The 72,089-nt window shown below is 44.0% G+C and overlaps 1 protein-coding gene and 1 long non-coding RNA gene across 2 annotated transcripts; one reads left to right on the top strand and one right to left on the bottom strand.

Annotated features, from left to right (window-relative positions):
* The first annotated feature begins 37,456 nt into the window (after nucleotides 1–37,456).
* LOC109150220 lies at nucleotides 37,457–38,167 on the top strand. The gene has a single exon (XM_019298136.1). It carries the CDS (start codon nucleotides 37,457–37,459, stop codon nucleotides 38,165–38,167), a length of 711 nt encoding a protein of 236 aa, XP_019153681.1.
* A 4,836-nt stretch (nucleotides 38,168–43,003) lies between these two features.
* LOC109150227 lies at nucleotides 43,004–52,361 on the bottom strand. The gene is made up of 3 exons (XR_002049104.1): nucleotides 52,352–52,361; nucleotides 48,669–48,670; nucleotides 43,004–43,273 (listed from the first exon to the last, which is right to left on the bottom strand). It is a non-coding gene; the product is annotated as an uncharacterized LOC109150227 (long non-coding RNA).
* Nucleotides 52,362–72,089: the final 19,728 nt, after the last annotated feature.

Below are 72,089 nucleotides of genomic sequence, written 5' to 3'. Positions count from 1 at the left end.
CCTCATTAAATCCCGAAAACAAATATAAGAGTATGGGGTGCTATGCCACACCTGAGCTAGAGAACTCAGGTGCATAGGCTAGCTAACTAAAATCCTCAAATAATGTCAATACATAAGCATGACACGCAGGCCAAAAGGGAAACTAGCTACTCTACGCCTCGGATCTCTAGCGCGCTTTAGGATCTACTCATCTGTGCTTGAAAGCCAAATATATCTATTCAGCGAGAGATGCTGGTAACCCACTCCAACGCGTTGAAATCCAATATAGGTATATATATAGATATAGATATAGGAAAACCATTTTGAAGCAGGAAGATATATACTTAGGAGACTCTAGCTTTAAAATCAAGGATAGACTTAGCAAATAGGGACAAGCACATTAATCAATGATAAACAGTGAAGTAGAGATAACATCATAAGGAATAAGCATCTAAGGTCACAGATTCAATTCAAACACATCATCATTCAAGTATCATTCATATCACATAATCATTGATGGCGCCACGGGACCAATCGCATGCCCCGAACATGAGGGTTAATGCTTATAGCATTAACACGGCTCCGCAGCACCCTACCTCAGTACCGCGGTACGAGGGGAGTTGATCGCAACCAACCCTTTGAGAACCGCTGACGAACCCAACGTCGGACCACGATCCGACACACTGCTGACGCGCCCAGTCGGTGGACCGTGATCCCCTTTACAAGGGGGGACTTACGACCCTACACACAGTTGATGCGCACAATCGGTGGACCGTAGCGGATCAAGCCCGACACACCGCTAAGCTAAACTCAGTCGGCGGGCAAAGATCCTCGGAGACTACGACCCTACATACCGATGTCCCATCACTCGGTGGATCGCAGCCAACCGTAGCCCTACACACCGCCTGATTACTCAGGTCGGTGGACTACAGCCTTCCTCGGCTTGTTGGCCCTACACACCGCCTGGCGCGTCCAGGTCGGTGGGTCATATCACCGAGGCCCATGTGGACCTTCAGTCCTATACATAATCTTTATATACCTGACCGGTCTCTACCAGCCTGGTTAACAGTTGGGATGGTTCTCAGCCCATTCAACTGCCCGTATAGTGGACCTCAGTCCTATATAATATTTATATACCTGACCGATCTTAACCGGCCTGGTTAACAGTTGGGATGGTTCTCAGCCCATTCAACTGCCCGTATAGCCCAATTGATCTTAACCAAGTTGGGGTCATGCATCACGTCACACACAATAGCACATAATAACACATAGGGAAGGGGGAGACATATAATTAAGCTTACATGTGATCATTCACATACTAAGAATAATTCCTAAGGGCTCATATAACTTCCACCTAGGTCCACGGGTTACCAATTCAACTAGCATGCAATTCCTAAGACTCGTTTAACCTACGAATGGTACCCGAAATTCCAAACTAGACTCAGGCACGACAAACGGAGTCCGTTGGGACACCATGGGGAACGGGGAACATCAAACGCGGAAGCCGGGGACCCGGGGTGGGGTATGGACCAGCGGGTAGCCGGTGGGTGGGGGTCACCCGCCGGCTGCCCGCCAGAATTCACTGTTCCGGCAACGGGTTGCCGACAGGCAGGCGACTGCCCGGCGGCTACCCGCTGCCCGGCGGTGATTTCTGGGCAGTGGGTAGGTGGCGGGTTCCCCTACCCCTACCTACCCCCCACTGACTCCTTTACCATAATTTCGTCTCGGGGAGCTTCGTGGAACCCGAAACCATGCTTAGACACTTTTAAACGCAAATAACGACACCACGTAAGATGTAACACCCCAGATTTTCAAGACTTTTAAAACTTATAAAATAAAGCTGAAGTCTCATTAATTCCCAAAAACGTAACATAAAGAGTACGGGGTGCTATGCCACACCTGAGCTAGAGAACTCAGGTGCACAGGCCAACTAACTAATATCCTTAATCAAGTAAATGCATAACATGGCACGCAGGCCGAAAAGGGGAACTATCTACTTCTACGCTCCAAGATCTAGCGCTCCAGTGACTTATTCTTCTGTGACTGAAAGCCAAATATATCTGTTCAGCGAGAGATGCTGGTAACCCACTCCAACGCTTTGAAATACAATACATATACATATATACATAGATATACGAAAAGTCATTTCGAAGCATGAAGATATATCCTACGAGACTCTAGCTTTGAAATCAAGGGACCGACTCGACAAATAGGGGTACACACCGTCTATAGTCATAACCAAGCATATACAATTCTCACACAGGAAACAGTCATAGATAAGCACAACCAATAATCACAATTAAGCATTACTAGCAAGAGCCCTATCACAGTCACAACATCAACCCTTCTTATCTCATCATATAGCACACTTTGTTGGCGCCACAGGACCAATCGCATGCCCATACATGAGGGTCAGCACATATAGCTCTGACACGGCCCCGCAGCACCCTGCCCCGTCTCACACTACGAAGGGGTCGATCGCAACCGACCGATGAGCCGCAGCTCTATATAATATTTATATACCTGACCGGTCTTTACCAGCCTGGTTAACAGTTGGGATGGTTCTCAACCCATTCAACTGCCCGTACAGTGGACCTTTGTCCTATATAATATTTATATACCTGACCGGTCTCTACCAGCCTGGTTAACAGTTGGGATGGTTCTCAACCCATTCAACTGCCCGTATAGTGGACCTCAGTCCTATATAATATTTATATACCTGACCGGTCTCTACCAGCCTGGTTAATAGCCGGTATGGTTCTCAGCCCACCCGACTGCCCGTATAGCCCGATTGATCTCAACCAAATCGGGGTAACATGCACACATAACACATAGCAAGCACATGCAACCCACATTAACACATTGGGAAGGGGGAGAAAACGTATAACAAAACCTATGCGTGATCCTTCACATACTAAGAATATTCCTAAGGGGTTCATACTTCTTTCACCTAGGTCAACGGGATACCAATCCAACTAGCATGCAATATATAAGACTCATACGACCTACGAACGGTACCCAAAAATCAGACTAGACATAGGCACGATAGACGGAGTCCATTGGGACACCACGGGGGTCGGGGGAACATCAAACGGGGAAGCCGGGATCCTGAAGTAGGGTACAAACCAGCGGGTAGCCGGTGGGTGGGGGTCACCCGCCGGTGCTCTACTGTTCCGGGCAGCGGGTGCCCGGCGGGCAGCTGCCCGCCCGCCGGCTGCCCGCTGCCGGCGTTGCCCAACTTGGCCGCGGGTAAGTGGCGGTTCCCCTACCCCCACCTACCCCCCACTGACTCTTTTTCATCAAAAACGCCCCGGGAACCTTTGTGGAACCCGAAACCATGCTTAGACACTTTCAAACGCAATTGATAACATACGTAGACAATTAACGGATCAACATCAGGAAACAAACGGCACATAACCTATCATGCTTTTCTAAACATAATAAACACCCAGTCATGCGAATTCCCACCCAATATACCAAGAAGAATTCCATACGATACAACCCAGGGTTCTAATCATTTTTAAATCAACAAGGACACAATTCATCTTCTAATATCAAAATTCGGTAAGAATATCACATAAACATCAAGAACATCCTACAATTATCAAGAACATCATATAATCATCAAGAACGTCATATAATCATCAAGAACACCATAATTATCAAGAACCTTTCATCATCAAGATCACCCATGGAATCATCCCATCAATCATCAATAATAATATCACAAATCATCAATACACAATAATATGGGGAAATCCTAAGAGGGGAATCATAGCTATGAAAATAGGTTTTGTTGAGACATGGGTTACCTCTTAGCCTTAATTAATTCCTTGGCTATGAAGGGTCTTTCTTTAAGCCTTCTTCTTTCTTGATTTCTCCTAAGGGGATTCTTGGAACTTCTTGTGTGGTGAGAGATTATGGTGGTGAAAGATCTAGGTGCCTCCTATATCCCTATTTATATATTTAAGACTCCTAATTAGGGTCTGAATGGTATGGGTTTACTAATTCTATTCCTTATAGGACTAAGGGCTTATTTTAGGGATAAGGGTCCATGGTCCATAGTGGACCATATTAATTAATTAAAGGGAATCCTAATCGTAGTCTGAATAGTAAAAGGCCTACTTCCTTTATTCCGGCAAATTATACCCTAGACCCGTGTCCACAGTGAATTGTGGACACGGGCCCAAAACGACGTCGTTTTAAAAAAAAAAAAAAAAACGCGTCATTTAGTTAAAAAAAAAAAAAATCGCGCGCGTTTTGCCGTTAACGGCGTTATTTTTTTTTTTTTTTGGATTATGAATGTACAGTTATGCCGTTATGAATGTACAGTTATGCCGTTATGAATGTACAGTTATGCAATTATGAAATTATGAACACAGAGCTCTAACATTATGAACTTAGAATTATGAACATATATAGTGATAAAATTATGACCATGGAGCTTTAAAATTGTGAATATAGAGCTTCGAAGATTATGAATGTACAGTTATGGAGTTATGAATCTACAGTTATGAGATTATGAATCTACAGTTATGGAATTATGAATCTACAGTTATTGATCGAATTATGAACAAAGAGCTCTAACATTATGAACTTACAATTATGAACATATAGTGATAAAATTATGAACGTAGAGCTCTAAAATTGTGAACATAGAGCTTCGAAAATTATGAATGTATATTTATAGAGTTATGAATGTACAGTTATGGAGTTATGAATGTACAGTTATGGAGTTATGAATATACAGTTATAGAGTTATGAACGTACAGTTATGGAGTTATGAATGTACAGTTATTAATAATATAGTAATAAAATTATGAACATATACTCCTATGAAGCGGTCTGAAATTTAGAAAAAAAAAAAAAAAGATAACAGTGCCTAACGGCACTGTTACCCGTGTCCAGCAAGCATGCTGGACACGGGTCCAACGCATAACGATTGCTTTATTCCTAATAGATAACTAGGTCTAGGATTCCTAATTAGAATCTGAATAGTACAAGGTTTACTTTCTTTATTCCTAATAGGCTTAGGACTCTAATTTAGGCAAGGGTCCACGGTTCATGGTGGACCTTATTAATTAATTAAAGGAAACCTAACCGAATTAAATTATTTTTAATTATTATTAACGGGATTAATTAAATAATTAATCCGGGATTGAAGGCCGTAACACGGGGTGTTACATAAGCAGTTAATGGATCAAAAGCAAGAATCGTGTAGGACTTATCCTATTACGACTTCTAATATAAACAACACCCGAACATGCGAATTCCCACCCAAATATAAATCAAGAACGTCACAATACAAATTCCCAATCCAACCTAGGGCTCTAATTCCACCCAATCATCAAGAGCATATTTTATCTTTAATATCAAGAAAATATCAAGATCCGTCAAGAATCATCATATCATAATCAAGGACTTCTTTTAACATCAAGATTATCAAGATTTATCAAGAAAGCATGTAAATCATCTTATCAATCATCAAGAACATAACATCATTATCATAGAAGAATTCAATCAAGACACAAGAATTTAGAGGGAGGCCAAGGAAGGGAAATTATAGCGAAGAAAATAGGTTTTCTTGAGACATGGGTTACCTCTTAGCCTTAATTAATCATTCCTTGGCTATTAAGGTTCTTCCCTAAGATTTCCATCCGTTTTGATCTCCCTAGGCTTGGTGGTGGAGAGTCCCTTGGGAATTCTTTTGTGGTGATATCTTTTGTGGTGTGACTTCTAGGTGCCTCCTATGTCCTTATATATATATATATATATATATATATATATATATATATATATATATATATATATATATATATATATATATATATTTAGGAGTCCTAATTAGGGTCTGAATGGTATGGGTTTGCTAATTCTATTCCTTATAGGACTAAGGACTTGTTTTAGGGATAAGGGTCCATGGTCCATGGTGGACCATATTAATTAATTAAAGAGAATCCTAACCATAATCTGAATAGTAAAGGTATACTTTCTTTATTCCTAATAGATGTGTAGGCCTAGGATTCCTAATTAGGATCTGATTAGTAAAATGTTGACTTTCTTTATTTCTAATAGGCTTATGACTCTAGTTTAGGCAAGGGTCCACGATCCGTGGTGGACCATATTAATTAATTAAAGGGGTTTCTAATCAAATTAAATCATTTTTAATTATTATTAATGAAATTAATTAAATAATTAATTCGGGATTAAAGGTCGTAACACGGGGTGTTACACTCAGGGTCGGCAAGCAGGTTGGTCAAGTGGTCCATGCGGTTGAGCCAATATGATGTCCAGTTTAAGCCCCGACCCGCGATCAAGGGGCAGGCACTCGCCGACTTCATAGTCGAGTGCACCGCTTGCGAGGCCACCGAACTAGCCCAGAGCGATGAGGAAGATTGGTGGACCCTGTCCACGGATGGCTCGTCCGGCCCCAAAGGGTGTGGCGGAGGGGTGGTCCTCGTTACCCCGAAAGGGTTCCGGGCCTACTACGCCCTTTGCTTCCACTTCAAGCTCTCCAACAATGAGGCCGAATACGAGGCGCTATTGGGTGGCCTCAGGCTGGCATTGGGTCTGAGGGCCTCCAAAATAAGGGTCGGGTGCGACTCCCGGCTGGTGGTCGGACAGGTGATTGGTAAATTCGAGGCCAACGAGGAGAGGATGAGGAGATACCGCGACGTGGTATTCCAGGTCCTCGGTCAATTGACCCTCTACGAAATTTTGCAGGTACCCCGAAGCCAAAACGGGGACGCGGACTTGCTCTCCAAGCTCGGCCCTGGCACCCCGGAGCATGTCTCCAAGATAGCACGGATTGAGGACCTCCAAAGGTCCAGCCTGGAGGCCTACCCCGTCCTCCCCATACAGACACTGCCCCCATGCTGGTTGGACCACCTCATTGAGTATAAGAGAACAGGTACCCTGCCAGCACACGAGGCAACCGCCAAGGCGGTCAAGAGGAGATCACCAACATATGTCCTCCTTGGAGACACCCTTTACAAAAGGTCCTATAACGGCGCCCTCCTCCGATGCCTATACCCGGACGAAGCCAAGTTCGTCAAAGAGGAGATACATGAAGGCACCTGCGCTGCACACCAAGGAGCTTTCGCCATGGCGAGGAGGGCCCTATTGCAGGGGTACTTTTGGCCAAAAATGGCCAAGGAATGCGCTGAGTACGCCCGGGGGTGCCCGACCTGCCAGCACTTTCACACAGAGCCGGGGCGGCCGACGACCAGCTACACGCCTATCAGCACGGTGATCCCGTTCTCTCGGTGGGGAATCGACATCGTCGGGGCCCTACCCATGGGGTCCGCGAAGAGGAAGTACATAATAATCGCCATATACTATTTTACAAAATGGGTGGAGGCGAAGCCCCTCGCCACCATCACGAGCACCCGGTGCACGGAGTTCATACGGAGGAACATTTTGTACCGCTTCGGGGTCCCCATGCAAATCATCTCCGACAACGGGCGCCAGTTTGAAAGCAAAGAATTTATGGCATTTTTCGACCAATGGTATATAAAACACACCCGCGTGGCGGTGGCGTACCCACAGGCAAACGGGCAGGTGGAGAACGCCAACAGAACTATAGTCGACGGCATCAAAAAGAACCTGGACGCAGCCGGTGGAACATGGGTGGAGGAACTGGACACCGTCCTATGGGCATACCACACCACCCCAAGAAGAGCCACCGGGGAGACACCATTTGCGCTGGCATACGAGTTCGAAGCACGGGCCCCCACCGAAGCTGTGATACCATCCTATCGGGTTGCAATATACGACCCTGACCTCAATGAGGAACACCACGCCGCTGACCTCCACCTCATCGACGACAGAAGGGAGGAGGCCATGGCCCGGGCAGAAAATTACCCGCGTCAAACAAAAGCTTACCACGACAACCGAGTCCGACCCCGCTACTTCCCGGTTGGCGACTACGTCCTCCAGAGGAGGGAAGCGAGCCGACCCCAAGACGGAGGCAAATTTGCAAAGAAATGGGAAGGACCATATGTAATTGAAGCCATAGTACGACCAGGCAGCTACAAGCTAAAGACCACATCGGGCAAGGTGGTAGACAGGGTGTGGAACTCGGAGCACTTGCTAAAGTTTTACCAGTAGAAATTCATTTGTAAGGCCTATCCCCTCCCCAAAAAAGGCCGGGCTTCCCACAATAATGTTTGTTTACATTCACAATGGAATAATAAGGTTGTTGAACAATTATCCTATCCCGACTTGGGGACAAGCATGGGCACACACAGAGTCGGACGCTCGGGCACCCCAAGGCCGACCTACCCGAGGCCGGCTGACACGGGGTCGGCCAGCGCGAGGTCAGCCGACCTTAGTGAGGTCCGGCGCTGGTGGGGTTCGGCGTGAAATCGTCCCTCCAAAGGACAGTAGCGCCAGAGAGGCCGAACATGACGGTCGCGTACGCGAAGAGCCAGGCGACCACATTGGGCATAACGCACGCCCTAGGGGCGATACGAGATGCGACCTCGTCTACCGCCGAACGAAAGGATTTGGGATGCGAGCCAAGAGACTCCATCCCAAGAATCGCTAAGACGTCCTAGGGGCGATATGAGGCCTAGCCTCACCTATCGCCGGACGGGTGTAACGCCACCTCAACACCCTAGGGGTGGTACGAGGTCCGTCCTCGCCTACCGCCGAATGGAAAGATTCGCGACGCGAGTTATGGGACTCCATCCCAAGAATTGCTAAGACGTCCTAGGGGCGATATGAGGTCCGGCCTCACCTATCGCCGGATGGGCGTAACACAACCTCAACACCCTAGGGGTGGTACGAGGTCCGTCCTCGCCTACTGCCGAATGGAAGGATTCGGGACGCGAGTCATGGGACTCCATCCCAAGAATCGCTAAGACGTCCTAGGGGCGATATGAGGTCCGGCCTCACCTATTGCCGGACGGGCGTAACGCAACCTCCACACCCTAGGGGTGGTACGAGGTCCGTCCTCGCCTACCGCCGAACGGAAGGATTCGAGACGCGAGTCATGGGACTCCATCCCAAGAATAGCTAAGACGTCCTAGGGGCGACGTGAGGTCCGACCTCACCTATCGCCGGACGGGCGTAACGCAACCTCAACACCCTAGGGGCGGTACGAGGTCCGACCTCACTCACCACCGGACAAGCAACCCAGCAAGAAGAAGCGACCAGCTGACCCCAGCAACAGACAGCGAGAGGTCGGCCGGTCGACCCCGTGGGGTTGGCCAGTCCCGCGTTGGCGGGCTAGCTGGTACCGCGTCGGCGAGCCAGCTAAGTTCCTGCGTTGCCAGAGTTCTTTAGTGCCGCGTTGGCGGGCACAAGGCAACTCACAATAAGGAGCTATCAAGATAAATACGCAAGTAAAACAGGCAAAAGTATAAGACGAAATAGAGAAGCAGTGTCATAGCAAACAAACGTCATGGCGAAGCCAACAAGTCTAGTGCAAACAAAATAAACAAAAGCAACGTACGGACGGCAACCCACGCAACGAGATAACACCAATCTAAGCAAAACAGAAGAGATAGTCTATGCAAGCAACTAAATAAAGATAAGGGACCGCCAGCTCTAAAGGACATCAGGGTCGCGTAACCTCGCGAGCACCGTCATCGCCACCCAAATCAGCCTGAGTCTCCTCATGGGGGGGCATCCACGCCTGCAAAGCGAAGAAGGTCAGCCGCGAAGTCCGCACTCGACGAGCGGTCGGCCGCCGAGTCCAACGGTGGGGGCGCGCTACCCTCTTCGACCGCCACATCCATGGGGTCACCTGACTCCTCCTCCAACTCCTCGGGCAGGCCCCACGCCACGGGGTCAAAGGATGCATCTCTGGCGCGAAGGATGGAATAGATCTTGCTCTGCATGGAGCCCTCCCCCACCTCGTACATCTCCAACCCCTGCAAACCCACACACTCATTCCCCTCGGGGAAGCTCGTAAGATAATTTAAGGTCTCCTGGGGGTGCGCGGAAATATAGGCCTTCGCGTCCTGGACAAAGGCATGGGACTCCTTGTAACCCGTAACGGCCACCCTCGAAGCCTCCTTCAGGGCCTCCTGATGCGCTGCACGCTCCCGCGACTGGCTGGCAATCAACTCAGCATACTGACCCTCCAGCGCCACAAGTTTGTCGCTCACGTCCTAGCGAAACCGCGCCTCGGCCTCCAGCTGACATCGCGCGGCCTCCAGCTGACCAGGGGTACTCCCTAGGACTTTCTCCATGGACACGGCACGGGAAACCGCCTACACAACGACAAACATAAATAGAAGACAAGATAGCAAGGGATAAGAAAACCCATCATCATCAGAAAATAGCACTTACCTCTAGCAAAGGGCAAAAAATGGCATGGTCCCCGTGCATCACCATGTCGCGGGGCAGGGAGAGGCTGCGCATAAAGGCCTCCGGAGGAACATCCCCACAAAGTATCGAGGCAGTAGGAGGGAGGTGGACGGACCAATCAGTCAAGGCACCCTGATGCGACGTCGTGGTCATCGGAGCTCGAGCAGGGGGGTCGACCGGACGGCCATCCGGCAGGTGGTCCGCGTCGGAGGCACCCGTCTCACGTCGGCGCGATACCTGGAGACCTGGAGGAACCCGGACGCCCGAGGAAGCATGGCTAGTCTCGCCAGTCTTGCGGCGCTTCGGGTCCTCGCCGCCACGGTTCCGCAAGCTCTCAATAAGGTTCGTGATGGCGGCGCGACCGGGAGCCATACCTACACCAAGACAAGTCGGTGAGCACTTCAACGAAAACGCATAAACAAGAAGGTACACAGGCACGTCGACGAGGTGGCAAACCCGAACTGGTAGGAGGAGGCGTCAAGTGTCCGGCTCATAACTCAATAACATCGTCATCCTCTGAATCATCACTCAAAGACTCCTCCTCGGTCTCTCCCGCGGAGTCTGGAAGGGGGGGGGGGGGGAGCAGCACCACGAGGAGGCGGCGGAGGGGCGTCGCGAGAAAAGCCCGCCCTGGTCAAGGACTCGTGATAAACGAGGGCCTAGGAGTCCAACATATCAGCTGTCTCACCCAAAAACTCCCGGGCCAGGGCCTCAAGCTTCGGGGTGGACTTCGGGCAACGGCACTTACGAAAGTACCCTCCCCACGGCACCTCAAAAGGGAGCGCCTCGCCCGTAGAGACGAACACGAACCGGGGCTTCCAACCCTTGTTGAAATCCCGTATGTGTCCCATAATCCTCGTCCCCGTCTGAGCCGAAAACACCATGTAGCCCTTGCTCTCCTTAGACGAGGAATTGGTCGCGGTGAAAAAAGAGTGGAAAAGGTCCAGGTTAGGGCGGATATCCACCTCGACACATCGAACAATAAAGGCCGCCACCACCCGATGGGAGTTAGGGACTAGCTGACCCACAGATACACGATGAAAGTTCAGGAGCTCAATGATGAAGGGTGAAGCGGGAAAGCTAAACCCATGAGGAGGGATGTAACATGGACCCCAAAAAAATTGGGTCCGGGAGCTTCTAGTATACTCGTCCCGGGAGGCGGGACGTGAACCACAGCCGATGGGCCGACCAAGGCCTTCGCCATGGCGATATCGTGGGGACTCAAGGAGGACCCGAATCCCCGAGGGATGGCGGAGTCAAGTACAATGTACTAATTCAAGGGGAAGGGATCCGGAAGTGGCGTAGGAGTCATCATGAAGGGGGGATGCGTGGCTAACAGATCTATGTAGGGGTACTCAATGTAATAGTGCTCAATGTAGGGGGAAGGAAACCGTCTAAGTCAATGGACTCGTCATCACTAGGCGGGAGGTCCGCGTAGTCAATGGAGTCTAGGACGGACCAATAACTAATAATCAAGGGTAAGTCTAACAGAGGGTTTCCATGAGTCTACCGGATGCGTGTCCTCGATATGGAACTCTAAAAGAGGGTTTCCATGAGACTCACCCGACTCAAGCAAGGAGGGGATGAACGAAGTGGGCACGGAAGGAGGACACGACAGAGAGCACGGGTCGGCCTCGGCGGGGCGGGGGTCGGCCGGTGACAGCTCGGGGTCGGCGGGGGCAGATCGGCCTCGGCAGGGGGCGGATCGGCCTCTAACTTTAGATGCTTTAATGGGAAATTTACAGACTTTTGAGTTAGAAATGGAAGAGGAAGACAAGTACCTGAACAAGGACAACAATGGAGTTGCATTCGGCGGTGCAGTACCTACAGGAGCTGACTCAGATATAGAAATGAACGAGGTCATGGCCATGTTGTCAAAGAATTTCGACAAAATGCTGAAGAAAGCCAATGTACACGGAAGGATGAAAACAAATATCAAAGGGGGTGGAACTGGAAATATTCAGAAGCAAAAAGGTCCAAATCAAGATTTTAAGCTAAAGGGAGTTCAATGCTATGAATGTGGAGGCCAGGGCCGGATTTTAGGTTTTTGTGGCCCTGTTCTGGTAAATAACTAAGGCCCTCCAAAATAATAATTTTTAAAACTAACATATGCGAGTTTCGAACCTTTGACCTTCAAGTTAAAATACAATAAATACACATTGCTACCATCTCTTCATAGAACTTTTTAAGTTTAATTGAAAACTTTGAATTTTTATTTCTAAACTAGCTAGGTAAATATTAAATATTAGGCCTCTAAAATTTGGGGCCCCTCTAAAATTAGAGGCCCTGTGCGGTAGCCCAGCTTGCACAGCCTAAAATTCGGCCCTGGTGGAGGCTATGGACACATTGCAGCGGATTGTGGAAATAACAAAGACAAAAAATCTTACACACTTACATGGAGTGATTTTGAAGATTCTGATAATGATGAACATGTAGAACAACAAACAAGCAATTTTGTTGCATTTCATGGCTACATGTGCCACCCCGATGATGTGGAAGAACGTGCAAACTATGAGAAGTTCTTCAAAATTACAGAAGAAGTTGTGGAAGACAGTGAGGTAAGGTGGGACTCAAATCAGATACAACCTACCACACTAGAAACACATGAGGCAGTTGAAGAGATACAGACTGACGATGAGGATATCGACCTTACACATGAGGCAAATGAAGATATGCAGACTGACGATGAGGATATTGACCTAGCTGAAGCATATGGAGATATGTACAAGAACTGGTGTAAGGTAAGTAAGTTGAATCTCATATTAATTAAAAATGTTGAATCCTTAGAATTAGAAAACTCTGCTCTAAAAGTCACGGTAGAAAACCTCGAGGCTGACGTGGTTACTAGAGTGTCAAATGAAAAATACCTGCAAAGTGAATTGGAAAATCTCAAGAAACGTGTGAGAATGTTAAATATAGGCACCAAAAGTCTAAATGAAATTCTCCAGTCAGGAGTAAATAATCATAACAAAGCAGGTCTATGCTTCACAAGCGGGCAAGGAAATCAACAACAAGCATGGGTGTCAAGAAAGATGCAAAGACGAAACATTGTCGTCCCAAGGTACACGAACAGGTTCTTCACAAGATTTGTTTCAGGTGTAACCTAAAAGGACATGTTTGGAGGCAATGCAGGCAAAACCAACCGCGACAAGTGTGGCGACCCAAGCAAACTTACTTGACAACGAAATGATTTTTTTTAGTTAAAAAAAAAAATCGTTGCTTAATTTCTTTTCCAGTTTTTTTTTTTCAATTTAAAAAAAAAAAAAACTAACTTAGGATTTTATTTCTAACAACATTCTATTTTTGTTTGTTTGTCTATTTTACAAAAAAAAAAAAGAAGGTTTTTTTAATGAAAACAGAACGTTGTTGTGTTATGGCTTACTAGTGATGCAGGACTTTAAAAAGAGACAGTCTGAGCTTTCTAAAGCCGAGCCAGCACTCATAATGGTTGATCACTACCTTCTCACGGGATCACATTTTGCTGACCCAGGCGTGCCAGAATTTTTTTGATCATGCGAGTCCCTCGTCAAATGCAAATGCTACAGAATTGGCTATTAAGTTCCTAGAAAAGAAGCTACGTCTTCTTTCTCATCAGCAAAAGGAATTGGTTGATCGAGAGGTTCACTCCCGAATCTTCTGTTAAAATTGAAGGGTTTTGGTACTGAAAATAGTGATGGGCACAACCCTGTGTGTAATGATGATACATCTTCTGGATCCGCGAGCTCTTCATCAAATCAGTTCTATTGAGGTCACTGGTAATGTTTAACTTTCAGTAGTATTGTTTTTCAATTTGCAAGTATTTCCTCTAGAGCATACTATTGATAGTTTGTGGATAGTATATATTGTTAGCCCCACTCTAAACCTAATTCAAGAACTTGTTGCTCATTTGCCACTACAAATTCTACTCATAATAACATGTATCTTGGTTTTCCACTCCGAAAACACAATACACTTGAGCTGTATATGTCATTTTTGAACCCATGCATGCTAATCCTATTTACCTAGAAGAGGGCTACCCGGTGTCTGCTTCGGTTCTACAGAACCCTAGAACAACCCGGAGTAAAAGCTATCTAGTGTACTACGCTTCATAAACTAGAAGAGGGCTACCCAGTGTCTACTACGGTTCTACTGAACCCTAGAACGGCCCGGAGTGAAAGCTTTCTAGTCTTCGATGTTCCACAAGCTACTCACCTGGAAGAGGGCTACCCGGTACTTACTAAGGCTCCACAAGGACCTGAGAATAGTCCGGTGTGAAAGTTGTCCAGTGTTGATATACATCTCCTATACTCCCATTATGAACCTCTCCACTGCTTACCTGGAAGAGGGTTACCCGGTACTTACTATGGATTCACAAGGACCTAAGAAGAGTCCAGTGTGAAAGCTTTCCAGTGTTGATACACCTCTCATATACTCCCACTGTGAGCCTCTCCAATTTTAAATTCTATCTATATCATATCAATTCCATGCTCTTAGTTGAAGTTTCTTGCATTGTTCAATACATGCTGCTATGGTTATGTTACCTTTGGCTAATGTTTATCAAAAGGGGGAGAAATATGATATGAATTGGGGGGGAGAGAGATGATATTAAGGGGGACAGTGTGCACAAATAAAGGGGGAGAAATTGTTGTACATCTGTGTATGGATTGAGAGGGAGAACTTGTTGTATATTTGAAAACGGGGAGAAATTGAGTTGAGAGAACTTGTTATATATTGGAAAGGTGGAGAAATTGAGATGTTCATGATTTGAGGGGGAGATAAAATAAAAGCTGAGGGGGAGAACTTGTCATCGTCTGTGTGTTTGATCAACATATGCAAAAGGGAGAGATTGTTAGTACACTAAATATAAATATAAATATATATATATATATATATATATATATATATATATATATATATATATATATATATATTAGTCTACATACTGATTATGTATATATATATATATATATATATATATATATATATATATATTAGTGTTATTTTAAATTGTCATATGTTGGGTCATAATTTAGCTATTAATTAGGAGTGAAGAATAAGTCATGATATTTTTACTCATCAAATGTGTGGAAGAGATTCGCTAAGCCTAAACCACTTTCTCTTTTACGTGAATAGTGGCTTGAAATGTGAAAAACAAATGCCTAATTCCATGGGTCCTAAATAGCTATAAATAGGGGGAAATGTAATGAAGAAGGTGAAGTTTCCAAAAACATAAAAAGGCAATACAAATTTGGAAGGTGCTACAATTGATTACTCAGAAGACACTACAAGGGAACTTCAGACGGGAAAGGATTGGTGTACTATCCGGAGAATTCAGCTCCACTTTATTCAGTACAAGTTGAGTTAAAATCCAGGTTGGTTACTGTTTGTTTAATTGGTAGAATTAGTTCAAACTGTATTGTATACTTTTTCATAGAGTTGTGTTTATAAGGTCAATGTATAAATAGGTGGTAGACCTAGTTTTGTAATTCATTGAGCCTTGTAATTGTAAAAACCGTGGGTTGATCTTTAGTGAAAAAGTTTGGGCGTGGCCCCGCAGATTAAGAGGTGTTCTCTAACTGCATTAAAAAATTCAACTGTGTACTTAATTTAGTGCTTCGTATATTTCTGCATATTGTGCTACATTTCTGCATTACATATTTTCAATTGGTATTAGAACAGTGTCGCTTAATTTGTTAGCGAGATCCTAGGGATACTCGAGTATTGTTTTGCAGATTGGAAGAGGGTGCCTCAATTACAAGACCACCGTTGTTGAAAGGTGTGAGCAACTATGCCTATTGGAAGGCTAGGATGAAGGCCTTTATAAAGTCCTTGGGTGAAGAGTGCTGGGATGCCGTGGAAAATGCTTGGACCCCACCGATAATGAGCGTTGAAAACGAAGAGAAGAAAAAACCACTGGCTCAATGGACAGCAAACGAGAAAAGGCAAGCATCAGCAAACAATAAAGCTATAAATGCAATTCATAGTGCTCTTGGAGAAGGTCAGTTACAGTTGATCTCAGCCACAGATATTGCAAAAATTGCATGGGATGCACTTATGACTCACTATGAAGGAACAGGATCTGTCAAAGTCTCAAAGTTGCAATTGCTCATGACCAAGTATGAGAGTCTAAGGATGGAAGAAAACGAGTCAATCTCTGAGTTCGTGCAAGGATAAAGAACCTTGCAAATAACGCACGGAACTTGGGAGAACTGTTTGAAGAAGAGAAACTGGTTCGCAAAGTTCTGAGATCACTGCCTCCGAAGTTCAAAATGCAAGCTGTTGCTATCAAGCAATCAGCAGATCTAAAAACTCTAACTTTAGATGCTTTAATGGGATATTTATAATTTTGCATTCTAATCTTTTAAACGACGTTAGAAATGTCAATTACAAAATATCAAACAACCATAATAACGTTAAAATACAAAATACATTATAAATTACATTAGAATGTTTTTGATAGATTATACGATAGTTAGAGTCGAAATAAAAAATATACTTGAGTGGGGTGAAAATATAAAAATATTTATGACAAAATATGAAACATATCAATCACATAAAATAATTTGAATAACACTATATTCATAAATACTTTTTAATTTTAATTTTGTTAGTTAGATCAACTTTAAGTTTTTCTAAATTAATTTGAATACAATAAAGTATAATATAAACTTGTATACTAAATTAATTAAATGATTCATAAAAATTAGGCTAAAAAGAACATTTAATTTGTTAATTAAATGATTCATAAAAATATACTAAAAAATATTTAATTTATCTTGTAAAAGAATGAAAGAGATAAAATAAATATGTGAAGAAAAGAAAAGTGTTGCTAATGAGAGTTGAACTTGTACCCATACACTTTTCATTTTAACCTCAAATTTAGAGCTCAACTGATAGGACGCTTTTCGTTACAGTTATCAATTTAGATAGCATCGTCAAAAGATTAGATGCGATGGTCGTGTAAGGATTTGAGGTGTACTAGTGATAAGACGGGGTGAGTGACCACCCCGAGTGTCGTACTCAAGGATGACAATGCGGAGTAAGGAGAGTGCAAGATAATCAAGTGTCACGATGTATTAACGAGAGATCGACTAGATGCAAGGAGTGCCGGTTCGCGCATGTGTTCAAGAGAGTGTAAGAGAAAGGCATAACCAAGGAAACTAAGGAAAGAAATAAAAGAAATTATAAAATAGAAGGCATAGTGGATTGGGATTCTCATTCATTCGTGCGTGTGAGGTGAATCTGGGCTAGTGTTGATCTAATCGAGCGAGATGACTTCCAATGCCATTCACCGCTCGGTTACTAGGTCTTTCATAGGTGTGGAACCACCATTCCGTGACCACATTCCTTATGAGCATTTCAACAAACACTTTGTCTACATCTCATTCCGGGCAATATCCTCTCGAATATGAGCGCGGGAAATGCAAGGAGACAAGTATAGGTCTAGGCCACAATCTCTTGTCGACCTAATCCTACTCAAACCTCAAGCATATGTTGTACACCATACACAAGAGTCCATGTAACACCCCGTGTTACGACCCCTAACCCTAACAAAGTATTTAATCACTTTCTCTAAAAGGAGAATTAAAAACCCATTAATCAACTAAGAAAGGCCCACCATAGTCCATGGGCCCACATCCCTATAACCAACCCCTTAGTTCTATAAGGAATAGAATTAGCAAGCCCATAGTGTTTAGACCCCAATTGGGACTCTTAGGAATATATATAAATATAGGGTCATAGGAGGCACCTAGATCTTACACCACAATAATCTCTCACCACACAAGGAGTTCCAAGAATCCCCTTTAGGAGAAATCAAGAAAGAAGAAAGCTTAAAGAAAGACCCTTCATAGCCAAGGAAATTAATTAACGCTAAGAGGTAACCCATGTCTCAACAAAACCTATTTTCTTAGCTATGATCTCCCTCTTAGGCCTCCCTCTATATTCTCGTGTCTTGATGAATTCTTCTATGATAGTTGTGTTATGATCTTGTTGATTGATAAGATGATTTATATGCCTTCTTGATGATCTTGATGTTGAAAAGAAGTTCTTGATTTTGATATAATGATTCCTGACGAATCTTGATATTTGTTGATGTTAAAGATAAAGTATGTTCTGGATGGTTTGGGCGGGATTAGAGCCCTAGGATGAATTGGGAATTTGCATTGTGATGTTCTTGATTTATATTTGGGTGGGAATTCGCACGTTCGGGTGTTGTTTATGTTTAGAAGTCGTGATAGGATGAGTCGTATGTGATTCTTGCTTTTGATCCGTTATTTGACTACGTGGTGTCGTTAATTGCGTTTGAAAGTGTCCATGCACGGTTTCGGGTTCCACAAAGGTCCCCGGGACGAAATTATGGTAAATGAGTCAGTGGGGGGTAGGTGGGGGTAGGGGAACCCGCCACCTACCATGTAACACCCCGTGTTACGACCCCTAAAACCAATTAATCATCTAATCATTTACCCAAAAGAAAGAATTAAATTCCAGTAATAAATTAAGAAAGGTCCACCATGGTCCATGGGCCCTTATCCCTAAAACCAATCCCCTAGTCCTATAGGAAATAGAATTAGCAAACCCATACCACTTGGACCCTAATTAGGACTCTTAAATATATATATATATATATATATATATATATATATATATATATATATATATATATATATATATATATATATACATATATAGGGGGCCTAGGAGGCACTTAGAACCCACACCACAATAATCTCTCACCACACAAGAAGTTCCAAGAAATCCCCTTGGAGAAATCAAGAAAGAAGGAATCTTAAAGAAAGACCCTTCATAGCCAAGGAAATTAATTAAGGCTAAGAGGTAATCCATGTCTCAACAAAACCTATTTTCCTTGCTATAATTATCTTCTTTGGCCGCCTCTCTATACTTGTGTCTTGATGAATCGTTTATGATATTGATGATACATTCTCGATGATTGTAAGATGATTTTATGTGTGATCTTGATGATCTTGATGATGATAAGAGGTTCTAGATGAATATGTGATGTTCTTGATGAATCTTGATGTTTTGGCAATTAAAAGATGAACTATGATTTTATTGTTTTGAGTATGATTAGAGCCCTAGGTTAAAATTGAGAATTTCGTATTGAGTTATTCATGATATAATTGCGTGGGATTTCGCATGTTCGGGTGTTGATTGTGTTTAGAAGTCATGATAGGATATGTGTTATATGATTCTTGCTTTTGATCCGTTAATTGTATACGTGGTGTCATCAATTACGTTTAAAAGTGTCTAAGCATGGTTTCGGGTTCCACAACGGATCCCGGGACGTTTATTTTGGTAAAAATTCAGTGGGGGGTAGGTGGGGTAGGGGGACCCGCCACTTACCCGCTGCCCGAGAAAGACGTCGCCGGCAGCGGGCAGCCGGCGGGTGGCCCACCACCCACCGGCTACCCGCTGGAAATTGTCCCGACTCGGGACTCCGGCTTCCGCGTTTGATGTTTTCCCGACCCTCATAGTGTCCCAACAGACCCCGTTTATCGTGCCTAAGTTTAGTTTGATGTTTCGGGTACCATTCGTAGGATAAATGAGTCTTATATATCGCATGCTAGTGAATTGGTATCCCGTTGGCCTAGGTAAAGGAAGTATGAACCCCTTAGGATTATTCCTAGTGTGTGGATAACCACGCATAGGTTTCGTTATACGTTTTCTCCCCTTTCCCAATGTGTTAATATGGGTTGCATGTGCTTGTTATGTGTTATGTGTGCATGATACCCCAATTTGTTTGCGATCAAATTGGTTATTCTCGAGCTGCGGTTCAGAAGCTGGCTGCGGTCAGAATTACACTCTCGGGCTGCAGTCCACCGTTTGGTTGCGATCCAACGTTTTACATGAGCTGCGGTTCATATTCCAGGCTGCGGTCAGATGACTACTCTTGGGCTGCGGTCCACTGTTTGGTTGCGATCAAACAATATGATGAGCTGTGGTTCATCGGTCGGTTGCGATAGACCCCTTCGTATTGCGATACGAGGCAGGATGCTGCGGGGCCGTGTCAGAGCTATATGCGCTGACCCTCATGTATGGGCATGGGATTGGTCCTGTGGCGCAACCAAAGTGTGCTTCTGTGTGATGAGATACGAATTGGGATGATGATATGAATGAGATGAAGTGAATCTGTGACCATAGGATATATGCTAGTAACTCTATATGCTTGGCTATAACTGTTGATTGTGTTTATCCCTATCTGTCGAGTCTATTCTTGGTTTTAAAAGCTAGCGTCTCTTAAGTATATATCTTCCTGCTTCAAAATGGTTTTCATATATCTATACATATCTATCTATAATGTATTTCAACGCGTTGGAGTGGGTTACCAGCATCTCTCGCTGAACAGATATATTTGGCTTTCAGGCACTAAAGAGTAGACACTGGAGCGCGCTAGAGATTCGGAGCATTGAATAGATAGTTTCCCTTTTGGCCTGCGTGCCATGCATGCGTATTTACATTATTGAGGATATTAGTTAGTTAGCCTGTGCACCTGAGTTCTCTAGCTCAGGTGTGGCATAGCACCCCGTATTCTACTATATTATGTTTGGGATTTAATGAGAATTCAGCTTTACTATATAAGTCTTAAAAGTTTTAAAATTTCGGGGTGTTACTGTTGGTATCAGAGCCTAAGTTTGACCCTAGGATAAGACCTCAAAGATCGGACTTTAAGACATTAGGCATGAACTCTAGGTATTTAAGTACATAGGACTTAGGAGACTTAAGACGCGTGGTGAGATTGTGAGTATACCCACCATCACATATCCCCCTCACTCTTGTTTAAATTAAAAGAACTCCCCCTCCGCTTATCACACCAAGATAAGGGTACCAAAACTCTAACTCGACATTACTATAAACATTAACCCAGTAAAACAGCAGCATGACGCCAAACAGAAGACAATCAAGGACTCCGGAACCCACCACACACGACCCCCTGACTCAAACCCTACAGCAACTAAGACAAGTCGCTCAGACACTAAGCGACGTAGCTCTCCACAACAACAGACCCCCACCACCTCCGTCAAACACGAACTCGGAAGTCGCCCGACAAGTTTCACATCATCGACCACCCACGTTCTCAGGGGAAGAAAATCCCGTGATCCTTGAAGAATGGATCCGGACCCTCGACACGATTCTAGGATTGGTAGAATGCCCAGCGGAACGTCGTGTAGAGATAGCCTCATTCTATTTCGGACACGAGGCAGACCTTTGGTGGATCCACGAGGGGCCCACTTACAGGCAGGGACCAGGGTTCAACTAGGAAAACCTCAAAACACGACTACGAGAACGATTCTATCCAGCACACGTAAAAGCATCCATGCACGAAGAATTCCTCCACTTGAAACAAGGAACGACCACCGTCATGGAATACCATAAACGCTTCATCGAACTAGCACGCTTCGCACCAGAACTAGTCCCCACTGAGGCAACCAAAATAGAAAGGTTTGTATCGGGTCTCAACTTCGAAGCCCAAAAAGCACTAGTAGTAAGCAGACCCCGGACCCTCAATGAGGCTTACTCCAGTGCTGCAAATCTCTATCGGATCCAATTACTGCAACGTGGGGTCCAGGAACAGATTCGAAAAAGGAACACAGGAGGTGGAGCACCACCTATAAAAAGAACGAGAAACGACGCCAACACAAGGCCAAGCAATCCAGTCGGCCAGAGGCCACCCCTACGAAACAACGAAACTAACGCAAGGAGCTTCCCTTGCCCAAAATGCAACAAAAACCATAGAGGCAAAGATTGCATGGGCAACCCCTGGCGATGCTTCAACTGCGGGGAAGAAGGGAACAAGGCCTTCCAGTGCACTCAAACCCAGAAATCACGCCCCACAACCATGGGCCAACACGGGGGCACGAATCATCAAGGAAACTACGGTGCCCCCGGAAAGGTGTTCATCATAAGCCGCACCCAGGCCGAACTCGAGAATGAAAGCAACCTCGAGGAAGGAGACATGGCTCCAGGGGACGAGGACCATGCAAACCCACCAGAAGAAAACCAAGGAGATGAATTCTGTTTAGGATAACTGGCAAATCCCTTGTAACCACCCTCGTAGTAGAATTACTTGCTTAGATTAGCTATTTCGGAGATATTATAAATAAAGAGCTAAATCAGAATTAATTTTAGAAGGGAAAAAGACTAGATTATGCACGTCAACAACAAAAGGGGACAAAACCAAATCTTCTACCTCTAGAAGACGAAAGAAGGAAAAAGTCAAGGAATACACAATAAGGAAAACTAATGTCATCAAAGGGAATTGAACTCTAGACCTCCCATTTATAAGCCCAAGCACTTAACCACTAAGCCATGAGTGTTTCTTGAAACATCAAGGGAACACTCCCTTCTTAAAGCCCTTACAATCCCTAAAAATTCTCAAAAACCCCCAAATCAAAAACCCTTCTTCTTCTTCTTCTTCTCCCAATCACCCATTCTCTCTCTCTCCCCTTCCTTCCAAGCAGCCATCACCACCCTCACCTCCACAACCCACCGTCGCACCACCATCCGCCGCCCACGACCAACGCCCCGCCACCGCAACTAACCGGCGGCACCCCATCCACACGCCACCACCACAGCCGGCAGCCACCCGCCGCTCGCCCAAACCGCACCCGGCCGCAACCCTCTGCCACGCGACGCCGACAACACAGCCAACCACTGCCGCACGCCGCCGCACGTCGCCTCCCCCCCCCCCCCCCTCACCGTCTAAACCCAGCAAGAGCACCGCCCCATCGCCGAAAAATGTCACCAAGGCCTCGCCGGAGACTTGCCGGAAAACACCACCTAGACGAAAACCCAAAATGCCAAAAAATTCCCTCGGAATCCGCACCCCGGAATGGAGCAACGCCGACTACACCGTGATCGGAGGTAAAGCCCTCAAACCCGATCAATTCTCTCCGGAATTGGTCGATATGCTTAATCACCAAGGACTTTTGGATACATACCTCACCATTAAAGGGGATACGTACCCCGAATTGGTGAAGGAATTCTATCAACATTTGGTAGCCATCAAATGAGGTGATAAACTAGAAATCACCACTAAAGTCCGAGGCAAAGAAATCATACTTTCCAAAGGCCGCTTGGCCAAACTCTTGAAATTGACCACCACGGGTGTGTCAAACTATGACCGGAAAGGGTGGATTGATACCCAAAATACGGGATACAAGGACTACCTCGGGTACCTACTCGGAAAGGAGGAAAGGTTCACCTCGGCCACACGACCAAATAGGAAGTGGCTAACTGCGGAGCAAAAGATATTGGTTATGATTGTGGCTGACAGCCTTTTACCCACAAATAATAAAAGCAAGGACGTGGGGAGTTTAGAGTGCACTTTCGCCTATCTCTTGAAACACAAAATCAAGTTCAACCTACCGGCCCTCATGTTGAAACACATGGAATTTTGCAAAACTAGCAATCGGCTTAGCCTACCCTACGGGATGATCCTAAGTTGGATCATGGAGAAAAAGGGGGTGGATCTGAGCCACACTGAGATCAAGACCGCAATTGGCATGGTTTTTAATGCCCAGAACCTCCGTCGCAATGATATCTACTACACTGAAGGGGGACAGTACATCACCCTCGAAGAGATTTGCCTGGAACCTGATGAGGAGCGAAGAGAATTGGTTGACCGATTGGACATCTCAAACAAAAAAGCTTAAACGAGCAATGCAAGATTGTGGGGGAGTAGAGGGAAGTGAGGAACAGGAAGAGGATAGCGAGCCTAACCCACCGGTGCCCGCACGAATAGGAGGAAACCCAAGGGGACAAAATGAAGAATCTGTCAATGAGCGCATCCTAGCACAACTCACTCGGCAAAACCAAATCCTGGACGAAGGGTTCTCGTCCTTAATCCACGCGACACGCGCTTTAGATCAGAGGGTGGCAGCAATCGAGACCATCCTGGGCACTCACGGGGCATCCAGTTCCGGAGCAGGAAACCAAGGTAGACCCGAACTTTCCAATCACCACGTCAACAGAAATCCAGTCTACCCCATCAAGGACAACACGTGGGGCCAAGTTCCTAACCAGGAGGCCAAAAACACAAGGTGTCCAGGGGTGAAAGAATGGATTAACACACTGGCTTCGAAGACGAAGCCTCTTGTAAGGGGGGGAGAGTGTAACACCCCGTGTTACGACCCCTAAAACCAATAAATCATCTAATCATTTACCCAAAAGAAAGAATTAAATTCCAGTAATAAATTAAGAAAGGTCCACCATGGTCCATGGGCCCTTATCCCTAAAACCAATCCCCTAGTCCTATAGGAAATAGAATTAGCAAACCCATACCACTTGGACCCTAATTAGGACTCTTAAATATATATATATATATATATATATATATATATATATATATAGGGGGCCTAGGAGGCACTTAGAACCCACACCACAATAATCTCTCACCACACAAGAAGTTCCAAGAAATCCCCTAGGAGAAATCAAGAAAGAAGGAATCTTAAAGAAAGACCCTTCATAGCCAAGGAAATTAATTATGGCTAATAGGTAACCCATGTCTCAACAAAACCTATTTTCCTTGCTATAATTATCTTCTTTGGCCGCCTCTCTATACTTGTGTCTTGATGAATCGTTTATGATATTGATGATACATTCTTGATGATTGTAAGATGATTTTATGTGTGATCTTGATGATGATAAGAGGTTCTTGATGAATATGTGATGTTCTTGATGAATCTTGATGTTTTGGCAATTAAAAGATGAACTATGATTTTATTGATTTGAGTATGATTAGAGCCCTTGGTTAAAATTGGGAATTTCGTATTGTGTTATTCTTGATATAATTGGGTGGGATTTCGAATGTTCGGGTGTTGATTGTGATTAGAAGTCATGATAGGATATGTGCTATATGATTCTTGCTTTTGATCCGTTAATTGTATACGTGGTGTCATCAATTGCGTTTAAAAGTGTCTAAGCATGGTTTCGGGTTCCACAACGGACCCCGGGACGTTTATTTTGGTAAAAAGTCTGTGGGGGGTAGGGGGACCCGCCACCTACCCGCTGCCCGAGTAAGACGTCGGCGGCAGCGGGCAGGCGACTGCCCGCCGGGCACCCGCTGCCCGGAGACCTGACGTCGGCGGGCAGCCGGCGGGTGGCCCACCACCCACCGGCTACCCGCTGGAACTTGTCCCGACTCGGGACTCCGGCTTCTCCGTTTAATGTTTCCCCGACCCTCGTGGTGTCCCAACGGACCCCGTTTATCGTGCCTAAGTCTAGTTTGATGTTTCGGGTACCATTCGTAGGATAAATGAGTCTTATATATCGCATGTTAGTGAATTGGTATCCCGTTGGCATAGGTAAAGGAAGTATGAACCCCTTAAGATTATTCCTATTATGTGGATAACCACGCATCGGTTTCGTTATACGTTTTCTCCCCTTTCCCAATGTGTTAATATGGGTTGCATGTGCTTGTTATGTGTTATGTGTGCATGATACCCCAATTTGGTTGCGATCAAATTGGTTATTCCTGAGCTGCGGTCAGAATTACACTCTCGGGCTGCGGTCCACCGTTTGGTTGCGATCAAACGTTTTACATGAGCTGCGGTTCATATTCCTGGCTGCGGTCAGATGACTACTTTTGGGCTGCGGTCCACTGTTTGGTTGCGATCAAACATTATGATGAGCTGCGGTTCATCGGTCGGTTGCGATCGACCCCTTCGTATTGCGATACGATGCAGGGTGCTGCGGGGCCGTGTCAGAGCTATATGCGCTGACCCTCATGTATGGGCATGCGATTGGTCTAGTGGCGCCACCAAAGTGTGCTTGTGTGTGATGAGATACGAATTGCGATGATGATATGAATGAGATGAAGTGAATCTGTGACCATAGGATATATGCTTGTAACTCTATATGCTTTGATTATAACTGTTGAATGTGCTTATCCCTATCTGTCGAGTCTATTCTTGGTTTTAAAAGCTAGCGTCTCTTAAGTATATATCTTCCTGCTTCAAAATGGTTTTCATATATCTATACATATCTATCTATAATGTATTTCAACGGGTTGGAGTGGGTTACCAGCATCTCTCACTGAACAGATATATTTGGCTTTCAGGCACTGAAGAGTAGACACTGGAGCGCGCTAGAGATTCGGAGCATAGAGTAGATAGTTTCCCTTTTGGCCTGCGTGCCATGCTTCCAAATTTACATTATTGAGGATATTAGTTAGTTAGCCTGTGCACCTGAGTTCTCTAGCTCAGGTGTGGCAGAGCACCCCGTACTCTACTATATTATGTTTGGGATTTAATGAGAATTCACCTTTACTATATAACTTTTAAAAGTTTTAAAATTTCGGGGTGTTACATACCCGCTGCCCAGAATCACCGCCGGGCAGCGGGTAGCCGCCGGGTAGTCGCCTGCCCGCCGGCAACCCGCTACCGGAACAGTGAATCCCGGCGGGCAGCCGGCGGGTGATCCCCACCCACCGGCTACCCGCTGGCCCGTACCCCACTCCGGGTCTCCGGCTTCTCCGTTTGATGTTCCCCATACCCCACGGTATCCCAACGGACCCCGTTTGTCGTGCTCGAGTCTAGTTTGATATTTCGGGTACCATTCGTAGGTTAAACGAGTCTTAGGAATTGCATGCTAGTTGAATCGGTAACCCGTTGGCCTAGGTGGAAGTTGTATGAACCCTTAGGACTATTCTTAGTATGTGAATGATCACACGTAAGACTAATTATATGTCTCTCCCCTCCCAATGTGTTATTACGTGCTCCTATGTTTTATGTGTTGCATGATCCCCCATTTTGGTTATAGGCCAATTGGGTGGTTCTCGGGCTAAGGTTCGGAAGTCGGTTGAAGACCGAATGGATTGATCCCGGACTAAAGGTTCAGAAGTGGCTGAAGGCCAATGGATTGTCCTGGGTTAAAACTCAGAAGTGGCTGAGGCCAAATTGATTTACTTCTTGGACTACAGGTCCAACTATGGGCCTCGGTGCTACGACCCACCGGACCTGAACGCGCCAGGACGGTGTGTAGGGCCAATAAGCCGAGGAAGGCTGTAGTCCACCGACCAGAGTAATCAGGCGGTGTATAGGGCTATGGCTGGCTGCGATCCACCGAACGATGGGACAGCGGTGTGTAGGGCCATAGTCTCCGAGGATCTTCGCCCACCTACTGAGTACAGCTCAGGGGTAAGCCGGGCTTAGATCCGCTATGGTCCACCGACTGTGCGCATCGACGGTGTGTAGGGTCGTATGTCCCCCCTTGTAAAGGGGATCGCGGTCCACCGACTGGGTGTAACACCCCCAAAACAACAAGACCTAAAAACAAGTCTTAACACATGAAGATTAACAACAAAACACTAGCACAACGGAAGATAGAAAGATAACTGGATAAAAGGAATCCAAAACGGGGTGTTATGCCACGTATACCACACTTGGCATACGCTACAGCGACAATCTGCAAGTGTAACACTATCCCAAAAACAACAAACTAGAACAATCTAGAGACATTGGCACACAGGCCTCAACAACACTGTCTAAAGGTACAGGTGCTAAGCTACCGGCTCTAGACATCGCGCTCGACTACGCATCACCTGAAAGATACAAAGATAAACATCGGTGCGACGCCCGGTCAGCGAAAGATGCTGGTAACCCACCAATACCGTTAAGTATCATAAATAGGTAGATATAAGATATAAAAATCATTTTCGAAACGGAATACATATATATAAGTCAAAAGCCAAGATCAAAAGACAACACAAGACTCACCACTCACAAGGATAACACCGAGAACACATCCCAACCACAAAGGTTAACCACACACAAGGATAAAGACTCACCAAACGGCAACACATGCCAAAACACCACACCACAAGCTTCCGTGACTACACACGTCACGAGAGAAGAGAACTCACCACAACAACGGCTTCACAAGCCCTCGTGACATCACCCATCACGAGTTGATATGCCTTCCTTATGCCCTGTTCCAACCTTATGGCTACCCCCAACCTTGTACCTTCGGTGCCAACCATTACCTCCAGAAAACCCCTGTACAGCCAAGTCCAACCTTATTCCTCCGGGACCGTCGTCCCCCACCTATAACCACCAACGAAAACCCACCAATTCGTGGCAACACATGCCCGGATAACACAATGTTATCCCACAAACACGTGGACTCAGCCACAACTCCATGAAATCACGTCACGGCCACCACGAGGACCGCTGCAATACATTGGTGACTAGCGTCCCATACCACTAATCGTGCAATCCAGGTAGAGCCACACACGCACCACCACTCACACGAAACAAGCAACGGATTGCAAAAGAATGTATGAAACATACTCAATCAAGAGAAGACAGGTCACCACCCATCAACAACAACGACGCTAGCATTAGGATAATAACTAGCAAGCTCAACAACGAGGAAACTCAAGATAGTTCCGAGGAACACACAGGACACCACACGGTTCAACGAAACACAATGTTGAACACTTAGCACGATACACAACACCAAAGATCCTACATGGATACCTACCATAAAGCTCTAGACCTACGAAACATCAAGAAGACGCTCAAATAGTTCCACAAAAGAACAACGGGAGGCCAAAATATCAAAGACCGAGACAAAAAAATCACGGGGAAAAAATCCCAAACCAAACGCCATCGTGTACCCCGCGGGTGGACCCACGGGTAGTGCCCCACCAGTGGTCCCGCCCGCGGGTTCACTACCCACAAGGTACATGTTCCCCGCGGGTAGGCCGGCGGGTGATGCCCCGCCCGCCGTTCCGCCCGCGGGTACATCCCTGTACAACAACAAATCCCTTCGGGGATTTTCTTCTCCAAACACAAATTCAAGTCCAAAACATGCCAAATCTCACCAAGCACAACAAAATGACTTGAACCAAGGAAAATGCCAAGCAATGGCACAAAGGAATCCTAAACACAAGCTCTAGATATGCAATATCACAAGATAAATGCATAAACTCTCACATTTCATAGCAAAACACAAATAGAAGCTAAGAAATCATATATAGGTAAGCAAAATAGGTTTTGTAGAGCATGGGTTACCTCTTGAAGACCAAAAGACTCTTCTTACACCACAACAAGCTCTCCACTAAGCTCACTAGCCAAACCCACTTCAAGATCAAACCAAAAGATCATAAAGATCCAACCTTTAAGAAAAAGACAACTAAGATGGAACCAAAAAGACTAGACAAGCTTAGACCTTACCCTTCTAGATGCCAAAATAGAGGAAAGATTGAATCTTGGAAGCAAAACTTGGAATCTTGACAAAGGCTTCTTTTGGCTTGAAGAACAAGCTACTCTTGTTTTCTAGAGAGAAGGTAGAGATATTTTCTAGGAAATGTAAGGGAATGAAATGAAGAAGTCTTCTAGGTTTAGGTTACAAAACTAGCTCTTGGTGAAAAGACAAGGATACCCTTACTAACTCTTAGAAAGTGTAAGGAACAAGGGAACTCCTCTCAAAGCACAAGGTACAACACCACTTAAAGATTGACTAGTCAAATACTAGTCCTTGAGTATCAAAAATCAGGATTTTAGGAATCAATTCCTTAAAAGAAATAGAATTAATTACTCAATTAATTCATGGTTTGGAGTATGGATTTTTGGGGTGTCTCATCCTCTCCCCCTTCAAAGAAGTTTCGTCCCCGAAACTTGGGTACAACGAATTAAAACGAAAGGTATCAAGGAAACAAAATTGTGACAAGAAGTTTCAAGAATATCCCTTTTGGTCAAAAACTCCAAAAGTTCTCACAAGGTTCCAAGGCAAAGAGAAAGACATTACGAATTCAAGGATAGGCAAGAGGTCAACAAACGGATAGATTGGCATCAAGAACTCTAACCTCAACACAACAACCAACTTCTAGACAACAACCAAGAACTAAACTACTAACCCAAACACCAACTAACACACTAGCTAAACAACAAGGCAACAAACAAAACAAGCAAGCACACAAAGCACACAACAACCAAACACCAAGCTACAAAGGCTAAGAAACAACAAAGAAGAAGCGAACGGGGTTACCACAACACCACTAGAACTCTTCACTCTCCGACTCTTTGGCCTCTTCAGACTCTTCTTCTTCGGCTTCAACTCTGTGACTTGAACTAGCTTCAAACCGATCAAGCCTCTGATGCACTGCGGTAAACTGCGCCCTCACAAACGCAAAACCTTCGGCCATCAAACTGTTCTACTGACGAAGCAAAGAGGTGACATCCTGCCCTCTCTTGGTGCGAACTTCTTCTCTTCTACGGCGTTCCTCACCGTCTGATTCACTTACTTCAGCTTCAGCGGTCTCCAGTGCTCCTTCTTCTTCTTCCTGATCTGTTTCCTCCTCAACTTCTTCATCACCACCCAAACTCTGAACTGCAAGGCTCAACTTCCTGGCATGAATCTCAAGCTCAGCAGCTAACTCTGCTCTCTCAACAGGTGCTTTCCTAGCAACCTCTTCAAGCGTGATGTACTCACCACTATCTAATTGAAAAAGATTACAACTCCGGAGATTGGCGGTATCCAACACCATCTTTCCCACGGCCTTCGAGGGACAACCATCCACACTAACACCTTTCTTAACCAAGATCCAACTTAGCACCATTCCATACAGCAAACTCTTCCGGTTGTGATCCCGGCAAAACACCATGTGTTGCATCATCAAAACAGGCATATTGAACTTAACCATATTCTTCAAACATAAAGCAAAGGTACACTCCAACTTACCCAACAAACTGCTCTTGTTGTTGTTAGGCAACAAACAATCTGACACCAACATAACTAAGATCCTTTGTTCCGCAGACAACCACTTCCTTTCCGGCCTCGAAGCTTGAGTGAAACCACTCGTACGGCCAAACAGATAGCTCAAATAGTCACGGTACCCCATGGTATCCGTACTAATCCAAGAATGGCCACTTTACTGATCCACTTCGGTAGCAGACAAACTCAACAACTGGGCTAACCTCTTCTCAGACAACACAACCTTCACACCTCTCACCTTAGAGGTGATCTCAAGCCTTTCACCTTCCTTCGTCACAACCATGTGACGGTAAAACTCTTTCACCAAACTCGGGTAAGTCTCGGCCCATATGGCGAGAAAACCATCTAACATACCTTGAAACTTAAGCAAATCCAACAAGGAACTTGAAAAAGATTCCGGATCAAAAGCTTTACCTTCAAGCACAAGGTAGTGGCCATCCACCCATTCCGCTTTTCTAGCCAAGCTTGATGTTCTAGGCATGGTGAAAGATGATCCAAAGCTCAACAAACAAAGCCCACAACTTCTTCTTCTTCTACCACACTCTCGCGGCTCTCCCTCTCTCGCTGCTCTCTCTCTCTCTCTCTCTCTCTTGCTCTCTCTCGCTCGCGGCTGCTCGGCGGCACGACACACAGAACGACGGCGGCGGCGACGGGACGGCGAGGCGGCGGCGAACGGCGACGGGCAGGTGGTGCTGGGCGACAGGGTGGGGTGGCTTCGGGTAGCTCACGGGTAGGGAGAAGGAAAAAGATGAAGAGAATTTTGGGGAAAGAAATTAGGGGTTTGGGTGAGATTGGGAAAAAGATGATTAAATTTGGGGATTTTGAACAAAGTGGGAATTTAAGGTTTAGAAAGAATTAAAATGGGTTAGGTTCCAAGAAAGATAGTTGGCTCAAGTGGTTTAAAGGTTGGCTAGGGTTCAAAATTGGCTAGGGTTCAAAACTTAAAGGCTACAAAGAAACATTAGGCTCAACTTTTAGGCTACAGAAGGAAAGATTTTGGTAGGGATTGGCTATTTTCCAAATCAAAGAATACTTGGAAAATTTAGGGAAAAGCTCAAGGAATTGTTGTAAGAACAACCAAGTCCAAAGGTGGTGAAAGAATTGGGCTAGGCACAAGATAACTCAAGGATAGATGGCTACCACAAACAAGATGCCAACTAAAGAAAACGCTTAGCAAGAAAAGAGTTTATACTAAGCACTTCAACGAAAAACAAGCAAGGGAAACAAGCCAGGGATTGCCAAACAAAGACAACTACGAAACACAAGATAGCACCCAAGGCAACAAAGAACACAAAGACAACTACGAAACACAAGATAGCACGCAAGGCAACAAAGAACACAAAGCTCTCGGGGACACAAGGATAGGCTCAAAACAAGGGTTACCTGCTAACTCCTCCTCCACCAGACCCTCCGACTCCGCCTGCGAACGCGCCATCACGAATACTCTCCTCGGCGGCCTAGCTCCAACAGCTCCACGACTCGAACTCCCTCCTGGTGCTCCTCCGACTCCCGGGGATGGCGGCAACACTCTCTGACCGACAAGCTGAGGACACTCCGCAACTCTATGACCAACAACCCCACAGCGAAAACACTTAAACGCCTGGCCATAACAAACTTGGCCCGGATGCACCTTCCCACACTTGCGACAACCAACCGACTTAGCTTGAACCGAAGGCTCCATCCTAACTGGTCCTTGGGAAGAAGATGGCACAACTCTAGCCAGAAAACTCGGTCGGGGCTTCTTGAAAGCAAAAGAACCACCACTCTCAACTCTCTTCCTAGCCAACTCAAGCGAACTCTTCTGAAGCTGCTGAACACGAAACAGATCCGCGGCACACAGATACGCATCCTTGAGGGAACTGGGTCTACTCACCGTCAACGCTTTTCGTGCCTCATAACTCAGACCAGCAACGAAACGCTCAACTTTGGCAAGCTCTGTAGGCACCAACACCCTCGCGAAGCGCGCCAGCTCAAAAAACTTCTTGTGGTACTCCACCACAGATAGAGGTCCTTGCTGCAGATGAAGGAACTCATCAAACATGGCGGCTCGCACATGCGCTGGGTAGAACCTTTCGCACATCCTGTCCTTGAGCGCGGTCCAATCAAACCCAGGCTCTTCAAGAAAGGCCGGACTCTCGTGAACCCACCACAGATCAGCTTCTTGGCAGAAGTAGAACGTTGACAGTTCTACTCTCCTCTCTTCGGGACAACCCACCACGGTAAAGATCTTATCAAACACCCGTAGCCACTCTTCAAGGACTATAGGGTCTTCTTCACCAGCAAAGGAAGGCGGCCGATGCCCAGACACAAGGCGACCCACATCACGGTGCCCAACCGGAGGCGGAGGCGGCGCAGCTTGATTGTTGTTCAACAGAGCTTCACTGAGAGACTGCATCGTCTGCGTCAGCTGATGGAGATTCTGGGCGAGCTGCTCGTTGGTCGGGGTCTCTGGGGAGCGGGCGCGAGGACGAGGAGGCATCGCACTTCTGCTACAACAACAAGGTTACCACAAAAAAGCAAGCAAGCAAGACAGAAAACAACACACATCTCACCGCGCAACCTAGAGTCCTAAGCCTAACACTTAGCTTCTTAAGGTCCCTTAGAGGTCTCAAAACACATTTAAACACTTAGAAAGTCTAGACTCAACTCTTCCTAGGCTCTAAACCAAGGTTCAAACCTAGGCTCTGATACCAACTGTAACACCCCCAAAATAACAAGACCTAAAAACAAGTCTTAACATATGCAGATTAACAACAAAACACTAGCACAGCGGAAGATAGAAAGATAACTGGATAAAAGGAATCCAAAATGGGGTGTTATGCCACGTATACCACACTTGGCATACGCTACGGCGACAATCTGCAAGTGTAACACTATCCCAAAAACAACAAATTAGAACAATCTAGAGACATTGGCACACAGGCCTCAACAACACTGTCTAAAGATACAGGTGCAAAGCTACCGGCTCTAGACATCGCGCTCGACTACGCATCACCTGAAAGATACAAAGATAAACATCGGGGCGACGCCCGGTCAGCGAAAGATGCTGGTAACCCACCAATACCGTTAAGTATCATAAATAGGTAGATATAAGATATAAAAACCATTTTCGAAACGGAATACATATATATAAGTCAAAAGCCAAGATCAAAAGACAACACAAGACTCACCACTCACAAGGATAACACCGGGAACACATCCCAACCACAAAGGTTAACCACACACAAGGATAAAGACTCACCCAACGGAAACACATGCCAAAACACCACACCACAAGCCTCCGTGACTACACACGTCACGAGAGAAGAGAACTCACCACAACAACGGCTTCACAAGCCCTCGTGACATCACCCATCACGAGTTGATATGCCTTCCTTATGCCCTGTTCCAACCTTATGGCTGCCCCGAACCTTGTACCTTCGGTGCCAACCATTACCTACAGAAAACCCCTGTACAGCCAAGTCCAACCTTATTCCTCCGGGACCGTCGTCCCCCACCTATAACCACCAACGAAAACCCACCAATTCACGGCAACACATGCCCGGATAACACAATGTTATCACCCGAACACGTGGACTCAGCCACAACTCCATGAAATCACGTCACGGCCACCACGAGGACCGCTGCAATACCTTGGTGACTAGCGTCCCATACCACTAATCGTGCAATCCAGGTAGAGCCACACACGCACCACCACTCACACGAAACAAGAAACAGATTGCAAAAGAAGGTATGAAACATACTCAATCAAGAGACAGGTCACCACCCATCGAGAACAACGACGCTAGCATTAGGATAATAACTAGCAAGCTCAACAACGAGGAAACTCAAGATAGTTCCGAGGAACACACAAGACACCACACGGTTCAACGAAACACAATGTTGAACACTTAGCACGATACACAACACCAAAGATCCTACATGGATACCTACCATAAAGCTCTAGACCTACGAAACATCAAGAAGACGCTCAAATAGTTCCACAAAAGAACAACGGGAGGCCAAAATATCAAAGACCGAGACAAACAAATCACGGGGAAAAAATCCCGAACCAAACGCCATCGTGTACCCCGCGGGTGGACCCACGGGTAGTGCCCCACCCGTGGTCCCGCCCGCGGGTTCACTACCCACAAGGCACATGTTCCCCGCGGGTAGGCCGGCGGGTGATGCCCCGCCCGCCTTTCCGCCCGCGGGTACATCCCTGTACAACAACAAATCCCTTCGGGGATTTTCTTCTCCAAACACAAATTCAAGTCCAAAACATGCCAAATCTCACCAAGCACAACAAAATGACTTGAACCAAGGAAAATGCCAAGCAATGGCACAAAGGAATCCTAAACACAAGCTCTAGATATGCAATATCACAAGATAAATGCATAAACTCTCACATTTCATAGCAAAACACAAATAGAAGCTAAGAAATCATATATAGGTAAGCAAAATAGGTTTTGTAGAGCATGGGTTACCTCTTGAAGACCAAAAGACTCTTCTTACACCACAACAAGCTCTCCACTAAGCTCACTAGCCAAACCCACTTCAAGATCAAACCAAAAGATCATAAAGATCCAACCTTTAAGAAAAAGACAACTAAGATGGAACCAAAAAGACTAGACAAGCTTAGACCTTACCCTTCTAGATGCCAAAATAGAGGAAAGATTGAATCTTGGAAGCAAAACTTGGAATCTTGACAAAGGCTTCTTTTGGCTTGAAGAACAAGCTACTCTTGTTTTCTAGAGAGAAGGTAGAGATATTTTCTAGGAAATGTAAGGGAATGAAATGAAGAAGTCTTCTAGGTTTAGGTTACAAAACTAGCTCTTGGTGAAAAGACAAGGATACCCTTACTAACTCTTAGAAAGTGTAAGGAACAAGGGAACTCCTCTCAAAGCACAAGGTACAACACCACTTAAAGATTGACTAGTCAAATACTAGTCCTTGAGTATCAAAAATCAGGATTTTAGGAATCAATTCCTTAAAAGAAATAGAATTAATTACTCAATTAATTCATGGTTTGGAGTATGGATTTTTGGGGTGTCACACTGGATGCGTCAGCGGTGTGTAGGATCGTGATCCGACGTTGAGTTCGTCAACGGTTCTAAAAGGGTTTGTTGCGATCAACTCCCCTCATACCGCGGTATTGAGGTAGGGTGCTGCGGGGCCATGTTAATGCTATACGCATTAACCCTCATGTTCAGGGCATGCGATTGGTCCCGTGGCGCCATCATTGAGTATGTGCTATTAATGATGACTGAATGATGATATGATGAAATCGGAAAGGGAACTGTGACCTTTGATGTGCATTTCTATGATGATATCTCTACTTAACTATCTATTACTGTTAACATGCTTACCTCTACTTGTCGAGTCTATTCCCGGTTTTAAAGGCTAGAGTCTCCTAAGTATATCTTCCTACTTCAAAGTGGTTTTCCTATATCCGTATCTATACATATTGTATTTCAACACGTTACCAGCATCTCTCGCTGAACAGATATATTTGACTTTTAGGCACGGATGAGTAGACACTAGAGCGCGCTAGAGACGTGAAGCGTAGAATAGATAGTTCCCTTTCAGCCTGCGTGCCATATTTATGTATTGACATTATTGAGGATCCTAGTTAGTTTGCCTGTGCACTTGGGTTCTCTAGCCCAGGTGTGGCATAGCACCCCATACTCTTATATTATGTTTCCGGGATTTTATAAGGATTACCTTTATTATATAAGTTTTAAATGTTCTAAAATTCTGGGGTGTTACAGTTGGTATCAGAGCCTAAGTTTGACCCCAGGATAAGACTCTTAAGACCAGACTTTAGGACATTAGACTTGAACTCTAGGTATTCAGGGATATAAGACTCAGGAATCTTAAGACGCGCAGTGAGATTGTGAGCCTACCCACCACCATCACATAACATCCCACCACCCTATCCCTCATTAACTTAAAAGAACTTCTCTTCGCTTATCACACCAAGGTAAGGGAACGACCCTCTAAATCAGTGTAAACATTGGTTCTATAGATCAGCAACATGGCAACGAACAGAAGACAATCAAGGACTCCAGAACCCACCACACACGACCCCCTGGCTCAAACCCTGCAGCAACTCACCCAGGTCGCCCAAGCACTAAGCGACGTAGCCCTCCGCAACAACAGACCACCATCGAACACAAACTTAGAAGTCGCCTGACAAGTCTCGAACCATCGACCACCCACGTTCTCGGGCGAAGAAGATCCCGCCATCCTCGAAGAATGGATACGGACCTTCGACAAAATTCTGGGGTTGGTGGAATGCCCCGAAGAACGCCGCGTGGAGATAACCTCGTTCTACTTCGGACACGAGGCAGATCTTTGTTGGACCCACGAAGGACCTACTTACAGGCAGGAACCAGGATTCAACTGGGAAAACCTGAAAACGCGCCTGCGAGAACGATTCTACCCGGCACACGTGAAAGCTTCGATGCACGAGGAATTCCTCCACCTAAAACAAGGCGCGGCGACCATCACTGAATACCATAAACGATTCCTCGAACTGGCACGCTTCGCGCTAGAATTAGTTCCCACGGAATCAACAAAAATAGAAAGGTTTGTATCGGGCCTCAACTTCGAAGCTCAGAAAGCACTAATAGTAAGCGGGCCCCGCACCCTCAACGAGGCTTACTCCAGTGCTGCCAACCTCTACCGAATCCAGCTACTACAACATGAGGTACAGGATCAGATTCGGAAGAGGAATACCGGAGGTGGTGCACCACCAATGAAGCGAACCAGAACCGACACCAACACCAGGCCAAACAACCCAGCCGGACAAAGAGCACCCCTAAGAAACAACGAAGCCAACGCGGGGGGCTTCCCTTGCCCAAGATGCAACCAAAGCCATAGAGGCAGGGACTGCATGGGGAACCCCTTACGGTGCTTCAACTGTGGAAAAGAGGGACACAAGGCCTTCCACTACTCGCAACCCTCAAGTTCGCGCCCCATAAACATGGGCCAACACGGAGGCACGAACAACCAAGGGAATCGCAGTGCCACCGGAAAGGTATTCGTCATGAGTCGTACGCAAGCCGAACTCGTGAACGAGGACACCCTCAACGAAGAAAACATGACCCCGGAAGACGAGGATCACGCAAACCCACCAGAGGAGAACCAAGAGGACGAATTCTGTTTAGGATAAGCTAAGAAACCCCTGTAACCACCCTCGTAGTTAGAGCTACTTGTTTAGTTTAGCCACTTTCAAATTATTTTAAATAAAATCAAAATATTTTAACCTAAGTAGGAAAGACCAAACAACAAACAACCACAAGAAAAATCAACCAAGTTCCACACCACTAGAAGACAAAAGAAGGAAAAAGACAAAGACTACACAACAAAGAAAAACTAATGTCACCAATGGGAATTGAACTCTAGACCTCCCACTTACAAGTCCAAGCTCCTAACCACTAAGCCATAAGTGTTTCTTAAAACCTTAAGGGAACACTCCCTTCTTAAAACCCTACAAATCCCTAAAACCCCAAAAATCCCCAAATCAAAAACCCTTCTTCTTCCTCACACCCTCCCACTCTCACCCTCACCCCCTCCCTCTTCGCACCCCACTCCAAAGCCGGCGAGCACCCCCCACGAAACCCACCAGCCACACGCCGCCGCCCGTCGACCTCGCACCACCAAACCACCGCCCAGCCGACCGCCCCGCCTTCGCCCGGAGGTCGCCCACGACACGCCCAGCCCCGACCCGCTGCCCAGCACCACCAGCCGCACGCCCAGCCATCGTCACCGTGCGCCACCCCCCCTCTCCTCTCCGTTCGAAACAGGAACGCCACCCAGGCCGAACCCGCCGCCAGAGCCTCGCCGGAATCCCACCGGAAAAGTCACCGGAAAATCTCGCCACCAAGAAACACTTCACAATGCCAAATAAACCCCTCGGAATCTGCACCCCGGAGTGGAGCAATGCCGGCTACACCGTGATCGGAGGTAAAGCCCTTGAACCCGATCAATTCTCTCCGGAATTGGTCGATATGCTTAATCACCAAGGGTTATTGGATACCTATCTCACTACTAAAGCGGATACATACCCCGAACTGGTGAAGGAGTTCTACCAACATTTGGTAGCTATCAAGCGAGGTGATAAAATAGAAATCACCACCAAGGTCCGAGGCAAGGAAATCATACTTTCCGAAGGCCGCTTGGCCAAACTCCTGAAATTAACCACCACAGGAATGTCGAGCTATGACCGAAAAGGGTGGATTGTTACCCAAAATACGGGGTACAAAGACTACCTCGGATACCTACTCGGAAAAGAAAAAGGTTTTACCTCGGCCACACGGCCAAATAGGAAGTGGCTAACCGCAGAACAAAAGATATTGGTTATGATTGCGACTGATAGCCTTTTGCCCACAAATAATAAAAGCAAGGATGTGGGGAGTTTGGAGTGTACTTTTTCCTATCTCTTAAAACACAAGATCAAGTTCAATTTGCCGGCCCTCATGTTGAAACACATGGAGTTTTACAAAACCAGCAACCGACTTAGCCTGCCCTACGGAATGATCCTAAGTTGGATCATGGAGAAAAAGGGGGTGGATTTGAGCCACACTGAGGTCAAGACCGCAAGTGGCATGGTTTTCAATGCTCAAAATCTCCGTCGCAATGATATCTACTACACCGAAGGGGGACAGTACATCACCCTCGAAGAGATTTGCCTTAAACCCGAGGAAGAACGAAGGGAACTGGTAGATCAGTTGGATATCTCCAACAAGAAACTCAAGCGGGCAATGCAAGAATGTGGGGAACCGGGGGAAAATGAGGAACAGGAAGAAGATAGCGAGCCCAATCCACCAGCACAGGCAAGAGGAGACCCAAGGGGCCAAAGTGGAGAAACCCTCAACGAACGCATCCTCGCACAACTCACCCGACAGAACCAGATCATGGACGAGGGATTCTCGTCCCTAATCCGCGCGACACGCGCAATGGATCAAAGGGTGGCTACCATCGAGGCCATGTTGGGCACCCGCGGGGCATCCAGCTCAGGAGCAGGGAACCAAGGTAGACCCGAACCCTCCAAAACTACCACCGCACCAAAGATCCAGTCTGCCCCAATCAAGACAACACGTGGAGCCACATATCCTAACCAGGGGGCCAAAATACGTGACGTCTAGGGGTGAAAGAGTGGACCCATGCACCGGCTTCGGGGACGAAGCCTCTTGTAAGGGGGGGAGAGTGTAACACCCCGTGTTACGACCCCTAACCCTAACAAAGTATTTAATCACTTGCCCTAAAAGGAGAATTAAAAACCCATTAATCAACTAAGAAAAGCCCACCATAGTCCATGGGCCCACATCCCTATAACCAACCCCTTAGTTCTATAAGGAATAGAATTAGCAAGCCCGTAGTGTTTAGACCCCAATTGGGACTCTTAGGAATATATATATATATATATATATATATATATATATAGGGTCATAGGAGGCACCTAGATCTTACACCACAATAATCTCTCACCACACAAGGAGTTCCAAGAATCCCCTTTAGGAGAAATCAAGAAAGAAGAAAGCTTAAAGAAAGACCCTTCATAGCCAAGGAAATTAATTAAGGCTAAGAGGTAACCCATGTCTCAACAAAACCTATTTTCTTAGCTATGATCTCCCTCTTAGGCCTCCCTCTATATTCTCGTGTCTTGATGAATTCTTCTATGATAGTTGTGTTATGATCTTGTTGATTGATAAGATGATTTATATGCCTTCTTGATGATCTTGATGTTGAAAAGAAGTTCTTGATTTTGATATAATGATTCTTGACGAATCTTGATATTTCTTGATGTTAAAGATAAAGTATGTTCTGGATGGTTTGGGCGGGATTAGAGCCCTAGGATGAATTGGGAATTTGCATTGTGATGTTCTTGATTTATATTTGGGTGGGAATTCGCACGTTCAGGTGTTGTTTATGTTTAGAAGTCGTGATAGGATGAGTCGTATGTGATTCTTGCTTTTGATCCGTTATTTGACTACGTGGTGTCGTTTATTACGTTTGAAAGTGTCCAAGCATGGTTTCGGGTTCCACAAAGGTCCCCGGGACGAAATTATGGTAAATGAGTCAGTGGGGGGTAGGTGGGGGGTAGGTGGGGGTAGGGGAACCCGCCACCTACCCGCTGCCCAGAATCACCGTCGGGCAGCGGGTAGCCGCCGGTAGGGCCGTCAATGCGAGCCGGCCCGCCCCATTAGGCCCGCCCCACTGCGGGTTTTTTTTTTCTGTGGGCTTTGGCGGGCTGGCCCGCGAAACCCGCGAGCTGGGAGATACCTAACCCAAGCCCGCCCCACGCAGACTCACGAGCCCCGTGGGCTGGCCCGCGGGCTTTTGCTAAATAAATAAAAATATTTATTTAAATTAAAATTCCTATATATATAATATAATAATAGAAATAAAAGCATTCCAATTTCACACTTCACACCACAATCTATCAATTCACAAATCCACAATCTTAAAATTTTAATACACATCAAAGTCAAACATCATAATAATATAGTGTCTTAAAATCCAAACATAACAAATAACAACAATATTGTCTTCAATTCAATCCACTCTTCAAGTCTTCAAATTATTGTCTAAGTAATGATAGTGACCTCTGAAAACTCGGATGGAACTGGGACAATTTCTTCAACACCATTAACATCGTCATCATCTATACATTAACCATCATTTAAAATAATCAAAAAATAATAACCATAATAATTGAATCATAAGAAAATAAAAAAATTTGAAGTAAAAATCAGATTTACCATGATCGGGGGGTTCAAAACCGCGTATCCAATTGCGAGCACAAAGCAAAGCTTGAACGTTTGAAGGAAGCATACAATTTCGGTATTTGTTCAACACACGACCTCCTATACTAAAAGCTGATTCCGATGCCACAGTAGTGATAGGAATACTTAATATATCGCATGCCATGTAAGATAACTCACCGAAGCGATGCTTATTTTCCTTCCAATAGTTCAAGATATCCATATCAGCAAACATCTTCATGTCCTTCTGCGGTTCATCCAAATACAAATCCAATGCTGATTTTCCATTATCAACATCATCTTGGTTACAATATTGAACAAACTCCTATATCATTTATAAGTATAAAAATATTAAAAAGTGTTTTATAAAAATATATAATAAAAGAAATAAAAGAATGACAAAAATGACATAAAAATAACAACTTACATCAATCATTTCATCACTTGATTCTTCTATTGTTGCATTTTCGCATGGAGGAGTGGTCAAAGTTGAAGAACTAGGAGCCGCGGTCATTGACTTGCTTTTATATGCTTCAAAGAGCATATACAACTTGCTTTTCACATAATCCGACTTTTGCTTGTAAGTATTTTGATCCAATTTTTTGAAGCAAAAATCCAAAAGTTTAAATTTCATTCTTGGATCAAACACCGCTCCCATAGCAAGAATAACACTATATTGTTCCCAATATTTTTGAAACTTTACTCTCATGCTACTAGCCATGTTTCTAAGAACTACATCCTCATTATTCAAATTTCTTTTCAACAAAAGCTCAATTTTCCATACTTGCATGAAGTATAAGTTGGAAGTAGGATAAGTTGAACCCGAAATCAATTTTGTAATTTCATTAAAAGGCATCAAAAATTCACAAATCTTTTCACCCCTAGCCCACTCCTCATTTGAAGGACAATGCTTATAATGACTGTCAAGTAAGTGAAGACTACTAAAAGCACGTCGGTACTTAATAGCACTATCAAGCATCTTATAAGTTGAGTTCCATCTAGTGGGCACATCTGTTGACAAACCAACTTTAAGTTGAAGACCAACTGTCTCAACACATTCTTCAAACACTTTCATCCTCCCCTCCGACCCTTTAACATATTTCACACTATCTCGAATTTTATTCAAAGCATCACCCACCACTTTCAACCCATCTTGCACAATAAGATTCAATATATGTGCAGAACATCTCACATGAAAAAATTCCCCATTACATAACAAATCCTTTTGCAAACATAGTTGTCCTTTCAAGATATTTTGCATAGTATCGTTAGCAGAAGCATTATCCAAAGTAAGAGAAAACAATTTTTTCTCTATTCCCCACTCTTTTAAACATTCTAGAAGCTTCTTAGCTAACTGAACACCAGTATGTGGGGGAGGCATAGCACAAAAGGATAATATTTTATTGTTTAACTTTCAATTACTATCAATATAATGAGCAGTTAAACAAATATATCCCTCAACTGTGCATGCTGTCCAAAGATCAGAAGTCAAACAAATTCTACTAGGAATTCTTTTCAAGTTACTCTTCAGTTTCTCTTTTTCCTTCTCATAAAACTTATAAACATCTGCTACTGCTGTATTCCTACTTATGAATTTGTAATCAGAATTCAAATACTTGTGCAACTCTCTAATTCTCTTATATTCAACAAAAGAATACGGCAAATCATGTTCAATAATGCTCATGTTTATCATTTCACGGACCACATTATGATCAATTTTTTTTGCACGCAACTTTCCTTCATGATCAATTAACACAGAACCCACATCATTATATTTAGGCTTTACTTTACAAGAAGCTAAATGACGGGATAAAGTTGATGTTCCATATTGGTGTGACCCCATCATATAATCTTTATGACAATATTTGCATCTAGCCTTTTGTTTATCACCAATTTCAATTACATCAAAATGATTCCACACATATGAAGTTTGACGTCTTTTCGTACCTCATTTTTGTGATTCTAAATTTTTAGCTTGCTCTGAAGGTTTAGGTGAAACCGGTCTATCCCCCGGCATATTAACTTCACAATCAACATTGATATAAGTGTTTGGAGAACTTTGCTGTTGAGAATCCATCTCCCTGCCATTAAAAAATATTAAAACAATGTTAACACAACATTAAAACAATGTTAACTCAATGAGCTCTATTTAACATGCTAATTTAACATTAACATGCTAATTTAATACAACTCTATTTTAAGTATTTAACAGTGTTGAAACATGTTAATTTAACATTCCTCTATTTGGGCATTCAAAAAAAAAAACATTCCTCTATTTGGGGGTAATTCAATTTCCCTAATCCTAAAGATAATTTGATATCATATAAAAACTTTCAATATAAACTGTAAATTTGAGCCACAACTATTTTGAATATATCTAGAGGCTTGCTTGTAAGCTGTAAGCAATATATAGGAAATTAACTTCAACCCTTAACTATTATATGCGAAAAAATTAAATATTAGCTAGAACTAGAAGTGTTCAATTTTTATTTGAATTATAAACTTTTCTATGCTTTAAAAAATTATCAAACAAATCCAACTACAATTTGTTTCTTCACAGCTAAAGGTAGAGTAAAGACAGAGGAATCTAAAAATGAATCAAGTGAAAACTCTTCTTTATCCTATTGTAGTTTTCAAATGTAGTAGCACAACTTAAAACCATACACACTCGGAAAGAATCAACACACTGTCAACAGAAATTTTCAGAACATTCATGTTAAAATACCTACTGAAATAAATTTCTCTTAATTTGAAATAGCAATCAAACAAAAATTAGGTAGCATACTTATAAGTTACAAAGACAGAAAGACTATATATAATGGAGTACTGGACAAATCCTAGGACAACTTACCCGAAACTCGAAGACTGACTCGGAGAAGAAGAAGAAATCAAATTAGTGGTGGACGGTGGCGATCGGCGGTGGACGGTGGCGATCGGCGAGGACGGACGGTGGCGACCGACGAGGACGGACGGTCGGCCGGTGATGGGTGAACGGCAGTGGGCGGTGTTTAGTTTCTGGCCTCTGGCTTCGCGAATCGCAAGGAAGAGATGTGAGATTGTGAGGTGTAAGTCTCTTTGTTTAATTAGAAATTATAGAATATATAAGGCTGTAAGGGGCGTAGGGACGGTAGGGTATGGATTGGTTTAGTCTGATTTCTACTCAAAAAAGAATTAAAAGGTTTTTTTTTTTTTTTTTTTTTTTAGGCTTGGCCCGCGGGTCGACCCGCACGGGTTTGCCCGCGCGGGCCGCGGGTCGAACCCGTTAGGCCCGCATTTTTGCGGGCCAGTTTTTTAAAGGCCCTAACCAGCCCCGTAGTGGGGCGGGTGCGGGCCAACTCGCGGGTTTTAGCCCACTTTGACAGCCCTAGCCGCCGGGCAGTCGCCTGCCCGCCGGCAAACTACTGCCGGAACAGTGAATTCCGGCGGGCAGCCGGCGGGTGACCCCCACCCACCGGCTACCCACTGGCCCTTACCCCACCCCGGGTCTCCGGCTTCCCCGTTTGATGTTCCCCATCCCCCACGGTATCCCAACGGACCCCGTTTGTCGTGCTCGAGTCTAGTTTGATATTCCGGGTACCATTCGTAGGTTAAATGAGTCTTAGGAATTGCATGCTAGTTGAATCGGTAACCCGTTGGCTTAGGTGGAAGTTGTATGAACCCTTAGGACTATTCTTAGTATGTGAATGATCACACATAAGACTATTTATATGTCTCTCCCCTCCCAATGTGTTATTACGTGCTCCTATGTATTATGTGTTGCATGATCCCCCATTTTGGTTATAGGCCAATTGGGTGGTTCCCGGGCTAAGGTTCGGAAGTCGGTTGAAGACCGAATGGATATTTCCCAGACTAAGGTTCGGAAGTCGGTTGAAGACCGAATGGATTGATCCCGGACTAAAGGTTCGGAAGTGGCTGAAGGCCAATGAATTGTCCTGGGTTAAGACTCAGAAGTGGCTGAGGCCAAATTAATTTACTTCTTGGACTACAGGTCCAACTATGGGCCTCGGTGCTACGACCCAGCGGACCTGAACGCGCCAGGACGGTGTGTAGGGCCAATAAGCCGAGGAAGGCTGTAGTCCACCGACCTGAGTAATCAGGCGGTGTGTAGGGCTACGGCTGGCTGCGATCCACCGAACGATGGGACAGCGGTGTGTAGGGCCATAGTCTCCGAGGATCTTCGCCCACCTACTGAGTACAGCTCAGGGGTAAGCCGGGCTTAGATCCGCTATGGTCCACCGACTGTGCGCATCGACGGTGTGTAGGGTCATTTGTCCCCCCTTGTGAAGGGGATCACGGTCCACCGACTGGGTGCGTCAGCGGTGTGTAGGATCGTGATCCGACGTTGAGTTCGTCAACGGTTCTAAAAGGGTTGGTTGCGATCAACTCCCCTCATATCGCGGTATTGAGGTAGGGTGCTGCGGGGCCGTGTTAATGCTATACGCATTAACCCTCATGTTCAGGGCATGCAATTGGTCCCGTGGCGCCATCATTGAGTATGTGCTATGAATGATGATTGAATGATGATATGATGAAATCGGAAAGGGAACTGTGACCTTTGATGTGCATTTCTATGATGATATCTCTACTTAACTATCTATTACTGTTAACATGCTTACCTCTACTTGTCAAGTCTATTCCCGGTTTTAAAGGCTAGAGTCTCCTAAGTATATCTTCCTACTTCAAAGTGGTTTTCCTATATCCGTATCTATACATATTGTATTTCAACACGTTGGAGTGGGTTACCAGCATCTCTCGCTGAACAAATATATTTGGCTTTCAGGCACAGATGAGTAGACACCGGAGCGCGCTAGAGACGTGAAGCGTAGAGTAGATAGTTCCCTTTCGGCCTGCGTGCCATATTTATGTATTGACATTATTGAGGATCCTAGTTAGTTTGCCTGTGCACTTGGGTTCTCTAGCCCAGGTGTGGCATAGCACCCCATACTCTTATATTATGTTTCCGGGATTTTATAAGGATTACCTTTATTATATAAGTTTTAAATGTTCTAAAATTCTGGGGTGTTACAGTCCATACAAGGTCTCTTCACAACAAGACATCAACACAAAGCCAAACAAATAGATCAAAACATACTTAACACAAATAAATGAGATCCAATCCACTACTAGAATTCTAGCCAATCATTGTAAAACTCAAGATCAAGCAATGGCAAATAGGTAAAACAAGATATTATCAAGAGGAGAACAATAATAGTTTTTACCCAAATCCAAGCTAAATCTCTTCAATAGATGATAGGGAATGAAGATCCAAGCTACAAGCTCTCTAAACCTTCAAATCTCATTTACATATTAATTGGATCTTGGCTAAAACCCTAGAAAGAAACGAAAGGAAGAAAACTAAGCCTAACCTAAAGCTTCTCTCTAAAATCTTCTCTCTAAAATTGTAGAACTAGAATTGGACTCCTTACCAAATGCTGATTTTTTCCCTTAAATATCCCAATCTGGTTCGCATTTCTATTCACGCACGGCCTCACGCCGTGAGGCTAGCGTGAATGGGATATAAATCCCTTTGTGTTGAGATCTTTGTCCACCGCTTTAAATCATCATTCACGCCGTCCTCACGCCGTGAGGAGGGGCGTGAATGGGAAGTAATTCCCATTCCGTCCCTCTTCTCGTGCATAGTCCCGGCGTGTCCAGTCCTTGTTCGCGCGCTTGTCTCGGCTTTGCTTATCTTCGCCTTTTTACCATGTTTCCTATCCATAAACACCTGAGAATGAATAAAATGTAGTCGGAAAGGTATTTATGTGCTAAGCTCGTACTTTTATGATATTTTGCTCTAAAAACACGACTTCTAAGTTAAAACTAGTGCACAATTCCTTAGAAAAACTACTGGAAACCTAGTATATTTTGAGACTTATCATCAACCAACTAACTTATTCAAAATATTAGTAATTTAAACATAAATATAAATTTTATATAGTATTTAATGTTATATATGCATATATACATATATATATATATATATATATAGAAAGGGGTGGAGTAGGGGCAGCTGTCCCCATTGTCATCATACTAGCTCCGTCCTTGGGCACTAATTTTAATTTAATTCCAGTTCCAAGGTCTCTCTCTAACAAGAACTTTATATCAAGACAACAAAGAAGATTTTGCAGAAATTTGCAAAAAACTAATATGTTTTTCTGTTGTTATGTTTAAGTATCTTGGCTCATGAATATTGTTTGTTTTGGTATGAAATTAATGTTTATTATTTTCTATCTATTGTTTCAGTTTGATACCAAACTGAAAATAGTTGTTTTATATGGCTAATATACCCGAACATTGCAAGAGTTGTTGTTGAGATATAAAAGCGAAGAGCAAAATGCCCCAAGTATGTATTGTGAGTTCATGAAGCGAATAGCAAGTTGCCCTAAAATACTGTTAGTTCTAATTAGGGGTGTCAATCTTAGTTCGAATCCGATAAGCTGGCCCAATAAAATTGAAAATTTTAAGAATTTGACCAAAATCGTTTAACTCTATAAGCTCGAAACTAATACGGCTTGTGGCCCAGAAACAAGCTAGATACAAGAGATATTTCCATAGGCAATACCAGTACTTGGAAGAAATCTAACCCGAGTACTGGCATTATCTCACGACGGTGGTGCACATGTTTGGTATTTTGACAACAAATAGCTTTGAATATTTTAGTAATACACTAATGAGTTTTTGAATGTTACATGTTACTGCTATCGTCCGACTTACTTTACACAAATTAGTGACTATGTTTGTTGACATGTGTTCTACTGTTGAGTTAATGTAACAAACTAGATTACGTTGGGCAACCAATATTCATAAGGATATGTCCGTCCGGGAACAATACAAGTACAATGCAACTATTCGCCGATATAACGATCATAGAGGGATATATGAGGTTGCAATTGAATCAACTTCCACTTCTTTGGACCAACTATGTTATGTTCAACTAAATTTGAGCAACCGGACATGTAGTTGTGGTCGTTGGGCTATAGATGGTTTTCGTTGTGCACACGTCATTACCACAAGCAATTATAGAAGCATTGTCACATGCCACTTTATGCTACAAGTCTTCTCGTTACAATATTACAGTCTGTGTTACGAGGAGAGTTCAATCCATTGTTGGAATGAAGAAGTTTAGATGACTACAACGTTGTGCCTGCCACCCTCTATGCAGCGAAAAGCTCATAGAGGTCAACAACATAGAAGTCAATTTCTTAATGAAATGGAGTTTGGTAGTCCTCGTCGTTGATGATCCATTGCTCATTTGGTAATATACTTGTACTAATGACACGTTTACAATATAAAATTTCATCGCACTACAAATAAGTAACTAAATAAATAAATACTTAATAAAAAATATTTAAAAATATGTTATTACTATAATGCATGTCACCACAATATTTTATCTGTTATTAACTAATATTTAATAAAAGGGAAAAATCGCACTTTTCGTCCCTAAGTTATAGGGTAATTGTAGAATTCGTCCCTGAGTGTTGGTTATGTTCACTTTTCGTCCCTAAGTTATCATTGACGTTGCACTTTTCGTCCATGAGTTATAGAGTAATGTAGAATTCGTCCCTTGGTGTTGGTCATGCTCACTTTTCGTCCCTAAGTTATCATTGGCTTTGCACTTTTCATCACTGAGTTATACTAAAATTCCAAATTGCGTACCTAATCACTATTACATAAATGGTATACTACGTCACTTAATAGACGGGGGTTTTTTAAATAACCACCATCTAATATAATTTGTTATACTACGTCACTTAATAGACGACGATTTTTAAATAACCGCCGTATATACCTTAATTAATGTTTTACGTCATACACTTTAAATAACCACCGGCGGTTTTTTTTATACATACATGGCGGTTTTCAAAGTGTCGTGCGTGTAAGTGATTGCCATTGTAAATATACACTTTCTATGGCAGTTTTGGAAACCACCCTATATGTTAACTATGTACGGCGGGGGTAAAACAATCGCCGTGTATGTGAACTATATACGCTAGTTATTTAAACAATCGTCGTCTATTAAGTTGTATAACACAATATATTAGACGGCAGTTATTTAAAAAACCGCCATATATTTAGTGACGTAGTATACCATTTATATAGTAGTGATTAGGGACGAAATTTGCAATTTTAGTATAACTCAGGGGACGAAAAGTGCAACGTCAATAATAACTTAGGGACGAAAAGTGAACATGACCAACACTTAGGGCCGAATCCTACAATTACCTTATAACTCAGGGACGAAAAGTGCAATGCCAATGATAACTTAGAGACGAAAAGTGAGCATGACCAACACTTGGGATGAATTCTACAATTACCCTATAACATACACTTAATAAAAATTAAACAATCCAATGTAGGAATTTGTGTTGTTGTATTCCTCCTTCGTAACTTAAAAATTAAAGTTGAAAAGAAGAAAATTTCAGCCACCCATTATTTTGTTAAGAATTAGTCCTGTTAGTTTTTATTCATTTTTATTTATATTTGTTTGTTTTTACTTTTTGCCTAGTCTTGGGGAAACAGGTGTAACTGTTCCTCCTTTTGTGGCATTATATGCTATTTAAAGCTCTGTGTAAACTTTGAATAAACACACAACTTCAGATTCTCACATGGTATCACAGCCATAATCTCTAACAAGAATTCCCCCCCCCCCCCCCTCCCTTTTTCTTTTCCAGTCATGGCAGCTACCAATCCCCCAGCCATTGTTCATATTCATGCCCCAACCCATCTACCCATCAAACTAACATCTTCGAACTTCCGTATCTGGAAGAAACAGGTTGAATCCACTCTCATCAGCCGGGACCTTCTAGGCTATATCACATGCATCACTAAAGCTCCGGGTCAGTATTCTGACGAGGCCCGCACCGCACTCAATCCCGCTTACACAACGTGGTTCAAGAAAGATCAAATAATCCTTAGTGCCATCCTCGGTAGTCTGTCAGATGTCCTACAACCGATCATTTCCTTCGCTACCTCTGCCCATGATGCATGGACTCGTTTGTCCGTTAGTTGTGCCGCCGCATCGCGGAGTCGAATTGTTTCGCTTAAAGCTAAGCTTGCCAAGAATCCTAGAGCAAATGGACCATTGATGCCTATATGAGGGATATGCGCTCAATTTCCGATGATTTAGCTCTAGCCAAAAGCCCGGTTTCGGAGGAGGACCTCGTTGTCCACATATTCACCCAGCTCGGTGATGAATACAACTCTATAGTGGCGGCCCTTCATGTCCAAACCGATGCAATTTCGTTTGGGGAACTACATGACGTTCTCACCGACTACGAACATCTGATGTAGGATAATGAGGCTGCCTCCCGTGTCTATATGCCCACGGCCAATGTTACTCAAAGCGATACACTAATACTCAGTCTCAAGGGCCTGCCAGGCATGGGAGAGATGGCTCGAGCTTCTCCAACGAGCGTCAATCACGGAATTTCAGTAACTGGCAAGCCAGGTACTGCAATTACTGTGATTATCTCGGCCATGACACCAAGTACTGTCGAAAGTTAGCCAAGTTCCTGAAGGAGAATGGTGTACCTGTGCTCGAGCCGCAAAACACTTCGCGCCCACCACCTTCAGTTCACGCTATTTCTACTGCCCACACACCTACTCAGTCGTGGCTCATGGACTTAGGGGCTTCCCACCACACTGTGAAATACGCCTTGTCCCTTCACACTCTGAACGACTACACAGGACCTGATGAAGTGATGTTGGGTGATGGTAAGTCCCTTCGCATATGTCACACTAGGTCAATTACATTATCGTCTAAGAGTCGGTCCCTTCATTTATCTGACGTGTTATGTGTCCCAAGTCTACAAAAGAACCTTGTTTCGGTTTCTAAATTGTGTTGTACTAACTCGGCGTCGGTTGAATTCTTCGACATGTACTTCGTTGTTAAGGATCAGTCATCGGGAATTCCTCTCATGCAGGGTCCAGTCGTGAATGATGTTTACACCCTTCCTGTCCGGCTGTAACACCCCTGATTTTCAAGACATTTAAAACTTAATAATAAAGGTAACATCTCATTAAATCCCAAAACGTAACATAAGTGTACGGGGTGCTTTGCCACACCTGGGCTAGAGAACCCAGGTGCACAGGCTGTCTAACTACTATCCTCTGAAATATAAATGCATAATATGGCACGCAGGCCGAAAGGGAAACTATACTACTTCCACCTAGGTCAACGGGATACCAATTCAACTAGCATGCAATATAATAGACTCATAAACCTACGAACGGTACCCGAAATATCAAACTATACATAGGCACGACAACGGGGTCCGTTGGGACACCACGGGGATCGGGGAAACATCAAACGGGGAAGCCGGGGTCCCGAGGGGGGGGGGGATTTCCAGCGGGTAGCCGGTGGGTGGGGGGTCCACCCGCCGGTAACACTGTTCCGGGCAGCGGGTGCCCGGCGGGCAGCTGCCCGCCCGCCGGCTGCCCGCTGCCGGAGCTGCCCGAATTGCCGCAGGTAGGTGGCGGGTCCCCTACCCCCCACCTACCCCCCACTGACTCTTTTCACCACTTTTCGTCCCGAGAACCATTGTGGAACCCGAAACCATGCTTAGACACTTTCCAACGTAATCAACGACAACACATAGACAATTAACGGATCAAATACGGTAAACGAATGGCACATAACCTATCCTGCTTTTCTAATCATAATCAACACCCAAACATGCGAATTCCCCACCCGATAATCCAAGAATAATATCATACGATACAACCTAGGGTTCTAATCACTTTTATATCAACAAGAATACAATTCATCTTCTAATTGCAAGATTCGGTAGGGACAACACATAATCATCAAGGATACCAATTAATCATCAAAACATCATAATCATCAAGAACAACACATAATCATCAAAACCCCAATTAATCATCAAGAACATCATAATTATCAAGAAACTCCCAATATCAAGATTATCGAGGTTCCTCATGGAATCATTATATCGACATCAATAATAATCATCATCAATCGCCATTTACAACAATATGGGGGAAACCCTAAGGGGAAATCATAGCTATGAAAATAGGTTTTGTTGAGACATGGGTTACCTCTTAGCCTTAATTAATTCCTTGGCTATGAAGGATCTTTCTTTAAGCTTTCTTGCTTTCTTGATTTCTTCTAAGGGAATTCTTGGAGCTCTCCTGGGGTGACGGGGCGTCTAGGCGTGTGGGGGGTTCCGGGTGTCTCCTAAGTTCCCTATTTATATATTTAAGACTCCTAATTAGGGCCTGAATGGTATGGGTTTACTAATTCTATTCCTTATAGGCTTAAGCCTCTAATTTAGGCAAGGGTCCACGGTTCACGGTGGACCCTATTAATTAATTAAAGGGGAACTTAACATAATTAATCGTATTTAATTATTATTAGCGGGATTAATTAACTAATTAATCCAGGATTAAAGGCCGTAACACGGGGTGTTACACTCTCCCCCCCCTTACAAGGGGCTTCATCCCCGAAGCCCGGTGTCATAGTCCACCCTTTCACCCCTAGACATCCCGTAGTTTGGCCTCCTGGGTAGGGGTGTGGCCCTACGTTTGTCTTAGTTTGGGGTAGGCTGTACTTTTGGTGGCATTGTGATAAAGAAGTTATGGGTGTACCTCGGTTTCCTGCGCTGGAACTGGGCGCCCCACGAGTGCCCAAGGCGGCCTCGATCGCTGCCACCCTCTGATCGAGTGCGCGTGTGGTGCGAATCAAGGATGAGAACCCTTCTTCCATGATTTGGTTTTGCCGGTTGAGCTGTGCGAGAATGCGCTCATTGACCGAGCTCTCGTTTTGATCCCTCGGGTCCCTTCCGGATCGTGGTTGCACTGTCGGGTCGGGCCCGTCATCCTCCTCCTGTTCCTCATTTTCTTCCGTGCCTCCGCAATCTTGCATGGCCCGCTTGAGCTTTTTGTTGGAGATGTCCAATCGATCAACCAATTCTCTACGTTCCACCTCGAGTTTTTGGCAAATTTCTTCGAGGGTGAGATAGTGTCCTCCCTCGGTGTAGTAGATGTCGTTGCGGCGGAGGTTTTGGGCATTGAAAACCATGCCATTGGCGGTCTTGACTTCGGTGTGGCTTAGGTCTACCCCCTTCTTCTCCATGATCCAACTTAGGATCATCCCGTAAGGTAGGCTAAGCCGGTTGCTTGTTTTGCAGAACTCTATGTGCTTTAGCATGAGTGCCGGCAGGTTGAACTTGATTTTATGTTTTAGGAGATACGCAAAGGTGCACTCCAAGCTCCCTACATCCTTGCTCTTGTTATTGGTGGGTAAGAGGCTATCGGTTATCACCATAACCAATATCTTTTGCTCCGCCGATAGCCACTTCCGGTTGGGTCGAGTAGCCGAGGTGAACCCGTCCTCTTTCCCGAGTAAGTACCCGAGATAGTCCTTGTATCCCGTAGTTTGAGTATCAATCCACCCCTTTCGGTCATAGTTAGACACACCCGTGGTGGTCAATTTCAAGAGCTTGGCCAACCGGCCTTCGGAAAGCACAATTTCCTTGCCACGGACCTTGGTGGTCACTTCTACTTTGTCGCCCCGTTTGGTGGCCACAAGGTGTTGATAGAATTCCTTCACCAATTCGGGGTACGTATCCCCTTTGATGGTGAGGTATGTATCTAGAAGGCCTTGGTATTTAAGCATATCAACCAATTCCGGAGAAAATTGGTCGGGTTCAAGTGCTTTACCTCCGATTACGGTGTAATCGGCGTTGTTCCACTCCGGGGTGCGGATTCCGAGGGGTTTCTTTTGCATCGTAATACTCGTTTGACGGGCGTGTCTGCCGGCGATCTTTTCGGTGAGGCGGTACAATTTTCGGCGGGTTTTTCGGCGAGGCGGCGCGGTTCTCCGGCGAGTTCTCCGGTGAGGCGGCGGCGGGACTTCGGCGTATCCTTCGCTCGCGAGGCCGACGCCGGTGAGGTGGGGACCGATTCTGGTGCGGTGGGGGTGCGGTGGCGCTGTGGGGTCGGCTGGGCAGCGGGTTGTAGCCGGGCGGCGCTCGGGTGGACGGCGGGTGATCTCCGGCGGCTTGGTCTGGACGGCGGCGAGGCGGGGCGGCGTCGCCGGGGAGTGGCCAGGCAGTGGCGGCGTCCGTTCGGTGGTGATGGGAGGTGGCTGCTATGGTGGGGCAGTGGGGTGTGCGAGGGGGAGGAGAAGAGGGTGTGGGGAGGAAGAAGGAGAAGAAAAAGAAGAAGAAGAGGAAGAAGGGTTTTTGATTTGGGGATTTTGTGGTTTTTAGGGATTTGGAGGGGTTTTAACAAGGGAGTATCCCCTTGAAGTTTCAAGAAACATTCATGGGGTAGTGGTTAAGGCTTTAACTTGTAGATGAGAGGTCTAAGGTTCCATTCTTAATGGTAACATTAGGCATTCCTTGATGAGGTGATTTTTGTCCTTTTCCCTGTTTCGTCTTTTAGTGAGGAAGGGTTGGGTGGATGGCATAACTTGTGTTTTACTTTCGTAGCGGAATTGAAACTTGAACGAAAATGAATCTTTATTCATAATACTTTCTAAGTAGCTAAGTTAAGTGGACATAATGCTTCCGAAGTAATTAAACTAAGTAAGTGGTCGTCATGACACAGGGAACGGCTACAAAGGGGTGATGGCTTATCCTAGACAGAATTCGCTTTTGGGATTTTCTTCGGCGGGGTCCGTATAGTCCTCGTCTTCAGGGTTTGGGTTTTCCCCTCCTAGGTCTTCTTTGTTTCCGAGGTTGGCTTGCGTTTGGCTCATGACGAATACTTTTCCAGAAGCGCCGTAGCCTCCTTGATGACCGGTGCCCCCGTGTTGGCCCACAGTGGCGAGGCGCGGTCTTTGGGGTCGAGTGCACTGGAAGGCCTTGTGCCCCTCCTCTCCGCAGTTGAAGCATCGCCAGGGGTTGCCTGCGCAATCCTTGCCCCTATGGCTTTTGTTGCATCTCGGACAAGGGAAGCTCCTTGGATTAGCTTCGTTGTTTCCCAGGGTTGGTCTTTGGTTGGTCGGGTTGTTCGTCCTTGTGCCGGTGTCGTTTCTCGTTCTTTTCACTGGCGGTGCCCCACTTCCGGTGTTTCTTCTTCGTATTTGTTCATGAACCCCGCGTTGGAGTAGTTGGATCCGATAGAGATTCGCGGCACTGGAGTAAGCCTCGTTGAGGGTCCGAGGTCTGCTTACCACTAGCGCCTTTCGAGCTTCGAAGTTGAGGCCCGACACGAATCTCTCTATCTTGGTTACCTCGGTGGGGACTAGCTTTGGCGCGAAGCGTGCCAGCTCGAGGAATCGTTTATGGTATTCTATGACGGTGGCCGTTCCTTGTTTTAGATGAAGGAACTCTTCGTACATGGATGCCTTCACGTGGGTTGGATAGAATCTCTCTCGTAGTCGTGTCTTGAGGTCCTCCCAATTGAACCCCGGTTCTTGTTGATAGGTGGGTCCCTCGTGGATCCACCAGAGGTCGGCCTCGTGCCCGAAGTAGAACGAGGCTATCTCTACGCAGCGTTCCTCTGGGCATTCCACTACTCCAAAAGTCTTATCAAGCGTCCGGATCCATTCTTCTAGGACTGCGGGATCCTCTTCTCCCGAAAACGTGGGTGGTCGGTGATTTGAGACTTGTCGGGCGACGTCCGAGTTTGCGTTTGAGGGAGGCGGTGGGGGCCTGTTGTTGCGAAGGGCCGCGTCACTTAGTGCCTGTGCGACCTGTGTTAGTTGCTGTAGAGTTTGGGTTAAGGGGTCATTAGTGGCGGGTTCCGGAGTCCTTGATTGCCTTCTGTTCGGTGCCATGCTATCGTCTTTCTGGTCAGTGTTTATAAGAATGTTAAGTTAGAGTTCGATGCACTTCTGGTGAAGTGATAAGTGGGGAAGGGTTTTAGAATGGGGAAGGGCAACGTGTAGGGAAGTTATGTGTAGGTCTCACAATCTCACCGCGCGTCCTAAGATTCCTGAGCCCTATGTTCCTAGGTACCTAGAGTTCAAGCCTAACGTCCTAAAGTCCGGTCTTAAGAGTCTTTTCCTATGGTCAAACTAAGGCTCTGATACCAACTGTAACACCCCTGATTTTCAAGACATTTAAAACTTAATAATAAAGGTAACATCTCATTAAATCCCAAAACGTAACATAAGTGTACGGGGTGCTATGCCACACCTGGGCTAGAGAACCCAGGTGCTATCCGACGTGTTATGTGTCCCAAGTCTACAAAAGAACCTTGTTTCGGTTTCTAAATTGTGTTGTACTAACTCGGCGTCGGTTGAATTCTTCGACATGTACTTCGTTGTTAAGGATCAGTCATCGGGAATTCCTCTCATGCAGGGTCCAGTCGTGAATGATGTTTACACCCTTCCTGTCCGGCTGTAACACCCCTGATTTTCAAGACATTTAAAACTTAATAATAAAGGTAACATCTCATTAAATCCCAAAACGTAACATAAGTGTACGGGGTGCTTTGCCACACCTGGGCTAGAGAACCCAGGTGCACAGGCTGTCTAACTACTATCCTCTGAAATATAAATGCATAATATGGCACGCAGGCCGAAAGGGAAACTATACTACTTCTACGCTCCAGTTCTAGCGCGCTCCAGTGCTCTAATCCTCTGTGCCTGAAAGCCAAATATATCTGTTCAGCGAGAGATGCTGGTAACCCACTCCAACGCGTTGAAATACAATACATATAGCAATATATATATAGATATACGAAAACCATTTTGAGCATGAGAATATATCCTACGAACTCTAGCTTTAAAACCGGGAATGACTCGACAGATAAGGTCAGACACAAGCAACAGTTATAATGAGCATATGCAGTTCACAACAGATAAGGCAGGTAAGGGAGAGCATAAACAATGGTCATAACCCAACATGAACAATCCCCGATATAAATCCCATAGTCACATCCCCCAAGACACTCATAATCACAACTCGTCCATATCACAACACATAACGCACGTTGTTGGCGCCACAGGACCACTCGCATGCCCATACATGCGGGTTAGCGCATATAGCTCTGACACGGCCCCACAGCACCATGCCCCGTATCGCAACACGGGAAGGCCGATCGCAACCGACCGATGAACCGCAGCTCATCATAATGTTTGATCGCAACCAAACAGTGGACCGCAGCCCAAGAGAGTATGTCATCTGACTGTAGCCAGGAATTCCCATCTGACTACAGCCAGCCTCTGAACCGCAACTCAGGAAAGATGTCACCTGATTGCAGCCAGGAATTCCCATCTGACTACAACCAGCTTCTGGACCGCAGCCCAGGATACTGTCATCCGACTACAGCCAGGAATTCCCATCTGACCATAGCCGGCTTCTGAACCGCAGCTCAGGATAACCAATCCGATCGCAACCGAATTGGGGTAACACGCACACATAACACATAGCAAGCACATGCAACCCACATCACACCTTGGGAAGGGGGATAAAGCGTATAACAACCTTATGCGTGATCCATCACGTACTAAGAATAGTCCTAAGGGGTTCATACTTCTTCCACCTAGGTCAACGGGATACCAATTCAACTAGCATGCAATATAATAGACTCATAAACCTACGAACGGTACCCGAAATATCAAACTAGACATAGGCACGACAACGGGGTCCGTTGGGACACCACGGGGATCGGGGAAACATCAAACGGGGAAGCCGGGGTCCCGAGGGGGGGGGGGATTTCCAGCGGGTAGCCGGTGGGTGGGGGGTCCACCCGCCGGCTGCCCGCCGGTAACACTGTTCCGGGCAGCGGGTGCCCGGCGGGCAGCTGCCCGCCCGCCGGCTGCCCGCTGCCGGAGCTGCCCGAATTGCCGCGGGTAGGTGGCGGGTCCCCTACCCCCCACTGACTCTTTTCACCACTTTTCATCCCGGGAACCATTGTGGAACCCGAAACCATGCTTAGACACTTTCCAACGTAATCAACGACAACACATAGACAATTAACGGATCAAATACGGTAAACGAATGGCACATAACCTATCCTGCTTTTCTCATCATAATCAACACCCAAACATGCGAATTCCCCACCCGATAATCCAAGAATAATATCATACGATACAACCTAGGGTTCTAATCACTTTTATATCAACAAGAATACAATTCATCTTCTAATTGCAAGATTCGGTAGGGACAACACATAATCATCAAGGATACCAATTAATCATCAAAACATCATAATCATCAAGAACAACACATAATCATCAAAACCCCAATTAATCATCAAGAACATCATAATTATCAAGAAACTCCCAATATCAAGATTATCGAGGTTCCTCATGGAATCATTATATCGACATCAATAATAATCATCATCAATCGCCATTTACAACAATATGGGGGAAACCCTAAGGGGAAATCATAGCTATGAAAATAGGTTTTGTTGAGACATGGGTTACCTCTTAGCCTTAATTAATTCCTTGGCTATGAAGGATCTTTCTTTAAGCTTTCTTGCTTTCTTGATTTCTTCTAAGGGAATTCTTGGAGCTCTCCTGGGGTGACGGGGCGTCTAGGCGTGTGGGGGGTTCCGGGTGTCTCCTAAGTTCCCTATTTATATATTTAAGACTCCTAATTAGGGCCTGAATGGTATGGGTTTACTAATTCTATTCCTTATAGGCTTAAGCCTCTAATTTAGGCAAGGGTCCACGGTTCACGGTGGACCCTATTAATTAATTAAAGGGGAACTTAACATAATTAATCGTATTTAATTATTATTAGCGGGATTAATTAACTAATTAATCCAGGATTAAAGGCCGTAACACGGGGTGTTACACCGGCGGCCTCAGCTCAATGTCACCATCAAGTCGTTATTGTCGAATTAGCACCATCAATTCGGGCATCTCAGTGTTCCAGTTTTTGCGTCCCTTCTTAAAAATAATGGTGTTACATTTTTGCCTAATGAACTTGCGGCATTTTATTGTAATTCCTGTCATGTAAATAAAAGCCACAAGATGTCGTTCTCTTTCAATTCAATGTCAAGTAGTCGACCGTTGAAACTAATCTACACAGATGTGTGGGGTTCTGAAACAATCTCGGTCGATGGGTTTAAATATTATGTTCATTCCGTTGATCATTTCACTAAGTATGTCTGGCTATTCCCGGTAAAACTTAAGTCGGAGGTGTCTCGTGTCTTTACTCAATTTAAAAGGTTGGTGGAAAATTACTTTGGCTACAAAATTGTGTCTATGTTTTCTGAAAACGGTGGCGATTATTTAAAACTAATTCCAACCTTTAATTCTCTGGGTATTTCACACTTCACCTCACCCCCACATACACCAGAACATAATGGTCCGGCGGAGCGCCGACATAGGCATATTGTTGAGACGGGAATGGCGCTTCTTCATTATGCGTCCGTACCCGTCTCGTATTGGTCCTATGCTTTTCAAGTCGCGGTCTACCTAATAAACCGTATGCCCACTATTCTTCTTAATCATATCTCGCCTTACAAGAAACTCTTCAATAAACAAACGAACTACTAAAAAATCAAACCATTTGGGTGCTTATGTTACCCCGGGCTAAAGCCGTATTTCCCGCCCAACTTGAGTCCAAATTCTACACCTTGTGTCTTCATGGGATACTCGTTGAGTTAGTCAGCCTACAAATGCTTAGAAGTGTCAAGTGGGCGGGTCTATGTTTCTCGACACGTTCGGTTTGTACCTAATGTATTTCCGTTCACCACCCTAGCTCAACAATCCAAGTCTACTAATGAGGTGTCATCACCGCCCGTGCCAATTGGAGTGCCTTGGAATCATTCTACCTTTTGTACTACAAATACTCCTACGTTGCTTCCTGTGCTACTGCAGGTCCACCACCCCTTGACTCGGCGGTTGGAGTGGGTCTGACCACTGCTCCGGTGCTCGCCCCGTCACCATCGCCAGTGCAGATTCCAGAAGCTCCCGCGTGCACACCGCCGGAGGCCGACCAGATCATGGACTGTGCGAAGCAACAACTGACGTCGCAGCCGGCTATTCTTGGCTCCCAAGCGACTGCAGAATCCGGTCGTGTACTCTCGCCGGATGGTTCAACTGGTTTGTCACCGTCCGGTAATTTTCCAGAACACTCTACCGCTGGTCAAGATTCGGTTATGGCAGAACCGGGGGGCTGCAGCAACCTAGGTGCAATTGGCCGGCTCCTCGCAGGGTGGTTCCACGTGCGCAGCTGCTTCGTAGGGTGATACGTCGATAGCGGTGACAGGTCACGCTGCTGCTCTTCCTGGGCGCAGGTCTCAGCATCTACGTCGGCCTAATCCGAAGTATTTCAGCGACAAGTTTGTCAATTCCACGATGTTGCATCTGTCGCTCAGACTATTGAACCGCGCACCGTGGACCAAACACTGAAGAGCGATTTATGGGGAGCAGCTATATCGGACGAGTTTTGTGCACTGGTAAGAAACGCCATGTGGGAGCTAGTACCCTAGGCTAACTGTAACGTGGTCGGCTGTTAGACCTGGCAATTCGTGTATACGGGTCCGTTAACGGGTCGACACGATAAAGACACGAACACGATAAGGCTAAACACGGACACGACACGTTATGGTTAACGGGTTTAAATTTTTAACACGAACACGATTTGTTAACGGGTTGACAAGATAGACACATTTTGTTAACAGATTTCAAGTCGTGTCAACACGATATGACACGAAACCCGTTTAAACCCGCTATTTCTATTAATATATTTTTAAAAAACTAAAATTTAAAGTTAAGTTCTATAAAAAAGAAATAAAACCTATAGTTCAATCATCAAACAAACTAAAAAATATTCAATCCATAACATTCATAAAATGATAGAATAACATCAAAAAATCATAATTAAAGGAGTCCGTACTAGTTTTTAGAATCAAATTGAACACAATAAAAATTTAAATTTCAAATTGTTGAATGGTGTAGGATCTTGGCCTAATGTAGTAAATTCATCCATAGTCATGTTCATAATATCTTTTCTAATCTCATTCATGACATGATTCTTACCTAAATGACAATGGTTCTTAGCGGGTTACAAACAGGTTTAGTAAACGAGTTCGTGTTAACGGGTTAACATGATAATATTAACCGGTTAAACGGGTTCTTAATAGGTTTAACGGGTTGACCCGTTAAGACACGAAATATAACAGGTCCTTAACAGGTCAACCCGTTAAGGACCCGGGACACGTTAAGGCTAAACACTAACCCGTTATTTTCGTGTTCGGTTCCGTGTCGTGTTAACGGGTCGTGTCCGTAATTGCCAGGTCTATCGGCTGTAAGTGGGTATTCAGGGTGAAGCGTAAGGCTAATGGCTCTGTTAACCGTTTCAAGGCTCGTCTGGTGGCCAAAGGTTTTTTACAGGAACCTGGGCAACATTATTTTGAGACCTTTAGTCCGGTGGTCAAGCCGGTCATGGTTCGTGTTATTTTAAGCATTGCTTTATCCCAGGGTTGGTCGCTGGGTCAGTTGGATGTAAATAATGCGTTTCTGAATGGCACGCTTCACGAGGAAGTTTACATGGCCCAACCGCCAGGCTTTGTTGATTCAGAGAAGCCGGATCATGTGTGTCGATTGAGGAAGGCGATCTACGGGTTAAAACAAGCCCCCCGGGCTTGGTATCTCGAGTTGTCCAGCTTTCTAGTGTCCGTTGGTTTTAAGAAGTCTGTTGCAAACACTTCTTTATCTATTTATTGTAACAACAACATTTCCTTGTATAGGTTCCTTGTCACAGGGAATAATGAGGCCTTTACTGCGGCGTTTATTCGTCGTCTGGCGGATAGGTTCTCTTTAAAGGATTTAGGGTCGTTGCATCATTTCTTAGGTGTAGAAGTGATCCCTACAGCTAGTGGTGTGTTTCTTTCCTAGAGTCAATATGTGGCTAACATTTTGGACCAGTTTAGTATGACGGGGGCTAAGCCGGTTTCCACTCCGATGTGTACATCGGTGGATTTGTGTTTTGATAGTACGCCGTTTGACTCCACAGCGTATCGCCGTGTCATTGGCCGCTTGTAGTATCTGCCCATCACCAGACCGGATATCTCATTTGTGATAAATCGCCTGACACAGTCTATGGCATCACCGACTGAGGGGTCACTGGAAAGTTGTGAAGCGAGTCCTGCGCTACTTGAAAGGTATGTTGCTCTTTGGCCTTCACTTTTGGCGTGGGAGTCCGCTTTCCCTTGTGGCTTATTCGGACTCTAACTGGGGCGGTGTCAGTGACGGGGGGCGGTCTACCACGACCTATTGTGTGTTCTTTGGCCCTAACATTATTTCCTGGAAGTCTGTGAGATAACGGTCAATTTCCCGATCCTCCACTGAAGCCGAGTTCCGTGCACTTGCCAATTCCGCTGCTGAGGTTATGTGGGTACAGAATCTGTTACGTGAGCTTGGGATTCGTCTTTGTTCTACACCACAGCTTATCATTGACAACTTGAGTGTTTTGTATGTCTGCAAAAATCCAGTTTTTCACTCCCGTATGAAACACCTAGCCCTTGACTATTTCTTCATCCGTGAGCAGATTACTTGTGGCGCTTTGCGTGTTGGTTATGTTCGCTCGGTTGAGCAGATTGCGGATCTTTTGACTAAACCACTAAGTTACCGCTTGTTTGAAGTATTTCGGTCCAAGTTTGGGCTCACTGACGGCGCCTCAATCTTGCGGGGGCATTTTAAGAATTAGTCTTGTTAGTTTTTACTTTTTGCCTAGTCTTGGAGAAAGAGATGTAATTGTTCCTCCTTTTTGTGGCATTGTATACTATTTAAAGTTCTGTGTAAACTTTGAATAAACACACAACTCCATATTCTCACATATTTTGTCCAATAATCCTTTTTAAATCAACATATTTTGGGTTATGTCTCCCATTTTTTAGTGTTAACAATAATTTGAGATCAACTTAAAAACTTGAATTAAATTTACTTAATTATTTGTGCTAAAAACTATGTATATGTGTGATAGGTTGATGAACCTTGTTTCTCTCATAGCATTAAATGCGCAAGTTGGATACGTGGAGTTTGTCCAAATTTATTACATAAAAATTTCCCAAAAATCATAAAATGTTGGGAGACAAATTAATTGAACTCGTCATTTCATCCATGCATGCATATTTAGACTTGTCCGAATTTAGATACATGAAGTTTGTCCAAATTTATTACATAACGAATTAATTTAGATCAATTTACCGTGCATGGATATTTATTCTAGCTCAAAAATCAGCAACTAAATCTTAACTAAAATATTTAACTCTCTGCATGAAACAATAGTGCACTTCAACTTGTCATCTCATGGTAGTCTCTGAGACCAACATTTCTCTAATACCAATTTGTTTATATTAACACTAACAAGAAATGATAATAATGGTAGTCATGGCTTGTCCAAAGCATATGTCACAAAAATTAGTAAAAATATTTTAGCTCTATGGATGAAACCAGCAACTAAATCTACGTAAAAATCTACCTAAAGTTATGCTTCTCATATAGGAGTCTAGAAAAATAGTCTTCACAGGAAGAAAAGTAAATCATTCTTTTCATTGCCATTAAGTTTTAACGCTAGTCTAAATTACTTCCTACTTCTTAAGCTTCAAGTAGATGACATAAATACTGCTATCAAGCAAATTTACCCTCTGCTTGCAGATAACGTAACTCGACGCGTCGAAACCTGATAGTCTCGACTGCTTCACTTTCTGTAAATTTTGGATGCGTCGAGCCTTTTGGCTCGACGCGTCGAACTCACTGTGTATGTGCCCTTCAGTCCACTTTTGACCCCAAATTTGTCCTAGGACTTCCCTTGCTCATAACTTTGACCTACAATGGTTCAAAAACACTAACAAACACCGTAAAACATTCAAAACAAGTGTGAACCATAACTAAATAATAAAAATAAAGGATTATACAATTAAATTACCACAATCATGAACTCAAGCCTAATAAATATAATCAAATTAATACTAGAAATACGAACAATTAGGCTCACATCAACACGCAATGGTATGCACATACCCCTCAAAGGCTATTATATTTCTTCTAGTAGTTTGATCTATTTGTTCAGATAATTTATATGCTCTAAAAAAAACTACACATATCTCAAACATACTTACTATAAATAAATAAAAAAATACATAACTTTTAGAATATAAAATTATTTTAACAAAATTAGTTTGGGCGGACAGATTCGATTTTCCACCTAAAGGGTAGGGAGCTAGCAGCCATGACTTTAGCCCGTCTCTCTCTTTTCCTAGTTGTATGACATTACTCTATGAGCTATATTTTGAAGGATTTTTTTATTCTACAGTTCATCAATATTCGGTAATATCAATGTATTGTAACAAACACATTAATATTCAGTAATATACATACTCGATGCATATTCTGTAATAAATGGTCAATCAAACTACAATCTTCAAAATTTAGACTTATTGTGCATGCATATGTATTCTAGCTAAAAAATCATCAACTAAATCTACGTAAAAATATTTTAGCTCTTTGCACGAAACGATAATGAATTTGAACTTGTCATCTCAACGATGATCTGATACCAACAGTGCTCTGATACCAATTTGTTGATATTAACCATAACCAAAAAAATAATAATAATGGTAGGCATGGCTCATCTAAAGCATTTGCCACATGATCTTCAGTAACGGTAAAATTGTCTTCAACTCTAGATGTGCTAAGAGATTTGGCCTATTCTTCTCCGGTAAGTGTGTTCTTGTACTTTGCCCACGTTCTATGACCAGCTCTGTACACACATTACATTATTTATCCATAAAAATCATAAATAAATTTTTGTACACACACATAAAAATCATCTTCATTAGACAATCTTGGCTTGGATGTCATGATTACAAGGAAGGTAAATTGTTTTGTTTTTTAATTAATTATCATTATTGCAATTTGATGTTGTGTTATTTGATCCCTTGCAGCTTTAGCTTGGAAGTGTTTGCTGGGCCAACATGGTCTTTCCACTTTATTACACACCACATATTTTGTTATCTTTATGTAATTTTCAATTCTTCAAGCTAGGAAAACACAAAACAAACAGTGCTATGATAACAACAGTGCTCTGATACCAACTTTGTTAGACCTTGTAGCTGGCATTTTATTATACAAACTTGATTTAAGAAAGCTAGTAGATCTCATGCATTAATCATAAATGCTCTGTTACATGTTGTGAACTTCATTACTTCAACTTGTCTCATGCATTTCAGTATGCTGCTTTCATCAAGATGTTTAGGTTCCCTGTAAAATTTAATATTCGTATCTCCTTTTTCTCAGAATGATGAATTCAAATTCACATCTCCTCACTAAAATACATGTATCCATGAGACTTTCTGACCTTTTGTATATTTGTAAATTTTTGCTTTTTAGAATTTTTCTTGGCAATCATGTGGCATATGCTTTTGACGGGCCATGAATATCATTATTATTATTATTATTATTATTATTATTATTATTATTATTATTATTATTATTATTATTATTATTATTATTATTATTATTTCTTGTTATTGTTAATATCAAGAAATTAGTATCAGAGCGATGTTGGTATCAGAAAATGATAGAGATGACAAGTTCAAGTACACTATTTTTTCGTGCAGAGAGCAATCCAATGCTGCTTTGATACCAACTTTGTTTGGCTTATTAGGCCCTTTGATCATATTAGGCTTTGGCCCGTTGTTTGCTTTTACCGGTCCTTGAGGTTGAGGGTAGACCGACCTAGCATTAAAATCACTCCTTAGTTTCTTAAAGTTTGAACATCTTCCTCCCTCAACTCTCCTCTTCAAAAGCTCAATTGATCCCCTTTGCAACTGTTGAACCCGATACAAATGCAGCACTGATGTAGGCTTCGTTAAGCGTTATTAGCTTGTTCACTGTCAAGGCCTTCCTAGCTTCGTAGTTGAGCCCAATCACAAACTTCTCCACTTTGGTGACTTCGTTGGGGACCAAAACACGTGCAAAGCGAGCTAACTTGAGAAACCATTTGTGGTACTCTACCACAAACAAGGCCCCTCGCTTCAGATGGAGAAACTCTTCATACATTGCTGCCCGAACATTAGATGGGTAAAAACGTTCCCGGAGCTTGTCTTTCCGAACTTCCCAACCGAACCCCGGTTCTTCTTGACACACCGATCCCTCATGGACCCACCGCAAGTCGGCCTCAGGACTGAAGTTAAAAGCTTCTAGTTCAACTCGGCGTTCCTTGGGGCATCCAACTACGGTGAAGATCTTATCCAAAGCATGGATCCACTCTTCTAAGACTGTGGGGTCTTCTTCCCCAGCAAAGTTCGGAGGACGATGACTAGAGACTTGGCGGGCAACATCACGATTCCTGTGTGGCGGTAGTTGATTGTTGTTGTTGTGGAGGAGTGCATTGCTCAAGGTTTGCGTGATCTGAGTCAGATGCTCCAGATTCTGGTTTAACTGTTCGTTCGTGGGCGTGTCGGGACTCCGTGCACGATGACGATGCGGTGCAGCTTATAAGTGTGTTCTTGTACTTTGCCCACGTTCTATGACCAGCTCTGTACACACATTACATTATTTATCCATAAAAATCGTAAGTGAATTTTTTTACACACACATAAAAATCATCTTCATTAAGAAATAGCATCCAGACACCTATTTATATATGATCGTTTCTATGTACTTAGACTTGGAGAAGAGATTCATACGTACTCATTCGAGATTAAGTGAATTAAATCCATTATGCATTTCTGCATAGCAATCAAGGCATCTTTGATTATTGTTGCATTTGAACTAATCACCGCCTCCTTCATTATGCTACCGACTTCAATAGTTGGACAGGGTGGCTGCTAAGAGATTCACCCTCCCGGCCATTGTTGACGAAGGCAAGATAGATTGATGGAGAGATGAGCGGCTCTTTTAAGAGCATTTGGATTTGGGCGCGAGAAGTGTATGGAATGATTTGCTCAAAGAGTTATATAAATTTTTCAGAGCGGGTGCCTTGAGATCCAATATGCTTTATTGTTGACATGGAAGAATGTGTTGATAGGAAGGTTTGGAGCAGCATTTCTTCTTCTTGAGACTTAGATGAATGCAGGTTTTTAGGCTGGGTAGTAACATCTCTAAAACTATTGTAGGGAGGGGTTGCTACTGTGATGTTTAGTATTTGCAATATGGATAGATTTTGCTTGATTTGATGGGCAGTGATGGTGTTTCGTTTAAGCTGAGTCGGCGTAGTAGCTTGCTTGATTCAATTCCAATTTTGGTTGTAGTTTTTGTACAGGTGATGTTAGCTGTAAATTTGAGAAGGAAAAGAATTTTTTGGCTATAATGGAAGGTTGGGGCTCGAACTCTGGCATGTTGGATTGAGACGTAAATCCCCTTGGATTTAATAGAATGAAGAATTAATAGTTATGGTTGTGGATTAAATGATTGGGAAAACGGGCCTCACAGTTGGACTGACGCAGCTGAGTTAATTAGAGGTTGGTTGGGTCGTGTGGCTTAATTTGGTTGGAGGCAAATAAAATAGATGTTATGGCCTATTAATTTTGGGAGTAACACACAAGAAGTTTAAATAGCCCAATTGGGCCTGGTATGCTTTAACATGGCAAGCGGGTCCTCAAAGGCTTGGGCCAAAAAAGATTTTTGCTTGGGCCTATTTACTTAGGCGCCATTACAAGAAAAATGCATATAGATAACAGTTTTTAAAAGACAACAGTTTGGTCCAAAATCGTTGTCTTTGACGCAACACTTTTGTCAAAGACAACAGTTTTTACTTAACCGTTGTTATAAGTGTGTTGTCTTTGTCCATTTTGAGAAAAGACAACACCACAACGACAACGGTTTTTTAAAACCGTTGTCTATGTGCGTTCTTTTTTTTTTTTAAGATAACGGTTTTATTTAACCGTTGTCTTTGATATGTTGTCTTTAAGTGTACTTAAATAAACAACACTACAAAGACAACGATTTTTTAAAATCGTTGTCTTTGTGCATTTTTTTTTAAAAGATAACATTTTTATTTAATTGTTGTCGTTTGTGTGTTGTCTTTAAGAGCACTTGAATACACAATACTATAATGACAATGGTTTTATAAAACCGTTGTCATTGCACTTTCTTTATTTTTTTTAAGACAACGGTTTTATTTAACCGTTGTCTTTGGTATGTTGCCTTTAAGCGTACTTGAATACACAACACTACAAAGACAACGATTTTATAAAACCGTTGCCTTTGCGCATTTTTATTTTATAAAGATAATGGTTTTATTTAACCGTTGTTGTTTGTGTGTTGTCTATAACTCTTTAAGCGTACTTGAATACACAACACTACAAAGACAACGGGTTTTTTAAACCGTTGTCTATGAGCGTTTTTTTTTAAGACAACGATTTTATTTAACCTTTGTCTTTGGCATGTTGTCTTTAAGTGTACTTGAATACACAACACTACAAATACAATGGTTTTTTAAAACCGTTGTCTTTTTGTATTATTATTTTTTTAAAGACAACGGTTTTATTTAACCGTTGTCAAACTTTTGTGTGTTGTCTTTAAGGGCACTTGAATACACAACACTACAAAGACAACGGTTTTATAAATTGTTGTCATTGCATGCTCTTTATTTGTTTTATGACAATGGTTTTTTTTAAAGACAATGATTTTATTAATCCGTAATCGTTATCTTTAAGCGAATTTGAATATACAACACTTCAAAGACTACGATTTTTTAAAGGACTATGATTTTATTAATCTGTAATCATTAGTGTGTTGTCTATATATATACTTAGATGATTATTATATTTTATATATGATGGGGTTATGGCCATATGGGATCCTAGGGGGTCCATTTGGCCAAGTGGGGGGGGGGGGGGGTGTGAAGAAAAGAGGTTGGCCCAAGTCTTATTGAGGTATCGAATATGGCAGGCATGGTGGCCGAAAAAGGGCCCAAAACGCATCTAGTGAAAGCTGGAGTAAAATAAGTTGAAGTGTTGCTAACAGGGGTCGAAGTCTTATTAAGATATGGGATGTGGGGGTGAAGAAAAGAGGTTGGCCCAAGTCTTATTGAGGTATTGGATATGGCAGGCATGGTGGCCCAAAAAGGGCCCAAAACGCACCTAGTGAAGGCTGGAGTAAAATAAGTTGAAGTGTTACTAACAAGGGTCGAACCTAAAACTTATAACATAACACATAGAACCCAACCCACTAAACCACACCAACTCTTATATACTAAAGTGCAACACCTAATATTTTTTTCTATATTTTCCGGCTGGCAGCTTTGACCATCGGCCAGTGGTCAGCCGGCAAATGGCCGGCGACGTGTCCCGCCAGCCACCTCAGGCCATGGCGTGGCCGGGCGGAGTGGTGTGCCCCCGGACACTTCAACGTCACCCCCTGTTCCTGAGAGGGTGCGATGCAGTGTGTTGTGGTGTTCAGAATGGTGCGGTATGGTGTGGAGGGGTAAGGTATGATAGGGGGGTTGGTAATCGACCCTTCTGGCTAGCGCATGACTGGAAAGGTTAGCCCATTGGACTCTCCATGGCATGATGTGACTAGGGTTGATAGGAATGTGGGGGAGAAGGTGGGAGAGAAGGTGGAGACGTGGGTGAAGACATGAGGCATCCTTGGGCGTGGAGGATGGATATGGAAGACTAGTTGATGTTGTACACTTGTCAACAATCCGAAAGGCCCTCTACACTATATAAGGCACCCTTCCCTCCCTTTAAGGGGGCATCATCCGAGCACTACAGGCACCCTGGTCTAGTGGTCTCTGGTCTATACCCTCAACCCAGCCACTTGGGTTCGATTCCTATCTATCAGTAGCGCTAGCATAGTTAGCTATAGGCTATAGCCCATTCCTTGGGTCGTGATCTTCGTATTTGGATCTTTGTATTTAGGCCGCCAGTCTGGGCATGTACCTTGGGCTTTATAGGTAACTATTTTAGGCCTAGCGCCTCGAGTAATAAAGCTAATATTTCCTTATCCCCGTTCTGTACCTATATACCCAGTACTATTTTGAGCCTAGCGCCCCGCGTAATAAAGCTAAAATTTTCTTACTCCCGTTCTGTATCTATATACCCGGGTTATGGTGGACCCGGTCCCGATAAACCATCAATACACTTATTTAATTTGAAAAAAAATATGAAGATTTTAAAAGAAATAAAAGGTAAAATAATTTTGACTTTAAATATATATTATATTCTATGTTATTCTTTAAAATAGTTAATTTCATTTTTAGTCTTAGATTTATAGGACCAAAATTGGTCATGTCATAATAATACTAGGACCAAAAGGAAATATTTTGATAAAAAAAAAAAAAAAAAATGGACTGTCACCTATAAATCTAGGACCAAAAATAAAATTAACTCTTCTTTAGTTTTTGAATTTCAAGACTTGCACACTATGCAAAAAATTTCCTTCCCTCGCACAATTTGCAAATTTTGACTTTAATTATTTCGTTAACACTTAAGCGCAAAAGACAAAACAAAAACAACATTTCTTCACGAAGAAGAAAACACACGCGACAGTGCCGTCCCGAAGTTGTTGCCGTCACCGCCTCATCCCTCCTCTGCCGCCGTCGCTCCTACCTCCGATTCCGTTGCTCCAACCTCCGACAGTGCCTATTCCTGTCGTCGCCTTCTTCCCCGCCATTCCTACAGGTTAGTCCTCAAATTTTTTTTTTAAACCGTTGTCTATGTGTGTGACTTTTAACAACACCGGTTTCAACAACACTCAATATACCATGGTTCAAAAACTGTTGTCTTTTTTAGAAAAGCCAACGGTTAAAAACTGTTGTATATGTGCGTGTCTTTTAACAACACCGATTTCAACAACACTCAATAGACAACGGTTCAAAAACTGATTTTTTTCTAGAAAAGACAACGGTTAGAAATCGTTGTCTATGTGCATGACTTTTAACAACATCAATTTTAACAACACTCAATAGACAACGGTTCAAAAACCATTGTCGTTTCTAGAAAAGACAACGGTTAAAAACCGTTGTCTATGCGCGGGACTTACAACAACACTAGCTTCAACAAAAGAAATTTTACCCCTACGACAACGGTAAAAAACCGTTGTCTATGTGCATTTTTCTTGTAGTGGCCTTTTTGACCCAGTAGCTTTAAGCTTTTGTTAGGTTTATTTTTCAGCTTTGTTAGGCCTATTAGGCCCTTTAATCATATTAGGCTTTGGCCCTTGTTATTCTTCTAGCTTAGAGTCATTTTTGGGCTTTAAGTTTGTAAATATTTTCAGAACTTAATAAATTTAAGCTTTTACATTAAAAAAAAAAACAAACAAACAAAAACAAAATAAAACAAAAAAAAAAACCACAATAGGACTATCAATTTATATGGCAGTATGCTGCCACAAGATCTCATGATAATTTGCTGCTATCTTTTATTTACTAACATATATTGCCTTATAAAGCTATCATTTTCTTTGTAAAGTTAATTGCATTTCGACAGGTTTATTTG

This window comes from Ipomoea nil, unplaced genomic scaffold (assembly GCF_001879475.1).
Source record: "Ipomoea nil cultivar Tokyo-kokei standard unplaced genomic scaffold, Asagao_1.1 scaffold2219, whole genome shotgun sequence".
Lineage (NCBI taxonomy): Eukaryota > Viridiplantae > Streptophyta > Magnoliopsida > Solanales > Convolvulaceae > Ipomoea > Ipomoea nil.
This window is presented reverse-complemented; position numbering and strand designations above follow the sequence as displayed.

Excerpts from the sequence above, each read along its gene's own strand:
- LOC109150220 (XM_019298136.1), top strand. The coding sequence starts at position 37,457 with ATGCACGAGGAATTCCTCCACCTAAAACAAGGCGCGGCGACCATCACT.